The following is a 72,089-nucleotide window of genomic DNA, read 5'->3' as shown; positions in this document are numbered from 1 at the left end:
ATCTCCAGCACAAGGCCCTCATCGGGAAATGGCACTTTCTAGAAATGTATGATTGCGACATGAGGAAATGGCTTGCTGACTTCTGGAAACCTGTTATTGGTTATGTACCGATAATTTCCAGTCTCATGAAAGACTGGTACTGCTTCAACTTCTTAGATGCCGATGATGCAGAAGCCATCCAGCGTCGTCCTTAGGTATACAAGAGGAGTTCTCTTGCCCTGTACAGGTGGTACATAGGCTTCAACCCACTCAATAACACTCCTGTAAACAATTTAATTTGGGTAAAATGCCCGAATTTGCCCTTGGAACTTTGGTCAAATGAATCTTTGGAAATGATTGGTAATGCTATTGGCCGCTTTGTCTATGTCGACCCCTGATGTCTGGGTGAAAGAGACAAACGAATAGCCTGGATTCTCATACAAAGGTCTTTCAGGGGAGGCTACCCTGACCATATTGAAATCAGCTGGAAGAATCAGATCATTAACCAAAGGCTGGATTTTTGGGGCATACCTTTCAGGTGTGCTGCTTGCAGGAGAACTGGTCATCTGGTTAAAAACTATCCTAGTGCAAAGCTTTTTGCAAACAGACGACTAATCAAAAAATCTTTCATAAAGGGTAGCCAATCCTCTCCAATCTCATCGCCTATGCCGCCCAACAGTCCTTGTAATCCGGGGCCTCTTCAAGATCACCGCACCCATATGGACGCCCCTCCTGAGCGCATGCAATCAGTCCCCGAATGTCCATTATCTGTCGACAGCCCTGTCTCCTGTATGAAGTTTGACCTCCATAAGTCTCCCTTTACAGAACCCAGGGACGATAGCCCTGTTCCTCCCCCCCCCCTCCATGCAACAAGAAGACTTTAATCCCATCTCTCTTCCTGGGCCGTCGAAGGGGGCAACCTTTTCGGTGGGTTCTGTTCCCATATCCATTTCCTCCTCATCTCCGGACTTACCTAGTCGGCCTGATAATAAGGGGAAATCCAAATGTGCAGCTCCGACTCCTTTAAACTCTCCGTCATCGTCTCCTGTAAATCTTTTTGACAGTGACTTGGACCATATGCTTAATAAGGATTCTCTTGAATTAGAGCCGCTTACAATCCATAAACCTGATTTCATGCCTATCATTAGCCCCAACTCGGCCAAAAACATTACAGTCCGTAAGAAATGTAAAGGCGGGAGTAGGCATTTTAGAGGAAGACCTTTAGCTTCAAATGAAGGTTTCAGAAACTTATCTCTCGTCGAAGTTCCTATCCTAGATGTGTCTGAATCTCAGCCCCTTAGAGCGAGCCTGGCTGCAGAATCGTCCAAATGATCCCAATCATTTCTTTCAATATTCGGGGGCTTGGCGTTGACCCCAAATACATAATGCTAAGAGACTTCTTTTTTCATTCCAGAGCTGCTATTATCCTCATTCAAGAAACAATGCACAAGAAGGAGGACACATTATCATACTTCAGGAAAATGCTACCCTCCTGGTTCATGGTTGCCACAGAGGCAAATGGACTGTCTGGCGGTATGGCCACCCTATGGGATCCTTCACGGGTAAAAGAAAAAGCATATAAATGCTATGCTGGGATAATAATCTCGGCTTCTATCAGAGGGTGGGATTTTCCATTAAATGTTCTTAATCTATATGTGTTGTAGGGAAAAGTATCCGACTCGGATGACCCTATCCCACTCTAAGGGTGATAGTACCTCAGCAACAACTGTAAAGAAAACTACTTAAGGTTTACTTCTTTATGAAAGCAAAAGAGAGTGGATAGATGCACTAACCGTTGCCTTGCGCTTAATGTCGAATCCAAACTCTTCTCTATGGCCGCTTGCTCCCAGCTCTTTGCTCTTTTGCCGGCCCAGCTACAATGAGATCCTGCAAAATGACAAAGAAGGAGACTACAAGAGGCATGCAATCATAACTGATTCACGGATTAGCATAAACCAAATATACAATTATCACAAAACATCATTGGAACAAATGCATATAGAAGAACCTCAATAGCTTTTATTAATGAAGAAGTAAAGGTTCTGAGAGTGTTACAACCATTGAAGGTCCTAATCCAGCAACACCTCCCAGCAGAAAGAATTTCTCCTCTTCACCTCCCTCAAGCAATCACCCAATAGCTCTATAGTGAAACCAACAGCATATCATTACTTTGCACAAAATTCCAGCCTCTCTGAGCTCATAGGAGAGAGCTCAATATATAGATGAATTGAGAAAGGATGAGTCAGCTTGCAACTGATGTGTAGCTGCCTTGTGTCCTCTCTCTCTTCAGTTGATCTTCAGTTCTTGAGTCCACTTGGAGAACCTTGCTTCCACTTGGAGAAACAGAGCCTCTGACTCATCACAAGGCGAAATCCCTGATCCAAGTGTCATTTTTGGAAGATTCCAGAGTAATGACTCAGTGTGCCACTTGTCCCATCTCGCTCAGCGCAGGTGGCCTTTGTTCTACCTGCTTTGCAACGCAGGTACACCATGGAGGAGTTGAGTTTCAGCGCAGAAGCCTAGTGGAGCACCTGCTTTGATTTCAAGATTGCTTGTTTTTGAGTGTTTTCAGGTGGATAACTGATCTGAGAGCTGTTGGTTTGCTGACCTTGTTCCTCTAGGGGTAGGAACATCATGTTTAGGGACTTTGGATCCCTTAGATTATTGACAATTCATGCCTGATGCTGTAAGGCACAAAATTGTCTATAACAGATGCCCCCTAAAGTATGAGGTCGTTTATCGGGTGAAATGCTTTATTAGGAGGATCTGAAGTTCATTCAATCTGCTGAGAAGTGTCCTGTAATAAGATACAATACAATACATTATGTTTCATACTTTTTCACGATCTAGCTGAGGTGGGCATTCCCATGCTCAGCTTTATAAATTCATTTTGGTACATAGAACAGACGACCGTCTGATGGTAGACTGATAATTCTCTGTTGAAATTATCATCCTTTGAGAAGGATGATCATCTGCTGCAATGATGTACACATCAAATGTCTTTATATCCTGAATATATATCGCAGCCCGGATGGATGAAACTATATCCGGGGTCTTCAATCTCTTCCGATCTTCACTCGATGTACAAGTCGATCCATGTGAGAATTTCTTGAAGTCGAACATGGAAAGACATCGCTTGATTACCGGTCAATGATGTAAACCGTTAACAAGCGCGAGAGGAATCACCGATAAGGATGATGACCCTCAAGGTACGGCAGTACAATTCACATGGTGGGAATAAAGGACTTGGCGTCGACCACCATGCAAAATCTTCTGGTCGAAGGTCATTGATGTATACCTGTCGCCGGAAGTGAGAAACTTGCCATTGAGGCATGCAAGCTTCAAAGTACTGAAGGGGTTGTTCCTAGATCAACTCCTTGGATAATGAGCTGATGTCGACAAGGAGCGATCCGTCAAAGGAGGGCCTTAATGAATCCCACATCAGTGACACGGAACGGAGCTAGTGATTGTGATGAGGTGAGAACAAACTGTGATGTATGATTCAGGGTGGCGGTCATGAAATGGATGAAGGACAATGTATGGCAGTGGATGGGACACGGTTGACTCTTTGCAGAACAACATCTCTTGAACATATAACGACACTGATGTGATGGATCGGTAGCATTACCCCAAATGTGGATGGTGTGGCGAGGACCATGGTGATGAGACCGGTGAATGAAACAACCCAACCCGATGTGATACGGAGGACAAAGTGTCATGTTCAAGAGCGACTTGCTACCATTAAAGCTGTGAGGTTCTCCCAATTTTTCCCCAGTCATTGCTGACCAGTACCTCTTTATTTTTGTCAAGCTTGAGGAGGATAACATATGCTTGTTCTATAACCTGCCCTTCGGGCAAGCCCATCGCTATGTTTTAACGAGCCTAGCGATAGGGAAACTCGCTCTCGTCTAAAGACAAGTTTGTCGCTATTTAATCATTTTAACGAGTCTAACGACAAGGAAAACTCGGTCCTTTTCATTTTTAGAGAGTCTGAAAAGGTACATAAAGTCAACTCCAGAATTCCTTTTTCGTCATCTAATCCCTTCAGTCCGAAAAAGTATAAAACAATACAGAAGGGATGAATTTTCGATTGCTTTAACGAGCCGAACAAAACAAACGCTCGATCTTTTTGTGCAATAATCCCTCAGGTCCAAAAAGATTAAAATCTAGAGGAGGGATAGCTCTTCCGGTCGTTTAACGAGCTGGAAGGCCAAAACTCGGCAAACTTTTCATATTTTACGAGTCAGGAGAAAAGAGCTCAAAGAAGACTCGTCTTTTGAGGAACGAGTGATAAACAGGGATAGCAGCAGATTCCAGGTACAGGTTGGAATTTTCCAATCACGGCAGTGTCACAAGGATGGCTAAGTGAAATCACTCTTCGCAGCTGTTCCTCAAAATGGGTAAACAATCATATGGAGATGAACGATTGGCCAAATGAACGGTGGAGGTGATGGCTGCAGCAAAACACAACCAAGGCTTTTATATGGCTGTCAAAGGTTACATTCTTTAAATGGTTATTTACCGGGCAGTTCATTTTTTAACAAGCTTAAACTTGCTCAAAAGCTTATGTTTATTTTTTAACGAGCATGAACTATGACGCTAAAACTGCTCGGATCTTGCGTTTATTTTTTAACGAGCATGAACTGTGTGCTAAAACTGCTCGATTTTGCGTTTATTTTTTAACGAGCATGAACTTTGCCAAAACTGCTCGTTTTGCGTTTATTTTTTAACGAGCATGAACTTTGCCAAAACTGCTCGTTTATTTTGCATGCCCCCAGCATCATAATAACGCATGTCAAAGGAGGGTGCCCCCCAAGCTTCATTGCATTCAACTTGGTGGTTGGAATGAAGGTTTACCTTTGAATTTTGAAAAGGGGATTTGTTTCATTTTTTAATGAGGTTGACATAGTAAAAGAACTATCCTCATGACTCCTTGTTTCATTTTTTAACGAGGTTGACACGAGAGAAGAACCGTCCTCGGAGCCCACTGTATTTACAGTATTTCCATTAGGGCGATGATCCATGCTGACAAAATATTTAGGAATCTTCCGAATCCGTTGGATATAGAAGACTTCATATTGTAGGTTTCCACTGTGGCTACTTCTGCCAGATTACCTGCCGGCGGTAGGGCAAAAGTACCCATTAAGGCAGGGTCTTTTAGGAGACCTACTCCAATATTTTGGAGCGATTGATTACTTTCATGGATCATTGTGCTGCTTCCCGTAACTTGAGAACTGTTGGGGAGAAATGTTTGTTGGTCGACGATTGTAATTTTTCCTTGAAAAGGAAATACAATCCTCCTGAAGTAGGTCGACACAACTGCAGCCATGGCATATATCCAAGGCCTTCCCAGTAGGATGTTGTAATCGAGGTTTCCGTCGATTACTTCCACATCAACTTCTACTGTTTTGCCCCCCAGTTCAACTTGCAAGTTACTTAAAATCCCGTATGGAGTGTATGATCGTCCATCAAATGCTTTTAATGTCGTTGACGATTTTGACAAGGGTGGTGAGCCTAAATTTTTCCAGCAACTCATCGACATAAGACATGTAGATGCCCCCTCGTCAATAATTGTTCGATGAACAGTTTTGTTGAGGGCTTTCACTTGAATAAGGAAAGCTAGTTGAGCTGGTATCTGAGGGTCATATCCTTTATGATCAAAGGCCAGAAGATTAGAATCCATTGGGCCAATCCCACCTATGGCTGATAATAAAGCTTGCTCTTGGGAGGTGCAATTTTGCGCTACCTCAAGTGTCGACATAGCGGACGACGATTGGGCCAGGTCCTCTATTATATTATAATCCTGTGTTATTCTTTCACGAGGATTAAATGTCGATTTGTGTACTACTCCCTTTGGCGACTTTATCATTGGTTTAGGAACGACGGGTGGCACAACTTTGGTCAAAGTTGTTGTTGAACTACTAGGTTGTTTATTTGCCTTGTTGTTCAACTGCTTTGGATTCCTGTAATCTTTATTCCTTGTCAAAGCATTATTTTGCTGTTTCGAGGTGGACAACATAAGCACTTGGGATCGGGAAGCATTTTGATTAGCAACCAGATTTTGTCTTGGACTAGGAAACGGATCAGTCAATACTGCTGGGGTTTTTGAACTCTTGAAGAGTTTCTTAACTTCAGCTATATGAGGACAATCTTTCGTCCAATGATCCTCATCGCATATATGACACCCTGTCGGGGGTTTCCCTTTCCTTTTCTTTTTCTTCTTGCCCCCTGGTTGCTTCAGTTGTTTGCCCTTGTCAGTCGACATGGCATTTACTTCTGAGGCAAGAAGTTCCTCGTTTGCATTTTGACTAGAAATTTTGTGTTTGCCAGTCACGCCATTGCTGGCGTGAGAGTCAGTATTCGATTTAGGAGGGGGAGGAATTGAAAATTCAGGTCTGGGGGCGTCAGGTATTTTGTCGTAGAGCGTGCCAGACTGAGTATATACTAAGTCCAGATATTGAGCACGAGCAATGACCTGCTCCTCTGTTACGACTCCCCCCTTGGCCACATCTTCCGTTATAGCCGGAAGTAACGACTTTATAAACCATTCAGCTAACAGCTGATCGGGAACGTAAGTTTTCACCATCCTACGACGACGTCGCCACTCATGTATATGATCTGATATATGAGTTGCGGTTGTCTGTTTGAAGTTAGTCAATATCTCTGTTCTCGTTTCATACCTTATTGGTAATTGAAAGTGGGTTAAGAATGTCGTGGCAAGGGAGCTAAAATTGTCGAACGAAGCTCTTGGCAATTCTATATACCATTTAGCCGCTGGACCTGTCAATGTCCTCTGGAAGAGGCGAAGTCTTATCGAATCATCGTTTAGAGTGTTCGATGAACACCACAGATGAAAAGTCATGACGTGATTCGACAGGTCTTCACCTGGATTTCCATTGAATTTAGGAATGTCCGATGGAAGTTTATGCGGAATCGCTGGCCAACAAGGGGCATAAGCAATTGGATCATTCGTCAGCCGGTTTAGATCTGGCAATTCTAGAGTTGCTACAAAGGGCAACTGTTGGTTCAGGTTAGGCGAAGCATATCCAAGATAAGATGGTATCGCCTGAGCAATGGGTCTTTGCAGACCAGCATAGTGCTGACAACTTTGACAAAGTTGATGGGCATAACCATTATAGCATGGTTGCCCATTACTTACAAAGACTTGTTGCTCAGGTCCTTGATATGATTGCTGGAATGGCGGTTGTTGAGATTGAACCAGCTCTGGTTGTTGGACCATTTGCTGTTGACCAATACTGGATGATTGACCAAGATGAGGAGTCACAGTACTTGTTCGAGCCTGAGTCGCTCCAGATAAGGAGGCACTACCCTGAGATTGTGATTGAGCTGCCGAGACAAGAGGTTTTTGTATTACAACAGGTAGCGCTTGTACTTGCGACGCATTCGCCGTAGCAGGTGTGGTGGGAATATTCGACACAGGGTGTACTGGTTGCATTGAATATGCAACTCCTGATTGTTGAGGCACTATTGGTACCCAACCGCTAGATGTGATTCCAGTTTGACCTGAACTTTGTTGTAAACTCCCACATGGTTGTTCTCTGGGAGGGAACAATGAAAGAGCATACTGCCCTCCACATGGTGGAAATCCAGTACTTAAAGGGTAAATTGGCCTTTGAAGACACATTGGATCAATTTGTTGAGTTTCAACATAAGAAGTACCAGATGATAATCCGGATGAAGAAATAGGAACTAACCATATTGTTGTCCCTGATGGGACTCCGGCTTGTTGTTGGCAATTTGCCGGGACAGATGGTATACCAGCAAACATCGTTGGAGTGGCAGCAGGAGGCTTTGCTGTTGCTGTGTCGGACGACACAGTCCTAGATGTTGACGGTTGTTCAGACATTTTGAGTCTATCCAAAAGATTTTAGCGATTCTACAAGAACTTACGATGCCAAAAGACTAACTTCGAAGATCAACGCAGGAATAGGAGGTGATTATGTTCCGTTTAAAATGAATTTTATTATGACGACGCTTTAGACACAACTTGCTTTTTCACTTTTTAAGAGTCGAGAAAAAGCTAAAGATGACTCTAGTCTCCTTCGATGTATTAACGAGCCCGAAGTGACAAATGCTCGGATGGACTTTTTCAGTTATAGAGTTTGAAAAAGGCCAAAAGAAACTACTCTGGAGTTCTAGGCAGAGGGTGTGCCAAACCTTTCGCGAAACCATAGAATACGTTTTACGGTACGAGTGGTCGATCTTCGTGAATGCTGTGTTCACTGCATCGCGATCAGTAGGGCGGCCGACACGGCTTCCTATGGATAAAGGCTTTGTTCCTATAGGGGTCTCCCAATATATACGCGACGGTACGTGGGAGCACAAGTCCGTATTAGTGCCACCGACTCTCAGGAGGAATCACCCACCTTCGGAGATCGACAGTCACTATGTTTAACGACGCCGGAACACGTCTCTACCTAGACCTCTATGTGTTTGCGTTATGTTTCAAAGCGTTGTTATGTAAATTGAATTCATTTTAATGTTGATCTTGCTTAGTAGTTTGCCTTTAAGGATCACCATGAGATGTATGTAACAAATTCCTGAATGCAGTCTAAGATGAGAAGCAAACTTTTCACTCTTTCAACTTTGAAAATCTTAACTACTGAGGAGAAGAAAGGCAAATCTTTTCGCACAGATCATAGAGCACACACTAATGCAAATTTTCCTAAATCAGTATGCAAACAGTCAAATGCACAATGCATGTATTTTCTTTTCCCTTTCTTAATGTTGATGTATTACAAAAAGAAAGTTGTTATATAACTTTGATTTCGATTTTAAGCGAAAGTAAACAAGCTAGTCCAAAATCAAAAGACACCTTAAGATTTACTTGTTTAATCACTGGAAATACATGAAATCAAACCATAATGATGAAAGTAAAAAGACTAATCAGCTATGGACAGCAAACAAGCTAACTCTTTAGACCAGCAAAAATGCCTAACACAGGTTCAGATCTAAGAGGCCAAAGCGAGACTAGTTCACTTTCGTTATGGGAAATTGTAAATGATGTAAGAAATACAAAAGAACAAGTACAATTTCGTTATATAACAGAGGCGGAATGATGGCAAGTAAGGTTGGTTTCAGAATAGGTACAAGACTGACAACTAGCATCCAAATCTATAGTGAAAACAGGCAAGAAAAAGGGAGGAAACCCCAACTGCACAAGGCAAAATTGGGCCAACGCAGGTGCTGCATAGCCAGTCTGGCTCTCAGCGCAGGTAGCCCCTTCGGGACCTGCGTTGCAAAGCAGGTAGCCTGTGTACTACCTGCTTTGGAAAACGAAAGTTGCGTTTTCTCAGTTTCCGGGTCACAATTTTCTCAAAAATGCACAGTTTTTGCTCAAATCAGAAGCAATCAGTCAAGCACACACTAAGGGATGATTAGGAGGATGAAAAGCTATCACTAAGAGCTTACAAGGATCCTTGTAGATCAGCTCTTCAAATCATGAACATGCTCAGAAATGAGCTAGAGTAGCTGCCCTCTACTTCGCTTTTGATATAGTCAAAAGCTTTTCGATTTGGTACTCTTTTGTTCAGGAAATGAATAGCAAAATACTACAAACAATCAAACAGATACAGTCCCCAGCGGAGTCGCCAGTTTGTTGTAGGGAAAAGTATCCGACTCGGATGACCCTATCCCACTCTAAGGGTGATAGTACCTCAGCAACAACTGTAAAGAAAACTACTTAAGGTTTACTTCTTTATGAAAGCAAAAGAGAGTGGATAGATGCACTAACCGTTGCCTTGCGCTTAATGTCGAATCCAAACTCTTCTCTATGGTCGCTTGCTCCCAGCTCTTTGCTCTTTTGCCGGCCCAGCTACAATGAGATCCTGCAAAATGACAAAGAAGGAGACTACAAGAGGCATGCAATCATAACTGATTCACGGATTAGCATAAACCAAATATACAATTATCACAAAACATCATTGGAACAAATGCATATAGAAGAACCTCAATAGCTTTTATTAATGAAGAAGTAAAGGTTCTGAGAGTGTTACAACCATTGAAGGTCCTAATCCAGCAACACCTCCCAGCAGAAAGAATTTCTCCTCTTCACCTCCCTCAAGCAATCACCCAATAGCTCTATAGTGAAACCAACAACATATCATTACTTTGCACAAAATTCCAGCCTCTCTGAGCTCATAGGAGAGAGCTCAATATATAGATGAATTGAGAAAGGATGAGTCAGCTTGCAACTGATGTGTAGCTGCCTTGTGTCCTCTCTCTCTTCAGTTGATCTTCAGTTCTTGAGTCCACTTGGAGAACCTTGCTTCCACTTGGAGAAACAGAGCCTCTGACTCATCACAAGGCGAAATCCCTGATCCAAGTGTCATTTTTGGAAGATTCCAGAGTAGTGACTCAGTGTGCCACTTGTCCCATCTCGCTCAGCGCAGGTGGCCTTTGTTCTACCTGCTTTGCAACGCAGGTACACCATGGAGGAGTTGAGTTTCAGCGCAGAAGCCTAGTGGAGCACCTGCTTTGATTTCAGGATTGCTTGTTTTTGAGTGTTTTCAGGTGGAGAACTGATCTGAGAGCTGTTGGTTTGCTGACCTTGTTCCTCTAGGGGTAGGAACATCATGTTTAGGGACTTAGGATCCCTTAGATTATTGACAATTCATGCCTGATGCTGCAAGGCACAAAATTGTCTATAACAATATGCTCCTTACAAATCTCGTTTATCTTTCTGGAACATATTTTTTGATTCAGAATTGCTCGATATCAGCAATCTCCTTATAGCTGGTGATATGAACGTGGTCCTGAATTCAAATGAGATATGGGGATAGGGAAAGTTAAACAATAGTCTCGCAGATTTCATAAATTCTGAGATGCTCAATAGGAATATGATCGACATTATTCCTGCAGTTATCAAACCGACATGGTCTAATGGCAGGGTGGGTGATTCTTACATAGCTAAAAGACTGGATCGAGTTTTTGTCCATTTTGGCCTCATCGACAAGATTGGTATGCCTCGGCTAAGTGTGGAAAATGTCCTCATCTCGGATCACAATCCTATTCTCCTATCCTGGCATGCTAAGCTTTTCAGAAGAGGATATCCCTTCAAATTTGACCGGGGCCTTCTTCAGGACCCCGCTTTCAATGAATATATCCAGAATGCGTGGAATAGGATAAAAGACAGAGAAAAAGATCTTATTTTCTCCTCCTTCAAAGAAAAATTGGTTGAGATAAGAGGCTTGGTGAAAAAGTGGCAATTTCAAAAACATCAAAAGGACAAAAAAGACCTTCAAAGGATCCAACAGGAATTGGATCGGGTGTTGGCATCCACATACTATTCCTCATGCTCTTTTGATTTGAAATGCCGCATCAGGAATCTGGTAAAGGAAAAAATCTCTCTGCTGAAACGGGAAGAAGCCAAATGGAGGCTTAAAAGCAGAGCTCTATGGATGAAGAATGGGGATAAAAACACGAAATTTTTTCACAAATTTGCAGATGCTAGGAGAGAAAGGAACTTCATATGGAGTATAAAGGACGACCATGGCAATTTAGTTGTCTCTCAGGAGGATATAACAAAGACGGCTTTGGGTTTCTTCAAAAAACAATATGGCAGGAATGGTGAGATTGCCTTCAATGACATAAGATGGGGAATAGATTTAATGCCACAGTTGTTTGATCAAGCGAAAAATGAAGCCCTGTTCTGCCCTATTTCTGAAAAGGAGCTCCTTGAGGTTATGAAATCATTCAAAAAGGATAAACCTCCTGGCCCCGATGGATGGTCAATTGACTTCCTCATACATTTCTTTGACCTTTTCAAAAAGGACCTGCTCAGCATGGTGGATGCCTCCAGATTGTCGGGTACTATTCATCCGCACACCTCATCCACTTACATCGCTCTTATCCCTAAAAAAGAAGAGCCTGAATCGTTTCTGGACTTTAGGCCCATTTGTCTTTGCAACATAACTTTCAAGATTATCTCAAAGATTATTGCAGAGAGAATAAAAGGGACTCTAGCTTCTTACCTCTCTCCTAACTAACATGCGTTCTTAAAGGGCCGTAATATTCTTGATGCAGTTGCCAGTACACAAGAATGCATTCACTCTATGTCTGTGAACAAAACAAATGCAGCTATCTTGAAAATTGACCTTCAAAGGGCATACGATATTCTGGATTGGGGATATCTGCAATCTCTCCTCGCAAAAATCGGCCTGGAGCAGGGGCCGATTCGATGGATCATGGCCTGTTTTGTAAACGTAAATTATGCTGTTTTGGTTAATGGAGTCCCCTCTCCTTTCTTTCAAGTGGAAAGAGGCCTGCGACAGGGATGCCCACTATCGCCTCTTCTCTTCATTCTGGCTATTAATCCCCTGAGCTTGCATATCAATCGTGCAGTGGAGACAAAGGAATATGTTCCGATCAGAATCTGCAAACATATTCATATATCTCATAACTTCTTCGTGGACGAAGTTTTGCTTTTCGCTATGCTCTCTAAAGTCTCCTGGATCTGTATCAAATCTATTCTTGATCGGTTCCAAAAAGCATCCGGGCTCGCTATCAATAAGTCAAAATCGATCCTTTTTCATAATGAATCAGATGAGGCCTTCATTTCTTGGATCTGCCAGCTCTTTGGGATTAACTCAAAGCCAATATCCGATGGTATCAAGTATTTGGGCTTTCGCCTTAAGCCAAAGGCATATTCAAAGGATGATTGGAGGTGGCTTATTGATCGTTTTCACAGCAAAATCTCACTTTGGGAATTCAGATCCTTATCTCTAGGTGGAAGGGTCGTTCTCGCCCAATCAGTTTTGATGCAGCTATCTGTCTACTGGGCCCACCTCTTTCTTCTCCCAGCCAACATCATCCATGCCATGAACAGAATCACTGCCAATTTCATCTGGGGGGCAAAAGCGGAAAGAAGCAAATTTCATCTTTCAAAACTGGATTTTTTATCTCTGCCAAAAAATCTAGGTGGTTGGGGTCTGATGGATATAAGGATCTTTGGAAAGGCCCTTCTCTGCAAATCCTTATGGAGAAGCATGTTCAACTCAAATCCATGGAGCGCTATTATTCGCCAAAAATATCAGAAAGGCAGAAGTTTGGAGTTTTGGTTCAGGTCTGGCTCTCTTGGAATCAAACAGGGATCGACGATCTGGCTGAGTTTCAGAAGAATTGAGCAGTACTTTCTTGACAACCTTAAATGCAGCATTTTTTCTGGTAGAAAGTTCTTCATCGGCCTTGACCTTTTTGCTGGACTCAAAGGAAATCTACAGGTCCTGGATCCTCTTCTTTTCCATCTCCACAGGTCTGGTTTTTTCACTTGGGACAGAATTATTAATAGATGGAATGGCCCCTATCCTTTGCTCATGAATGTTGCGGACCTTGGTGTCCCTCAGGCTTTGGTTTCCCTATGGGATAACCTCATATCATCCATTGATCAAGCAGGTCTGAAGCAGGCCGGGTTTGATGACCACCTGGTTTGGTCGTTACCTCTCTCAAAATCTCAAGCTTCCGTCAGGGTCATCTACTTGGATCTCATATCAAAGAAAATCATGCTGGCCAGAAAGATTTTCCCGGTGTTATAGTGGAAGCTTGCCCGTCCCCTCAAACTGATCCTCTTCTCCTGGCTCGTCTTTCACAACAAGAATTTATCTTGGAAATTTTGAGGAAGTGCTCCTGGCAAGGCCCCAACAGATGCGTTTTCTGTAAGATGGAGGAGGAAACGAATTTCCACATGTTCTTCAATTGCAGGATCTCTCTACAAATCTAGTATGATATTGCATCGTTTTTTTCCTTTCAGCGCCCTAACTTCTCTTCGGTTGATGCAGCCTTCGCCTGGTGGGGAGGACAGAATGCAATCAAATGCCCAATCCTCCCCACAACAATCTGGTGCCTCTGGAAATGGAGAAATCTAAAAGTTTTTGAAGACTCAAACATTTCCTCCAATTTTGTCCTATCTTCAGTCTCAGCACTCTATCCTCCTTCCTCATGACAATGTCTTGTCTAAAGGGTATAAAGTTTACAATTTTGTTTTTGAAGGCTCTGATCAGATGTGCTACATGTCTCATTAGTGATGATGTTTTTGCCTCAATATGTTCCTATGTATCGCTTCTGCAATGACTTTTTTTGCCTCAATATGTTTCTATGTATTGCTTCAGCAATGAGGCTATGCTGTTATCTCTCTTAAACAATGGCTTTCCCTATCGCGGTCTTATTTTCTTAAGACCCATCAGTTTTATGATGTTAAATATATTTCGTTAATATAAATATTGATACTTTTCTTTCTGAAAAAAATGAATTAAAAAAAATTACACTACATAAATCAAAATTAATAAAAATTAAATTATTAATTATCAAATTTACATGGATACTCCTTAACTTCAACTCAGAAAATTAATTAAAATTAGATTAATAGTTATCAAATTTACATTGTACTCTCTCACTTCAAGTCACAGTCAAATTCTTACTAAATTTATAATGATTCGTGGCCTCCTTCATTTGGAATGTTATGATGCACTCTCTGATTGAGGTGTATTTTCTGGTTTAATAAAATTTAAAAGCATCATCTGAAATGAAATGTATTTTCTAATTTGTTAAGGATATTTAAAAACATGCACGTGAGTGTATGACGTGCTAGTGGGGGCAGTAGGCTTTCGCACCCCCCAGCCAGGATTGATTCCTGCGGATGCCGCGCGCTGCTGTTATAGTATTTGATTCTATGATGACGTATATGTTCTGATGATTCCGATGTTGACGTATTCTGCTCGCTTCGGCGATATTGTATGATGAAATCTGCTCGCTTCGGCAATATATGATGTATTGTGATTGTTCAGCGGGGATTCGCTCCCCCACTGAAAAAAAAAGATATTTAAAAACATAAACTATGATTCCAATGTTGACGTATTCTGCTCGTTTCGGCGATATTGTATGATGATTCGCTCCCCCACTGAAAAAAAAAAGATATTTAAAAACATAAACTATGATTCCAATGTTGACGTATTCTGCTCGTTTCGGTGATATTGTATGATGAAATCTGCTCGCTTCGGCGATATATGATGTATTGTGATTGTTTAGCGGGGATTAGCTCCCCCACTGAAAAAAAAAAAGGATATTTAAAAACATAAACTATAACTATGTTTTGAGAAATTGTTTACTTACTCTATATTATTAGAAGCATAATTTTGTTTTAATAACAATCTAAAATCTCATTCATCAAAAATAGCTTACTTTTATGTTAGTTTGGTTATGACAAGGGAGTTGTTTACAGAGGTGGAGGAATTGCTCAAATTGTCAAAATTGGTTAGAATCTGGTTTAAAAAGTTTCAAAAAATCTCGTAGATGCAGTGTTTAAATCATATTTTTGATAGTGGAAATGGATTCAGCACCATCAAAAATGTCTAAAACATCTACAATTATGAATTTAACAATTTTTACTTAGATTTACAAAAATCCCTGCCAATTTTCTTTTCTTTAAAAATAAAATTAAGATTTCTATAACTTTAAGACCAAAAAAAACATAATTTCTGGACTATGCTATGACAAATCTGTAAATTGGAAATTTAGCATAAATACCCAGCTGCGTACTGGACAATCCAGAACGCATAACACCTTTCACTGTTCATTCTGAAAACTGCAGCTTCCCTGACTGACATAAGCGAGCCTTTTTGTCGAGGCACACAAGGGTCCTTTTGTCAATGAACCCAAAGGGTTTGATTAAAAATAAAATCCCTGTCAGAGAGCACCATTCCTAATGCGAGTGCGCTCATCTCATTAGAGTGGCGGGGGAGGTAGCGCGTAGTGAAAAACGTGGCACAATGAAAAGGTTGGATAAAGTCACTCATGTTGGGTTTTGTAAGCTTTGGAAGAATAGAAAATATTTTAAAATGCAAAAATGTAATCTCTTACTTTGTGAACGGTAATTTCGGATTATAATGAGATTATTTAATCTATCTAGATTTGAAAAATTGCTATCTGAATATCAAATTAATCTGAATTGTGATTTTGGAATATAATCTACATCAGGAAACTGCTATTTAAACATCAAATTAAAGTCATTTGAATAACAGTGACACGCTTATATATAATGCTAAAATATAGGATATTGAGCAAATCTAAGGGTGTATTTTCCAAATTATCAAGAGTAATTGAAATTTCTATATTCACTAGTAAATTAAGAAAAATATTTGGAAACAGAATGAAATTATTATTATGATGTATTTTTTTATATAAATCTAAAGTATAAAATAATATAGAAAATTAACAATATTTCAAGTTTGTACAAATTTTTTTGTTTGCTGTACTTTTAAGAAGCCTTGGCTTGAACATAAAATGACAATTTTATGTATTTTACAAATTCAGGTTAAACATTAAAGTGGTCTGGAATTTAATGTTTTATATAAAAATTTTCCTCCATTTTAAAAGTATTGGATGGCTATAGAAAATTTTGAATTTTGATGTGAAAAAAAATTGAAACCATAATTTAATTTTTCGTCATAAATTCTAATGAGTGGTTTAAACTTTAAACACATGTTAAGTTAAAACAATCTATTGAATTTTGACTAGTGAAAAATATTGAAACCATAATTTAATTTCACATCATAAATTCTAATGAGTGGTTTAAACTTTAAACACATGTTAAGTTAAAACAATTTATTTAGTTATTGTCCATATTACTTGTCACCATTCCTTGACTATTTGGCTGGAATGAGATTCTTATATATACAAAAAGGAATACTGAGAAAGATTGGAATAGTAGCATTCTCTATTTGGACAAAGTAGGCATACATTTTATAGACAATAATTTGGTGTTATAGAACTAGACTACTGAGCTATTGTGTTTTCTTTAAGGATAACTATCTTCAAACCTACCTCCTAATTGTTATAAAAAAATTGCATATAGCAACTAATTAAAATTTGACTCACGAATGTACATAAAACATAAAGTGACATGCATGAAAAACAAATAACCTTCATCTAAGTCTAATTTCCACTTCAAGAGGGAGATAAATTTGAAATTACATACCTATATTGAAGTCACAAGTTTTCTATTGAAGTCACAAGTTTTCTATTCAAAATCTTACGCTTTTGCAAAGGTTTAAATAGGTAACTTATCACTTCAATCATGACCTGAACATTATAAAAAGTGACAGGTTTACACACTTTTTCCAAAATCCTAAAAACATTCAATGAGGTGATAAGTCCCACTCAAAAGGTTTCACTTTGATAGGGTTCCACAAATAACCTACCACTTTAAATATGGCTTGAACAAATTACTTACCCAGAACCTTATATTTTTGGCTGATTGTATGAAAAAGAAAAAAACTAAACTTACACTTTTGGCTGATTGTACCAAAAAAAAGAAAAAAAACAACCACCTTGAAAAAAAAAAAAAAAAAACCCTTAAACTTTCTAGCTAATTGTACAAAAAAAAAACAAAACCTATCACTTAAATGCTTCAAAGCAGGATTGCTGGAAATGCATAATTTTTACCAGCTTCAATATTCCTCATTTTGTTTGTAAAGCATAGATCTCATTTTGGGACCTTTGATATGACATTTTCTAAAAGAGCATAATGGTGTGGTGGAAGCAGGATTGCTGAAAATGCATAATTTTTACGAGCTTCAATATTCCTCATTTTGTTTGTAAAGCATAGATCTCATTTTGGGACCTTTGATATGACATTTTCTAAAAGAGCATAATGGTGTGGTGGAGTAAATGTTTGACATTTTGTTCTTTTTCATTAAAATTTAGTGATTCTTGGTGAGATCATAATTCTCCATGATTTAAATTGTATTTTTAGATGCTGAAATGAATTTAGTATAATGAGAAATTTGTGGAATAGAGATTTAACAACTTAAAACTACAATTCCAATCATTTCTAGGAAGATTTAAAATGAAATTGATTAAAAATCTATTAAAATAAATAAAAAAGTAAAACATTCAAACTGCTCTTCATAGAGTCTTTTGCTTGAAATAACTTTAGAATTTGCTTTCATTGATTTTGGCTTATTGGCCTTGGATTATACACTTCTATATGAACTTGTACCATGTTCTCAGTTTTAAATGGTTTCTAGGTTTTGAATACCCAAAAGCTTTCACTTTGACAACCTACCACTTTAATTATGGCTTGAACGGATTCCTTACCCAGAACCTTACACTTTTGGTTGATTGTACAAAAAAAAAAACCGATCACTTAAATGCTTCAGAGCAGGATTGTTGAAAATGCACAACTTTTACCAGCTTCAGTATCCCTTATTTTGTTTGTAAAGCATAGATATATTTTGGGACCTTTGATATGACATTTTCTAAAAGAGCATAATGGTGTGGTGGAGTAAATGTTTGACATTTTGGTCTTTTTCATTAAAATTCAGCTATATGATTTTTGGTGAGATCATAATTCTCCAACATTTAAATTGTATTTTTAGATGCTGAAATGAATTTAGTATAATGAGAAATTTCTAGAATAGAGATTGAACAACTTAAAACTACAATTCCAATAATTTCTAGGAAAAATTAAAATAGAATTGATTAAAAATCTACTGAAATAAATAAAAAAGTAAAACATTTAAAGTGCTCTTCATAGTGTCTGAGTCTTTTGTTTGAAATAATTTTAGATTTCCTTTCATTGATTTTGGCTTATTGGCCTTGGATTGTACACTTCTGTATGAACTTGTACCATGTTCTCAATTTTAAATGGTTTCTAGGTTTTGAATATCCAAAAAATTTCACTTTGACAGGGTCCCACAAATAACCTACCACTTTAATTATGGTTTCAACAGATTCCTTATTCAGAACCTTACACTTTTGGTTGATTGTACTAAAAAAACCTATCACTTAAATGCTTCAAAGCAGGATTGTTGAAAATGCATAACTTTTACCAGCATCAATATCCCCAATCTTGTTTGTAAAGCATAGATCTCATTTTGGGACTTTTGATATGACATTTTCTAAAATAGCATCATGGTGTGGTGGAGTAAATGTTTGATTTTTGGTCTTTTTCATTAAAATTCAGCCATATGATTTTTTATGAGATCATAATTCTACATCATTTAAATTGTATTTTTAGATGTTGAAATGAATTTATTATAATGAGAAATTTCTGAAATAGAAATTGAACCACTTAAAACTATAATTCCAATAATTTCTAGGAAAATTTAAAATAAAATTGATTAAAAATCTACTAAAAAAATAAAAAAAAATAAAACATTTAAACTGCTATTCACAGTGTCTGTGGATAGTCTTTTGCTTGAAATAACATTAGAATTTGCTCTTCAGAGCATCTCCTCTTGATACAGATCCACCGAATTGAGATAGAACAGTGGGTACCGAAAATATGAATAATTAAACATAAAGCCACATTTGAACAAAATCAAAAAATAAAAATCACAAAAAATTAACTGGAAGTATCAACTTTCTACAGCAACAACATACCAGAGTAGCAGCCTAGAAGATACCAAAGAAATGACTGTACCAGAGAAGTAGCCTGAAGATACCATACACATGTCCATTTATGTTTCCTGCAATATGTTGTTGATCGGACCGCATATTAAAGTCACTATCCTTTTCATGGGCAGTGTCTGACATCTGCTTATGAACAGATTGTTATGTACTACTCACTTTACTGCACGGGTCACCTGTGTACAATTCGCATTTTAAGATGCTTTCCAGAGGTTGTGCAGTGTGTCATGTCATTTATGTGCCCAGTTTGGATTTTAGTGCCGAGAGGAAAAGGCCGATTTCTTCCCCAACACATGACATCATATATATGCTTTTGCTTTTTGAAGTCATGTCAACTTTTGTCACCTCAGGCTTCACTCAGTCTTCCAACAACCAAATCACATGGTTGGCATTTTCATCGTCAACAAAAACAAGTTATGAAATTGTGGAAATTTATATATATTGATGGGATATATAATATAAAGAAGAGTAATAAATATTTTTAAAGTCAGTTGGGTTTATTTTGATAGATCAGAAAAATTGATATCATTTTAGTTTATATTTAATTTTGAATTTCAGTTTGTTAAATATTTTATTTTTATTTATGAATTGGAGTTAGGAAATGAGATATTTATTTATATGGAATAAAAGATATAGTTTGAATGAATTTAATGGTGAAGAATATGTGTTTTTTTCTAATAAGTCATATGTAATATATATATAGAGAGAGGGGGTTGAATAGGTTTAATGGTTAAGATATGTGTTTGAAGACTAAGGTTGCATGTTCAAATCCAAAGGTAATTAGAATATGTAAGGTCATATGAAAAAAATAGTTGTATAATTTCAGTGGACCTAATGATTAATAATACGTGCTTCCTCCTGGTTCAAATTTTTTCTAAGATCTTTTCCTTCTAAGGAAGTGTGGTCTTAATCATCATGACAAATCTATTGGAAAAACCATATCATTGTGCATATAGATGATAATGAACCTAAAAGCATTGATGTGAAAATTGGATCCATATCATGAGTTTATGTCCAACACAACTAATCCAATATGTTTTGGGTTGGTAATTTCTTAACAAATGTAAAGAATCACTTGGTTTGCTTTAAAAGGTTAGGAAGGTTGGTAGTTTAGGAAAAATCATTTTCATTTTCAACTTTCTCAATGTCACAAAGATGACAAGTTTTTTGGACCCATGACACTGTAGGAGTTGTTCAATGCCTTGTAACACTATGAAGCTCATGTTCTTAATTTAGCAATGTGTTTCCTCCTAAAAGATCACAAGTTCAAATATTTTCTAAGATCTTTATATAGGCAAGTATTTTCTTAATCATCATTGCAAAGCTATTAGCAAAACCATATCATTGTGCATAATCTCTCTTTTTGCAATATTCTCTCCTACAATATTTTTTTTAAATGGATTGTATATACATTTCCATTTAATATGTTTACCCCAAAAAAATATTTGAAATACAAGATGATAAAAATAATTAATAATAAATAAATTAGTAAGAATTTTTTTTTTAATTTATATTGATTTAATTTATATATCCTTTTTATTTTTTATTTTATGGAAAGAATCACTTAGTATACTCCAAATGGAATTGTTGATAATAATCCAAAAAAATATTTATATAAAAATTGGATTCATATGGTGAGCCTATATCTATTAAAACTAATCCAATATGGTTTTGGTAGGTAATTTATTAAAAAATGTAAAGAATTATTTGATTTGCTTTAAGAACATTTATTTTTTTTTTTTAAATTTCAAATCTTTTCTAATTTTTTTTAATAGAGGGAAGTGTTTTTTTAATATCATTGCAAGAGCATTAGAAAAATCATATCCTTATGATAATCTCCTCTTTTTCAATAGAAAAACCATATCCTTCTCGTAATCTCCTCTTTTTCAATATTAAATGAATTTCATATATTTAAAATGCAAAATAATAAAAATAATTAATAATAAATAAAGTGAGCTCAACTTTTTGGCCACTGAAACATCTATGTGCCTAAGTCATTGAAATTTTTTAAATTCATATTAATAATTTATAGAATAAAGTCAGTTGGTTCCTCTTTTAAAAAAATATAAAAAATTATGTTGTAAATAAAAAAATAATGTTGGCTATAATAAAAAAAGTTGAATAAAAATAAAAATATATATATAAGATATTTAAATCTTATACTTTTCAAAAATATTTCAACAAGGGATTTAAATAAATTATTTGAAGATTTATATTAACTAATTTATGTGGATGTCAATTTTATATATATCTATATATATAGAGAAAAAGTTATTAAAATAATATATATTTAAAGTTGTATATAAAAAAATATTCAATTATGGATTATTAATAAAACATTTTAATAAAAATTAATATTGACATATACTTAAAAATATATTAATAATAAAAAACTATTTTAATTTGTATGATAAAGTGTCTCTATATATATGTGATGTAAAATATTTTAATGTAAATTAAATATATAGTATATATCATTCAAAAAAATTATCTATATATCATGAAAAATTAAAAAAAATTATGATTAAAATTTTTATTTGATTTTATATATACTTTTTTGAGCTTTCAAAAATGTAATTTAAATATATAGTATATATCATTAAATTTTTTTTATCTATATATCATGAAAAATTAAAAAAAATTATGATTAAAATTTTTATTTGATTTTATACATACTTTTTTGAGCTTTCAAAAATATAATTTAAACAATAAAAAATAATACATTATATTTTACATTTTAAAAAATTTACAGTTAAAAAAATTAAAATTTCTAAATTTCTTTTAAATCCCTACTTAAAATAAATTTATATTAATCTATCTCATTTAAAAACAAATTTATACTAATTCTATCTCATTTAAAAACAAATATAAATCAAATTGCTTATATTACATCTCAAATCCACAAAACAACGGAATGAATAATTTGAAGCTGCTTATCAAACAACTTGAAAGATTCCCAAACTACGTTGCATGATAATGCTTACGAAAAATATGAGCAAGTTTTCTCCAGAACTCTATTAAGCACATAACTCATTCAAGGGTAGGTAATCTTTAAAATGTACCAACTGTGACTGCTACTAACATTTTCTGATGTTAAACCTTATTATTTCGTGGTGACAAATTTAATTAAACTTTATTGTGAGTTTTTATCTGGATTTCGTCATCCTAGACTTTCTATTTATAAACTGGCAAAATTGATATTGACATCTATTGTGTTTCACATAATTGCTCTCTGGCAGACTTGTGTTATCGTTAGTAGTTGATGAATAAGGTTTCTAATAAAAACAGTAATATATATATATATATATATATATATATATAAAATTATGTTGTAAAATAAATTATATAATGAAATATAATTTATTTATAACACTACAAAAAATATATAAAATCAAAATTATTTTGATATTAATGAATAAAATTATTATTATATTAATGAATAAAATTATTATTAATATGGATAGTTAATTGGTAAATTTTTTCAGATAGTCAAATTTACTTTCTTACTTCATTATATACTCGATTTTTATTGTTTTTCAAACATTTGAAGGGTATAAAACACATTCATTTTTCCATTTAACCAAATCTTGTTATATCATATAGTCAACTCTTATTGTTTTCAAAATTTTAAAGGACTTGAAATATACTTACTTTTCCATCAGAGCAATCATTTTTATCATATAAAACTAAATGTAGTAGTTTAATTATGAGATTTTACTCTTTCTTTTCTTTTCTTTTTTTGCCAAAATCAGCCATATAATTGTTAAAAAGATCATAAATATTAATTGTTTAAAAATACATTTTTTTAATGTATAAATAGATTCAACACCTTAAAAAATCTCAAAACACTCAAATTTTTACTATAGATTACTATCACTAAAATTTATGATTCTAATAAATCCTTCTCTACCAAATTTTAAATAAAATTAACCATAAAAATTACTTTAAATTTTTTTTAAAAAATTTTAAAAACACCATTGAACTACCTTAATCAAAATGAATTATCAAATTTATATAGGTACTCTCTAACTTCAACTCACAGTCAAATTCTTAATTTCTAATGATTCGTAAACTTCTTCATTTGGAAGGTTATGCAATCTCGGATTCAAGTGTATTCTCTGGTTTGGTAAAGTTTAAAATTATCATCTGAAATGAAGTGTATTTTCTAATTTGTTAAGGATTTTTTTGAAAACATAAACTATAACTATGTTTTCATTAAAATTGTCAGAAACTACCTGCCCTATATTAGCAGAAGCATAACCCTGTTTCAATAACAATATAAAATCCCACTCATCAAAATATCCTACTGTTGTGTCAGTTTGGTTATGACAAGTCGTTTATAACTATGTTTTCATTAAAATTGTCAGAAACTACCTGCCCTATATTAGCAGGAGCATAACCCTGTTTCAATAACAATATAAAATCCCACTCATCAAAATATCCTACTGTTGTGTCAGTTTGGTTATGACAAGTCTGAAGATTGGAAATTTACCATAAATACCAACCTGCTTACTGGACAATCCAGAACGCATAACACCTTTCACTGTTCATTCTAAAAACTGCGTGTAGGAGTGTAATGAAAAACGTGGGACAATGTCAATGATGTATAGCCTGAGTCTGGTTGGTTGGGAATGTTTAATGATAATTTCTTCATTCTCGTTATAGTCTCGGATACGATTATATTGAGTAAGGCTATGTTGCTTTTTTTCAGTATTGAAAAAAACGTGAGACAATAAAAAGTATTAGATAAAAACATTCATATTTTATTTATCAGAAGTTTTGGAAGAATAAAATATATTTTAAACAGCAAAAATGTAATTTCTTGCTCTGTGAATTGTAATTTCGAAATAGAATGAGATCTTTCTTTTTTTCTTTTTTTTAATGGGTAAAACTAGTTCCAGAAATAACAATATTCACCCTCTTTTTATTACATATATACATATAGTCACATAACTATACATCAGCAGTCACATCCAGACATATCAAATCACAATACTCCGGTATATGGAAGGTTATGATGCAATCTCAGATTGAAGTGTATTCTCTGGTTTGGTAAAGTTTAAAAGTATCATTTGAAATGAAGTGTATTTCTAATTTGTTAAGGATTTTTTGAAAACCTAAACTATAACTATGTTTTCATTAAAATTGTCATAAACTACCTGCCCTATATTAGCAGAAGCATAACCCTATTTCAATAACAATATAAAATCCCACTCATCAAAATATCCTCCTACTCTTATGTCAGTTTCGTTATGACAAGTCTGTAGATTGGAAATTTACCATAAATACCAACCTGCTTACTGGAGAATCCAGAACGCATAACACCTTTCACTGTTAATTCTAAAAACTGCGTGTAAGAGTGTAATGAAAAACGTGGGACAATGTCAATGATGTATAGCCTGAGTTTGGTTGGGAATGTTTAATGATAATCTCTTCATTTTGGTTTAGATATAATTATATTGAGTAAGGCTATGTAGCCTTTTTCAGTACTAAAAAAACATGAGAAAATAAAAAATGTTGGATAAAAATATTTATATTTTATTTATTTTTTTCAGAATTTTTAGAAGAATAAAATATATTTTAAATGGCAAAAATGTAATCTCTTGCCCTGTGAATTGTAATTTCGGAATAGAATGAGATCTTTGAATTTATTCAGATAATAAAATTGTTATTTAAATATTTAAATATAATTGTTATTTAAACATCAAATTATAAATGCTCTTTGCTGATTGTAATTTTGGAATATAATGAGATTTTTAAATAAATTCAAATCGTGAAATTGTTATTTAAATATTAAATTATGTAAAAATGTAATTTCTTGTTATATGAATTCTAATTTCGGAATATAACAAAATTTGAATCTATTTCTATAGTGAAATTGCTATTTAAACATCAAATTGAATTCATTTGAATAACAATGATACTGCTTATATATATAACTAAAACATGATATAAATGGAGCAAATCTAAGTGTGTATTTCTAAATGATCAAAATTAAACCAATCAGGTATGTAATTCCAAATTATAAAAAATTAAGTGAAATTTCTAATATTTCACAAACAAATCAGGCAAATAATTGGAAATAGAATGAAACTATTATTTGCTAATTATATTTCTCTATACTAAATAATGTATTTTCCAATATAAATCTAAAATATGAAAAAATATAAAAAAAATTATGATAAGTATTTCCAATTACCAAAATTAAGGGTATTTCAAGTTCACACAACTCTTTGGTCTTGTGTACTTTTTAGGAGCCTTGACTTGAACATTGAGATGACAATTTTATGCACTTTTCAGGCCCAGCTTAAACATTGAAGTGTTAAGTTTTCAATTTAAAAACTTACACTTGTGAAGTTTCAAACAGGGAACTTATCACTTTAATCATCACTTGAACATGATAAGTTTTCTATTCAAAGGCTGACACTTTTGCAAGATTTAGACAAGTAACTTATCACACCAATTATGACTCAACAGATTTACAAACTTTTCCAAAACCCTGAAAACAAACATTGAGGTGATAGGTTTCCTACCCAAAATCTTCCACTTTGACAGGATTCTACAAATAACCTACCTAACCTACCACTTTACTTATGGCTTGAACAGATTCCCTACCATAACCTTAGAATTTTGGTAGATTGTACATAGAAACCCTCTCACTTAAATGCTTCAAAGCAGGATTTCTGAAAAATGCATAACTTTTGCTAGCTTCAATATCCCCTACTTTGTTTTTAAAGCACAAGCCTCATTTTGGGACCTTTGATATGACATTTTCTAAAAAAGTGTGGTGGAGTAAATATTTGATCTTTTGATCTTTTTCATTAGAATCTAATAATATGATTTTTAGTGAAAATATAGTGATATGAAGTTTAGTTGATCATAATTTTCCATTATTTAAATTATATTTTTAAATGCAAAAATAAATTTAACATCATGAGAAATTGACACTTCCGAAATATTTTGATTATATAAACTAAATCCCTTAAAATTACAATTCCAGCCCTTTTAAACCAAATTTTCAATAAAATTAATTAAAACATAACAAAATAAATCAAAAAGTACAACATTAAGAATACTCTTCATAATCTCTTTTGTCTCTTTTGATGGGAATAACTTTAGGAATTTTCTTTCATTAATTTGGATTTCAATCAAACGTTAATAATAATTGTATGCCGTGCTCCGAGTTTTAAATGGTTTCTAGATTTTGAAGAGTCCATTTTTCCTAAAAATGATTTTGAATGAGAAGGATAATTCAGTGAACAGAGTCCCAACCCTGTTGGAAAGTGTTTACAGTGAAGAAAGTCCCATCCTTGTTGGAACGTGTCCACTGCAGGATGGACATAACAACCATGTTGGTTGGAAAAAACAATATTTTTCACTTTTTGCTTTACAAGAACCAATAGCATAAAGAGGTTTTACAATTCCTGATCAATACCCATACACAGCAGGTCCTCTAGTCCGTGAAGCAGTTCAAGATGCAGAAGCAGTAGACCAGCAGTGACAAAGGCAGCATCTCCTCCTGATACAGATCCACCAGATCGATATAGAACAGTGGGTACTAAAAAATTAAACATAAAGCCACATTTGAACAAGAAAAAAAACTTCACAAAAGATTAACTATGCCAGAGAAGCAGCCTAGAAGATACCAACTGACTGCGCCAGAGAAGTAGCTTAAAGATACCATACAAATGTCTGTTGTAAACAGCGTATGCAATATGTTGTTGATCGGACTGCACATTAAAGTCACTCTGCTTTTCATGGGCAGTGTCCGAGAAGTACTCCAATTTCCTTAACATCATATGGACAGATTGTGACGTGCTAGTCATTTTATTGCACGGGTCACCTGTGTACAATTAGCATTTTAAGATGGTTTCCATAGGTTGTGCAGTGTGTCATTTCATTTATGTGCAAGTTTGGATTTTAGTGCCGAGAGTAAAAGGCCGGTTTGCTTTACCTCTCTGTGCTCATCGAAACCCCCACTCCTACCCTCTCTCCTTCCAAACATTTATCATATGTAACACTTTCGAGTAGTCTAATGGTATGGAGTAGTTGCTTGAAAAGCTATGGAAATTTGGTTATATTCTCAGAAAATTTGGTAAAAATTTTTGTAAATCCAAAGTTACAGTTATTAAAACTTCAAAATTTTAGGTATTTTAGACGTTTTTGATGGTGTTGATTCTATTTCCACTATAAAAAAACATGATTCAAACACTGTCGCTGCAAAATATTTTGAATTTTTTTACCCAAATTCTGACAATTTTAGCCATTCCAACAACTCCTCCACCTAGTTAAACAACTTAGTCTTCTCACAATCACATGGGTTGGCATTTTTATCATCGGCATTTTCAACATCCATAAATGGTGGAAATTCATATTTATTATCCCTGCCGCGGCGGGGGATATATCGCATTCAATTTTTACTTGACCTATTATTAAACAACTGTTTGACCATAAATTAAAAATTAAAAATTAAACTAAAAAAAATAATGTTAACATTATAAAACCAAAAACCATTTATTTTTTATTTTAATTTAATGTTTTTAAATTTTGATTGGTTGATTTAGTTCAGTTCTTATTTAGCAATGATGATTATGCACTGTGGAACGATGTAAAACTGTAATTAGATGAGACATCCATTTAATTTACTTGCAGGATCAATATTAGAGGTGGAGGAGTTGCTTGGAAAATTATGAAAATTTGGTTATATTTAGAGAAAATTTGGTAAAGTTTTTTAGTAAATCCAATTTATAATTGTTAAATTTCAGGTGTTTTAGACGTTTTTGATGGCTCTGAATCCATTTTCACCATATAAAAACACTATTCAAACACTACATTTACAATTCCGACCACTTTTGAGACTCCTATTTTCACCATATAAAAACACTATTCAAACACTACATTTACAATTCCTACCACTTTTGAGACTCCTGACAATTCCTCAGCCTCGTTAGACGACTCCTTTAGGCGGCCCTACAGGTCGTGGATCCTGCAGCAGGGACATTGGGTGACTTGAACAAATTATCACTCGTTCATGAATGGGGAATCTTTCACGTTTGTCATATTGTCAATTCTTTTGCCGTGCAGGTTGGGTCTCGCCTTTCATGATTTCCGGCTTTAGTTTTCACGGTGCGGGCTTAAAATTCTTGTGAAAGTTTTGAATAAAAAATTGGCGCGATTGTCTTTGCACTGGAATTTTACTATGCTGACTTTAATTTTGGCGGTGGAATCGCATTTTTTTGGATTCTCTATATTTCACATGTACGATCCAACATCAAAATCCTAACATATCCACAACCAAATCAAAACTTCAGATTGATGAACTTCAAATTCATGAATATGACAATTAAGGATGGAATTTGACAGGCAAATTGCTTGTCATGGGTCATTTATTAGTCAAATACAGTTTGAAATTTTATAAGATCTTCGAAATTTTTTTGTTGAAATTGTGGAAATAGATGGGAAATGTGTAAAAACCATCAAATTTGACAAGTGAGTCTATTTTAAAATTCCAACCCAAATGACAATGATATCCATATTGACAGGTGCACGGACACAGAGGATTAGGCTTTTCCTATTTCCACCTCTATAGCATTATAATGCTATCTGACATGTGAGAGGAATAGTCATCGCCCTCTGAGTGACAGCACGTGGAGAGAGAAGGCGAGCGTGGAGAAAGCATTCCATGGCTATTCCCCTGCATGTCAGATAGCATTTATAAAGCTGTAGAGGTGGAAATAAGAAAAGCCAAAAAAATCTATTGCCTCAATTTCAAATGTGCTACTTTTTTACATAAGTATTTAAAATTAAAAGTTGTACAAAGTTTTTATTTTCGAATGGCATCAATTCTCGTACCGGAAAGGCTGCCATTGGAGTCATATCACATAAAAAATAAAGCAAGAAGGAAGGAGGAAAGCAGTAAGGAAGTCCGCCATTTAAATCACAAATCACAAATAAAATGAGTACCAAAGTTCGAGGGAAGGGGAAGAGTGGAGCGCAAGCAACGTCGAAGAAGGAAGGGGGCGGAGAACTCAGTTTTGCAGGGTTCTTTGAATTCTAATTGCAATTGTTCTCAACAATTAAGCCGAGGAAGTAAGTTGCTGTAATTTTCATTATTTTTACTTCTTGTTCGCATGATTTCTAGTTTTGAAGAAAATGCTTTTCTTTTGAGTTCTGGAATTTTCCCCAACTTCTGCCTTTTTATATAACAGAGGCCGTTGATCTCCTGTACACTGTTTTTTGGTAATGCTTTCACTGCGTTCATTTGTTGCAAGCTTTGCATTCTTTGAGGCCGGGCTTTTAGTTTATTCGCTATTAATTCTTCTTTTAAATTTTTGGAAACTAGCTGATGGAGTAGCAAAATTAAAATATAACATAAGCTGGTAGGAGAAAATTCCAAAAGAGAAACAATTATTTCTGTATCGAACACTTCTTAGCAGAGCAACCAGAGAGTGTAAGCTGGACAACACATAAAATGGTGAAAAAAAAGCTATTAGAACATGTTTACCAGATATGAGAAATGGAAAATCCCACATTAAACGATTACCGTACGAGAAACGGCAAATTCTAGGTTTCACCAAAGTAACTTGGAGAAGAATTTTAACGTCCAAGATGCTAAAAAACAATAGCCTATAAGACAAACGGCTTTGCCATTTGCATTCAGGCGTTTTATGTACAACCAAGATCACGGACTCTTCCATTTTTTTAGCGGGAAAAGTAGATGAACATTTATGTTCATTTCAACACAATAATAATCTTCTTTATTGAAAAATCTGAATTTGAATTAATAAAAGTTACTAGCTGATTATCAGCCTAAGTAGAGCCTATAAGCTTTCCATCCTGTAAAGGAAAGCACCCTGGTGTGATGATATGCCCATGTCAGTGGTTGTATGATGCAAGGGTTACAATTTTCAGTTTATATATGTATATATTTATTTCATTTAAATTTTATTATTTTTATTTTTTAAATTATATATAAAAATCTTAAAAATTAAAATATTTTTACCAAAATTTTACTAATGGGCATTGGTGTGGTAATAGCACAGTAGCAGTGTCACATCTCTACCCATTTTAACTTTAGGTAATATAAAAAAAAATTCTTGGTTACGGTAATAACACCAACTATATACATATAATTGTACACATAGTCGATATGATTTGCTGAAACACTTTACCATAACATATGTCAATGGTTTGATTTAATAAAGGCTGATCAGATTAACATTGTTATGAAACATCCGCGCCTTAATATTATGCTGCGAATAATTTAATACTACGCAACTACGTGTTTTCGATTCTGTGCTGAATGTAAGAGCTGGCAAAGCCATCTCATAACACCTGGACTTGACATTTAAGTGGACTGACCCGTTCACGTGATCGGGGTATGGCTTCCCATGTTGGGAACTTTCCCGCTTCTCCTCTTTGGTATTCCCGCATTGATCAACGGTGGGCAAACGTTGACAGAGATCAATGGAGGAAATAGCTCCACGTCTCCTAGGTTGGCTTGTTGCTTTTATAAAGCGAATTCCTCCGGATACTTCGCGATTTCCTTTGGTTTTGCTCGGCGTCTCATTGCCTCCGCGCCATACTGTCACTGCTGCAAGTCAAACCCTCGACTCTGTTACAATTCCCTTCAGCATGTATCACTGCCATGGCGCCATCGTTCCAGGGATACAAGTTACCTTGCCGGTTCGGTAAGATCTCTAACTGTTTGATAAAGATTACAAAGTTTCCTATATTTAATCTTAAGGAACGATAATTACTGAGCTTCCCTCTTTGACAGGTTATGAATGGCGGCCTTTGGAGTTTATCGGCGGTATGCACATTCAATCAGATGTTAACCGGTCGAAACTCTTCACAGGTGCATAATGAATCTTCTCCTACACCCGGTGTATCTTATGGTTAAACAATATTTGTCTTCTGCCGTAGGTTAATCTCCGAGCGATTATGAGTTTCCAACCCTACCTCTTCATGGTTGGTGCAGATGACGGAGAACCAGTTTCTTTATGACTGCTGGGTTAAATCCCTTTGTTTAATTACCGCGGACCAAAGGAGGGTCAGTCTCTAGTTCATGAGACTGTACTACTCGGCCGCTATGTAAAATGGCTACCTGAGCCTAGTTTCTTTTATGTTATTGAGCTTTAAGCTTAGGTTAATATACTTTATAATTTCTCCGCATATGTACCTAGCTCTGGACCCATTATAGGATGACGGCCCTTTGTTAAAATGCGGGCATGATTATATTACAGTTAATGACTACCATATTTTGTACAATCTTTGAAGAACATATCTCATATATTTCTTGTTTATGTAATATGATTTTCTCATCATGATATGTATTTATCTTGTCCATGGATTACTCAGATCAATACTCTGTTGTGCATTTGCTTATTTCCATTCAGTCTTGGAACGCCATAAGAGATTGCACCTGCATTCGATTCGATGGATGCATGGTCGATCTCGGCTTGAATTTCTGCGGATATTCAACTGCTCGGACCATCTACTTTCAACGCATAAGTTATGGTTGTTTCTATTTTTACCAATCCGAAATTGTTCCATATGAAATGTATATATAGCTGGTTCTACAGATTACATATGAATGTCAGGGTTTTATCTATATATATAACATTTGTTTGTCACAGTAAGACTTATCTCACGCCCTTACTGCTCTTAGAACAGGACTATCGTTGTTATTATGGAGTGATTTCCACTCGGCACCACGAGGGTTTATCATTTACGTTGTTTACTGTTCTGTTCAATGCTTTCATTTAAAGTCCATATATGTATATAAGTTCTGTTTGTTTGATCTTATCTATTTCTACAAGAAACAGAGCGGAATGCTCTCGCATGCATTGCATCTTTTGAAATCGAACCCGAACCTTTTGGCTCAGGGTTACGATGCGAGGAAAATATATACTATGCTTCTGTGATAGTCTTCGAGCCTCTGCATGAGGGTTTCGAAGAGAATACAGGTCACTGATGGCTATGCCGGTTACGGCGCTGATGTATTTTAACTCTTGGTTTATTGGTTACGTTCTTCTCTTTTCTACTGAGCACGAATCCGTTCAATACCGACTCGGTTATTCGTTCAAGATTCTGCTTGAAACCCCGACTTAAAGTTTGATATCACGGCTCTCTATCTTCTGCCTGTTTGTTTTACAGTACGAGGTCGACATACTCAGTCTTGAGATTATCAGTTACTCAGGAAGTAATGGTTTATTCTTTTCTTTAAAAAAAACAGGTCAGAGTAACCATACTACCGCAGAACTTCCACTGTTCGTTGTTATTTAGATCCCTTGCCTGACCTAACTTCCACAGGGACAGGATACATTTCCAGAAACCCCTATCGATGGCATTATAGCTCTACTGTTCTACGAATAATACACCATTTGACATAAGGCCCTAGTTTCTAAATATCACTTTAAATTCCCAAATATTAGGTCTTATAGCCAAGGTACAAATTCTACTGTTCGTTCAATCTTTACATGATAAGAGTAACAGAGGTTTGCAAGTGTTCTGATCTAATAGCCTAATATCGGCAACAGCAAATATTTAATCTACCGTTCTGATAAAAAACCACTACAGGTATAGTAGGTTCCGGTACTTACCTGGTCACCGTGCGTAATGTATTTCTTGTAGCAAGCCTCCTGCAATTTCCTGTGTTAAGCTCATTAACCGCCCATCCTTGAGACTTGTCCTTCGGGACCTGAGTCTCCCCCCGAGCTTACTCTTACCGGATCCCAATCCTCAGTAAGACAGCACCTAGTGTCTTGACTATCTGGTCTCTACCAGACTTAGTCCAAAACCAGGTATGTTTTTTTCTCTTGTTTCTCCTTTCTGTCTGTCACTACAGCACAGAAAAAAAAGAACCTTCACCCATTTCCTTTTTCCTGGAAATCCTTCCAGTTAAGGGAGGTGGTTATTTTCAGTTCCATTAACTGCTTTCCCTTTTGGGAAACTCAATGCTCTCTTGAGTAATTCTTTAAACATTACTTAATGCATAATTCAAATTAACAGATTACTTCTTTAAAAGAAAATAAGTTCTCAATGTCATTCAGTTTTACCACAGTAAACTTTTAAATAATTACATTTACGGGGTCATCACATCTTCCCCCCCTGAGTTTGGACATCGTCCCGATGTCTAATGTTCTCAAACAGCTCCGGATAAGCTTTCCGAAAAAGCTCTTCATCTTCCCAAGTGGCCTCATCCGGCCCGTAGTGCTGCCACTGCACTTTAATTTGGGTAATAACCCGCTTCCGCAGCTGTACTTCTCTCCTGTCGAGAATGTTCAGCGGCTTGACCAGGACCTCTCCTTCCGGTTCGACCTGCACATAATAACAGTGTCAGTTTTTCTATCTCTTGACACCTCTTCAATTAGTTCAATTGAAAGTAACTCTTACCCGAATATCTTGCCACTTGATCACATGCTTAGGGTCATAAATATACTTTTTAAGCATGGATACATGGAAGACATTATGAATTCTAATGTGGCTGGGTAAGGCTAGCTGATATGCCACTGGCCCAACTCTTGCCAAGACCTAAAAAGGTCCAAAGTAACGAGGCGCGAGTTTGGCACAACTGTTCCACTGCAGAGTACTCTTCCTGGCTTGTATTCTTATGTAAACGTGATCACCCACCTGATACTCTTTGAATCTTCTTTTTCGATCTGCAAAGTTCTTTTGCCGATCCTGCGCGGCTTTCAAGTTAGCCCGCACTCTCTTGACCATGTCTTCCATTTCTTTGAGCATTTCAGGTCCCAACCTTAACTTATCCTCCGGGCCACTCCAGTTTGAGGGCGTCCGACATTTGCGTCCATACAAGACTTCAAATGGAGACATTTGGATTGATGTATGATATCCGTTATTATAAGCGAATTCCACCAGGTGTAGATAATCTTCCCACTGAGTCGGTTTTTGCATTACACATGCTCTCAGCATATCTTCCAACACCTGATTTACTCTCTCCGTCTGACCATCAGTCTGGGGATGGTATGCTGTACCAAAATTCAACTGTGTACCCAGTTCTGCAAATAGTGCTTTCCAAAAAGCAGATGTAAACTTTACATCCCGATCTGAAATTATAGTCTTCGGAAGCCCGTGGAGTCTGAACACATTCTGCATAAATATGTGTGCAATCTGGACTGCTCTGTAAGTCGATTGCACTGGAATAAAATGGGCTGCTTTACTCAGTTTATCAACTACCACCATAATAGAGTCATTATTTCTCTTTGTTCTAGGCAACCCAGTTATAAAATCCATGGATATAATTTCCCATTTCCATTCCGGAATTGGTAGGGGTTGCAATAACCCAGCCGGATGCTGATGCTCTGTCTTGATCTGCTGGCATTCTAGGCATCGTGCCAAATATTCAGCTACATGTCTTTTCATTCCTTGCCAGTAGTACTCCTTCCGAAGTGCAGCAAGCATTTTCTGATACCCAGGATGACCTGCGTAATGACTGGTATGAAACTCATTCAGAATCAAATCTCTAAGATTACTGTCATTTGGCACAACCAGTCTCTTTTTATAAAACAACATTCCATCTTTGTTCACTTCATACCCTTGCGGGCTTCCCTGGCTGGAACGTGACTTTTGTTGTTTCATTTGCTGATATTCAGCATCCAGGTTTGCTGCTGTTTTTATCTTTCCCTGCAAGGAGTTCTCCCACTTGCTGAGAGTAACTTCATATAGACAATGTACTTTTCGGCTTAAAGCGTCTGCTACGCGGTTTTCCTTTCCCTTCAGATGCTTGATATCAAAATCGAATCCACTTAAGAAATCTGCCCAACGGGCTTGCCTTTCATTCAGAGTGGGCTGACTGAAATAGTTTGTCAAGCTGTGATGGTCTGTTAATAACAGAAATTTCTTACCCAAGAGATAATGTCGCCACATTTTGAGGGCATGTATAACAGCTGCCAACTCCAAGTCGTAAGCAGAATACTTCTGCTCATGCTCCTTCAGCTTCCTTGACTCATATGCGATAACTTTCCCTTCTTGCATCAGTACACCCCCAACGCCTTCCTTACTAGCATCAGTACACACAACATAATCCTTATTAGGATCAGCTATGCTTAGAATGGGGGCCGTAGTGAGTAAATGTTTAAGTCGTTCAAAACTTTGCTGACACTCCAAAGTCCATTTGAATGTCCTTCCTTTCTTTTGTAACGATGTGATAGGATAGGCCACCCTTGAAAAACCCTCCACGAATCTTCTGTAGTACCCCGCTAACCCCATGAAAGATCTGATATCTGCCACATCTTTGGGCACAGGCCAATTCATTATGGTTTTAATTTTCTCAGGATCCACAGCAATCCCATCCTTGGTGATCACATGGCCCAAATACTGAATCTCCTCTTTGTAAAAATCGCACTTGCTGAATTTAGCATACAGCTGATGCTCTCGCAGGGTTTGCAGCACTATCCGGAGGTGCTCCTCGTGTTCCTCCCTGGAACGAGAATAGATTAGAATGTCATCAATGAATATTAGTACAAACTTGTCTAAAAACTGATGGAACATGTTGTTCATCAAACACATGAAGGTGGCGGGTGCATTAGTCAATCCGAAAGGCAACACTACAAATTCGTAGTGCCCATATCGGGTTCTGAAGGCTGTTTTAGCAATATCTTCTTCTTTAATTCTGATCTGATGATAACCAGATCGCAGATCGATTTTGGAGAATACTGTCGCCCCCTTGACCTGATCAAAAAGCTCATCAATCCGAGGTAAGGGGTATTTGTTTTTGATTGTGAGTTTGTTCAGCTGCCGGTAATCGATACACATTCGAAAGGTTCCATCTTTCTTCTTTACAAACAGCACCGGTGCTCCCCATGGAGATACACTGGGACGGATATAATTTTTATCCAACAGTTCTTGTAGTTGCATTTTCAGCTCAGTCAACTCAGGTACACTCATCCTATAAGGTGTCTGCGAAACTGGAGCAGCACCTGGTATTAACTCAATGGTGAAGTCAATATCCCGCTTCGGAGGTAGTCCAGGAATTTCCTCCGGAAACACATCCGGAAATTCTTTTATTATTGGAAGATGGTCTAGCGGACCCCCTTTATCTTTGGTTTCTGCGTAATTCATCTGAATGGCATACACTTGGCATCTTTTTCGAATGCATTTCACTAACTGGGATGCAGTAATAGGTCGGATCTGCACTGGCCGTTTAATTCCCTGCATCTCCTGTTCCATTCCAGAGTCATCCTTGAATCGTATAGCTTTCGTTTTGCAGTTCACTAAAGCCCAATGCTTTTCTAACCAATCCATTCCAATCAGGATGTCATAGGACCCAAGTGGAAGCATGTTCAGATCTGCTACCACCGGCTGTCCTGCCACCGTTATGGAACAGTTTCTAATTTTTGCCATTACACGCCTTTTAGCCCCTGTAGCTAGTTGTACCAGCCATGGATTCTTAAATTTTTCAGGCTGTAGTTTACAACGTTCAACTAACTTTGGACTAATATAACTTAAAGTAGCTCCTGGGTCAATTAGAACAGTAATAGAAAGGTCTGAAATTTTACCTTCGAATTCTACCATGGTGGGCTGATATTCTGCCTGGCGGTCGTCCAAGGCTGCATTAATTTTGTGCACACTTCGCCCCACGTCGCCTACGGTTGATGCCTCATGAATCTGAGAGATCTGATCAGTGCCTTTCCGCTGCGGGCAGTTCTTGACATAGTGTGGTCCGCCACAGCCCCAACACTGTACTGGGGGTCTGTTTACTCCCTCATTGTCCAATTTGAGGGATGGCTCCCCCATTCTAGCTTCGTTAACAGGCTTAAGTCTGAATGAGCTTCTTGGTGCCACTTTACTACTCTGGCCTTTGACACTTCCTTTAGCTCCACCAACCCGGCTTCCTCTATTGTTTCCCACCACTTTACTACCCTTTTTCTCGTTCCATTTCCTATTGGAACTGTCCCCTTTCTGCTTGCTTTGCTGGTAGCACATTCTTGCTTTACGGATAGCTTCGTCCATAGTTCTGGGATTGTCAAATTCAATCCTTTCTCTCATATACATAGGCAAACTGCTAACGAACCTTTGCACCTTTGCTTTCTCTTCTTTAAGGTAGGGTACATAGCGGAGCAAGGAGGTGAAGCGATTGATGAACTCATCCATAGTCTGTTGTCCCAATCGCAGATCATGGAATTCCTTTGCTTTTTCGTCATAAAAGCGCTCTGTCAAATATCTCTCTTTAAAGTATTTTTGGAATTTTTCCCATGTTATGGTTCGCTCGCTTACCCCCTTTACAATTTTAACTTCTTCCCACCACAATGTTGCCTTCCCTTGCAACTGAAATATGGCCAATCTTGCCTTCAGGTTATGATCATACTCATATCGCTGGAAATATTTATTCATGTTAATCAGCCATGCTTCAGCTGCTTCTTCTTGCTCTCCATCGTAGTGTGGGGGTTTGATCTTCCGGAATTCTCCCTGCAATTCCACCTTCTGCCGCTTTGAAGTCTATTGTTCTAAGACATTATCAGATTGATCCTTTCCATCTTCTGGAATCTCAGATTCTGCTCGGTATTGATGTTCTTCCATCGTTCTCTTCCGTCGTTCTCTGTTGCTCTGCGCTTGGGTTGGTCAGTGGCGGGTTCTGTCTGTCGGACAAACTTTTTAGTATCCTTTCCTGCTCCATTGTCAAGCGTGCGTTATCTTCACGCAAGCGAGCCATTTCATTCTTCAACTCTTGGACTGTTTCTAGTATAGCCAGATTTGTACTGCGGGTCTCCTCACCCAACTGCACCCACAATTCTGGGTGGTCTCCTGGATTCATTTTTCTTCTTGTTCTGGTCTGGTCTATTCATACAACAGTCAATCTTGTGAGCTTTGGGGCATAATTTTTACCCCAGTTGAAGAAAGAACAATATCAATGCTGTAAAAAAAAAACAACACATATTTCTTATACTCAGACAACACATATTTCTTTACCCAGAGGCCACAGTTTGGGCAACCTGGGCTCTGATACCAATTGTCACATCTCTACCCATTTTAACTTTAGGTAATATAAAAAAAAATTCTTGGTTACGGTAATAACACCAACTATATACATATAATTGTACACATAGTCGATATGATTTGCTGAAACACTTTACCATAACATATGCCAATGGTTTGATTTAATAAAGGCTGATCAGATTAACATTGTTATGAAACATCCGCGCCTTAATATTATGCTGCGAATAATTTAATACTACGCAACTACGTGTTTTCGATTCCGTGCTGAATGTAAGAGCTGACAAAGCCATCTCATAACACCTGGACTTGACATTTAAGTGGACTGACCCGTTCACGTGATCGGGGTATGGCTTCCCGTGTTGGGAACTTTCCCGCTTCTCCTCTTTGGTATTCCCGCATTGATCAACGGTGGGCAAACGTTGATAGAGATCAATGGAGGAAATAGCTCCACGTCTCCTAGGTTGGCTTGTTGCGTTTATAAAGCGAATTCCTCCGGATACTTCGCGATTTCCTTTGGTTTTGCTCGGCGTCTCATTGCCTCCGCGCCATACTGTCACTGCTGCAAGTCAAACCCTCGACTCTGTTACAATTCCCTTCAGCATGTATCACTGCCATGGCGCCATCGTTCCAAGGATACAAGTTACCTCGCCGGTTCGGTAAGATCTCTAACTGTTTGATAAAGATTACAAAGTTTCCTATATTTAATCTTAAGGAACGATAATTACTGAGCTTCCCTCTTTGACAGGTTATGAATGGCGGCCTTTGGAGCTTATCGGCGGTATGCACATTCAATCAGATGTTAACCGGTCGAAACTCTTCACAGGTGCATAATGAATCTTCTCCTACACCCGGTGTATCTTATGGTTAAACAGTATTTGTCTTCTGCCGTAGGTTAATCTCCGAGCGATTTTGAGTTTCCAACCCTACCTCTTCATGGTTGGTGCAGATGACGGAGAACCAGTTTCTTTATGACTGCTGGGTTAAATCCCTTTGTTTAATTACCGCGGACCAAAGGAGGGTCAGTCTCTAGTTCATGAGACTGTACTACTCGGCCGCTATGTAAAATGGCTACCTAAGCCTGGTTTCTTTTATGTTATTGAGCTTTAAGCTTAGGTTAATATACTTTATAATTTCTCCGCATATGTACCTAGCTCTGGACCCATTATAGGATGGTGGCCCTTTGTTAAAATGCGGGCATGATTATATTACAGTTAATGACTACCATATTTTGTACAATCTTTGAAGAACATATCTCATATATTTCTTGTTTATGTAATATGATTTTCTCGTCATGATATGTATTTATCTTGTCCATGGATTACTCAGATCAATACTCTGTTGTGCATTTGCTTATTTCCATTCAGTCTTGGAATGCCATAAGAGATTGCACCTGCATTCGATTCGATGGATGCATGGTCGATCTCGGCTTGAATTTCTGCGGATATTCAACTGCTCGGACCATCTACTTTCAACGCATAAGTTATGGTTGTTTCTATTTTTACCAATCCGAAATTGTTCCATATGAAATGTATATATAGCTGGTTCTACATATTACATATGAATGTCAGGGTTTTATCTATATATATAACATTTGTTTGTCACAGTAAGACTTATCTCACGCCCTTACTGCTCTTAGAACAAGACTATCGTTGTTATTATGGAGTGATTTCCACTTGGCACCACGAGGGTTTATCATTTACGTTGTTTATTGTTCTGTTCAATGCTTTCATTTAAAGTCCATATATGTATATAAGTTCTGTTTGTTTGATCTTATCTATTTCTACAAGAAACAGAGCGGAATGCTCTCGCATGTATTGCATCTTTTGAAATCGAACCCGAACCTTTTGGCTCAGGGTTACGATGCGAGGAAAATATATACTATGCTTCTGTGATAGTCTTCGAGCCTCTGCATGAGGGTTTCGAAGAGAATACAGGTCACTGATGGCTATGCCGGTTACGGCGCTGATGTATTTTAACTCTTGGTTTATTGGTTACGTTCTTCTCTTTTCTACTGAGCACGAATCCGTTCAATACCGACTCGGTTATTCGTTCAAGATTCTGCTTGAAACCCCGACTTAAAGTTTGATATCACGGCTCTCTATCTTCTGCCTGTTTGTTTTACAGTACGAGGTCGACATACTCAGTCTTGAGATTATCAGTTACTCAGGAAGTAATGGTTTATTCTTTTCTTTAAAAAAAACAGGTTAGAGTAACCATACTACCGCAGAACTTCCACTGTTCGTTGTTATTTAGATCCCTTGCCTGGCCTAACTTCCACAGGGACAGGATACATTTCCAGTAACCCCTATCGATGGCATTATAGCTCTACTGTTCTACGAATAATACACCATTTGACATAAGGCCCTAGTTTCTAAATATCACTTTAAATTCCCAAATATTAGGTCTTATAGCCAAGGTACAAATTCTACTGTTCGTTCAATCTTTACATGATAAGAGTAATAGAGGTTTGCAAGTGTTCTGATCTAATAGCCTAATATCGGCAACAGCAAATATTTAATCTACCGTTCTGATAAAAAACCACTACAGGTATAGTAGGTTCCGGTACTTACCTGGTCACCGTGCGTAATGTATTTCTTGTAGCAAGCCTCCTGCAATTTCCTGTGTGAAGCTCATTAACCGCCCATCCTTGAGACTTTGTCCTTCGGGACCTGAGTCTCCCCCCGAGCTTACTCTTACCGGATCCCAATCCTCAGTAAGACCGCACCTAGTGTCTTGACTATCTGGTCTCTACCAGACTTAGTCCAAAACCAGGTATGTTCTTTCTCTTGTTTCCCCTTCTGTCTGTCACTACAGCACAGAAAAGCCCAGAAAGAACTTTCACCCCTTTTCTTTTTCCTGGAAATCCTTCCAGTTAAGGGAAGTGGTTATTTTCAGTTCCATTAACTGCTTTCCCTTTTGGGAAACTCAATGCTCCCTTTGAGTAATTCTTTAAACATTACTTAATGCATAATTCAAATTAACAGATTACTTCTTTAAAAGAAAATAAGTTCTCAATGTCATTCAGTTTTACCACAGTAAACTTTTAAATAATTACATTTACGGGGTCATCACAAGCAGCTTATGCATGAAGTAAGAATATTTTAGGGACACAATTTTTTCATTAAATGGTTTTCAATGTTTGTTTTTTTGTTTTTTCTAAATTAAGAATTGCAAAAATATTTTAGGGACACAATTTTTTCATTGAATGGTTTTCAATGTTTGTTTTTTCTAAATTAAAAATTGCAAAATTTTTATTTTTTTAAAAAATTTTATTGTTTTCAAAATTTTATTTGATTTTTATAAATAATTTTTTTTAATATAATTTTTTTAAAAAATTTTAATATTTTAATAAAAATATTATCAAATATTTTATACTTAACCTTTTAAAAATTAATTTCCGCAATTTTTAGATATTTCTTTTCGACGTTGTTTGTTGTCAGACAATTATCCCAGATAGAAGAAGAAAGTTCTTCTGAGATCTTTTTTCGACCTTTATTTGTTGCGAGACAATTACCCGAGATAAAGGAAGGAAGTTGGTCCAGTATTTCTTTTCGTGGTCATTTGCGAGAAAATTACAGAAACTTCTAATGATAGTCAAGTAAGCATGTGCTTTAACAAAAGCGTGTTTTGTATTATTTTTGTCTATTGGAACAAACAGATTATCATTATTAAGGTACAATGTTCATATGATCATAAATAAAGCTATAAAAATATGGAAGGTAAAATTAATGAATTTTATATTTAATAAAAAAAAACATTTAATTTTTAAAATATATTATAAAGGGAAAAATAATATTTTAAGGTTTACGAAGTTAAATATGGTTTATGAGACAGATTGTTTTTTTATGGTTGATTTGATGTATTCGATCTTTTTCTTGTAAAGCCTCACAATAAACACTCTCAGCTTCTCGACAAACCCTTCGTTAAATAGATTATCCTAAGAGCTAGCTGCTTTTTTCCTGCTAAGCCTTACAATAAACACTCTTACGAAGTTAAATATGGTTTATGAGACATATTGTTTTTTTTATGGTTGATTTGATGTATTCGATCTTTTTCTTGTAAAGCCTCACAATAAATAAAGCCTCACAATAAACACTCCCAGCTTCTCGACAAACCCTTCGCTAAATAGATTATCCCAAGAGCTAGCTGCCAGAGTATCTGCATAACTTTCCATGTTGCCTTTGAGGACCTCAAATTCTAAAATGAAGTGTTTTATGATCCCACTTTTCCAAAAGAACATAAAATACACTCTTTCTTCCCACACTTCTTTTGACTTTTTCACCTTATTTCTGTTGGGTATACGAACAAAGTCCCACATTGATTAGAAGTGGTAGAAGTGGGAAGGATCATGGGTATATAAGGATGAACAAATATCTCCATTGGTATGAGGCCTTTTTGGGGTAAAGCCCAAAAACAAACCCATGAGGGCTTAGGCCCAAAGTGGACAATATCATACCATTGTGGAGATATGTGGTGTCCATAGTTCTAACAAGTGGTATCAGAGCCAAGTTCGAGGTTACCCAAGTGGATGAATCCTCGGAATGCCGAACAAAGATGGTGAGCCCCCGTAAGCCTGTGGATGAGCTCGGTTAAACAGGCGGTGTGCTCTGGATTCTTCATGGACGTGTTTTGTTCTCCAACACGGTGAAGAGGAGTTGACCTGGGATGGAGCAAGGTGGTGCTACCATGTAAGGCGTGTGCTTCCAACGCATTGGAGCGGAGAATCCTGGTTGGTAGAGAGGGGAGAAGGAGAATCCTGGTTGGTAGAGAGGGGAGAATCCTGGATGAGCTCGGTTAAACAGGCGGTGTGCTCTGGATTCTTCATGGACGTGTCTTGTTCTCCAACACGGTGAAGAGGAGTTGACCTGGGATGGAGCAAGGTGGTGCTACCATGTAAGGCGTGTGCTTCCAACGCATTGGAGCGGAGAATCCTGGTTGGTAGAGAGGGGAGAAGGAGAATCCTGGTTGGTAGAGAGGGGAGAATCCTGCGGATGGTTTGAGGGGAGGCTCGATGGTCCTTTGTTCGAGGGGAGGATTGTTGGGTATACGAACAAAGTCCTACATTGATTAGAAGTGGTAGAAGTGGGAAGGATCATGGGTATATAAGGATGAACAAATATCTCCATTAGTATGAGGCCTTTTTGGGGTAAAGCCCAAAAACAAACCCATGAGGGCTTAGGCCCAAAGTGGACAATATCATACCATTGTGGAGATATGTGATGTCCATAGTCCCAACAATTTCACAATGAAATTTATAAAAATTAATCATTAACTAAATAATTATAAAATTCTATTTTAAAATTTAATATAATACCAATATTTTTGTAATAGAAGTTACTTAAAGCTCGTGAAAATTAAAATTGAATTATATTGACATACTCCACACTACAAACAACAATGCACAAGTACTTTATCTTCAAAGGGTCATTATGAAGCTTAATGAAAGTTACTTGAAGCTTGTGAGAATTAATATCGAATAATATTGGCGGAAGTTTAATAGCATACTCCACAATACAAACAACAATGCACAAGTACTTTATCTTCAACTTGGCACAACCTCCAACTCGTACATCTCTTTCTGTAAATTTCTAGGTATCTCAAATATTATGAAGACTACCCGTCATACTTTCTTGAAAGACCACATGATCTTGAAAGTTAAGCGTCTAAATCTGGTGAAGCTTAAGCACTATATAGAGTATTGAGATTTATTTTCTAGGTTGTTTTTGTTTTTAATTAAATTTAAAAAATGTATATTAGGTTTATAATTGTTATGAATACTTATTACTTTAGGTTATTAGGTTATTTTTATTATTTATTTTTTAATTAGAAATATATCTACATATTAATTTTTTATAATTAAGGATGATTAACTAATTTAAAATAGAATTATAATTTTATTAAGTTATATAATTTTTTAATATTAACAATGTGAAATATATTATGAAAAATATTTTGATATTGGGTATGAATTAATATTCAATAATATTTATCAACTATTTAATTTACAAACTTTTTATAAAGTCTTTATATTCATTACATCACTAAAATCAAACAAATATTTATTGGATAATACTTATATAGCTTATTTAGTCAACAAGATGTTTATATATCTTATTTATATCTAAGTTCCTTCAAACATAGACCCGTACAATTTCAATTTTGTTCTATAATATAGATGGTTCATACTTCTTTTGACTACACTTCCACTTTTCAACTAAATTTTTTGGATTATTCTTTCGAAGTTGTCATCATTGTTATATTTTATATTTATTTTTATTTACCATATAAATATTATATATTTTTTACATTTATTTTTAATTATCATTTAAATATTAATTTTTTTTATATTAAAAATATATTTTACCAATAGATTTTGTCCAATACTAGTGAATCAATATTATTTGTTTCTAGTTATTGTTAATTTTCCACACTACTCTAGTTGTTAGAGGTACTATTTCTGATCCACACCACTCTAGTTGTTAGCAGTCCACGACACTCTAGTTGTTATAGGTACTATTCCTAGTCCTAGGTCATTAGCAATGTTGTAGGACTACTTAAATACACTTTGTTTGCCCATTCAAGTATGTCTTTGACGCTAACTTAACTATACTTAAACTAAGCAAGAGTATCTACAATGTGGCTCTTATCCAAATGTGTTAGTTATTTTATACTTTTGAAAATTCAATAACTAAACAATGCGGCAGGGAACGCTAGCTATGCGGCCTTGTTGATTACACATATAGCATAAAGAAGAGTAATAAATATTTCTAAAGTTAGTTGGGTTTGGGTTTGGGTTTATATTCAATGGTTAAGAGAAATGAGTGTTCTTTATTTATGTTCTATTCCCAAAAAGACATGTTGAGTCATAAAAAATATATTCTATTTCTACAAAAACATGTTGAGTTTATAAAAAAAATATTGTATTTCTGTTTATGAGTATAATGAGTATAACCTGAGTATAAAAAGAGTATAATCTGAGTGAACCAAATGGTTAAGAACGTGTATTTCCTACCACGAAGTCAAGGATTCAAATCTAAAGGATATTAGAGTATGTAAATAGGTCATTTGGAAAAAGAAAAAAGTATAACATGAATAAACCTAATAGTCAAAAACAATTGTTTTCTCCTCAAAGTCATATGTTCAAATATATAAATCTATGTATAGAGAAGTGTGTTCTTAAACTGAAACCATATTATTATTGTGCATAATTTATTTTTTTCAATATTCTCTCTTACCCTATTTTGTTTAAATTCAATATTCTCTTACTTGCTTATATATATAATACAAAATATGAAAATAATTAACGATAAATAAATAAGTTTAATATTATTTTTTAAATTTTATTCTTTTAATTAGATTAATTTTATTAGTCGATTTTATGGAAAGAAACACCTAGCCTACTTGAAATAGAATTGACGAGAATAAACCTAGAGACATTTATGTAAAAATTGGATTCATATCATGGGCTCGTGTCCATCACAACCAATCTAATATGTTTCGGGTTGGTAATTTCTTAAGAAATGTAAAGAATTGCTTGGTTTGCTTTAAAATTGTATTTTTGTACTTAAAAGTTTTAAGAAAGTGTTCCCTAATCATCACAGTTATGATGAGTTAAATGGTTAGGAAGTTTGATATTTAAAGAGAAATTGATTTTCATCTTTAACCTTTTTAGTGTCACATAGATGACAAGTTCTTGAGCCATGACATTGTAGAAATTGTCCAATGCTTTGGTTTACTATGGAGCTCATGTTCTTATTTTAGCAAAGTGGATTTTCTTATTTACAATAGTCAAATAAATAGATAATTTTGATCTTTTAAATTAGGGTTGATCACTTCCTTATAGTATCTTAATTTTCTTTTATCTTCTAAATTTTTATCATATTGCAGTGTCTCCTTGAATTTAGATGTAATAATATTTTAAACATTATCATTATTCTATAGAGTAACATCTTCCTTTCTCCCTAATGATTTAGCCAAGACTTAGCATCTTTATGCCAACTCATTTGAGTCACAGGTGGTTTTGGCTAGAGTTAAAACAATTCTAGGAACACTCTTTCCTTCCTTGTTGTTTATATTATTCTTGTACTTTAAATACTCAATCATAGTTGTGCTCTCAATGGGAGAAACTCATTTCTATGAGGAGGATAGGACAACGCGTATTGCCTTTAATTTTGATATGACAAGTTATTAAATTTTTTTTGGATTTACTCTAATTTCTCCTCAATTCTCTAGCGATACTATAGCCTCATACTTCACAACCATATAAAATAACAAGAGTCACAATGGTCTCAAAGAGGAGTTTATTCCTATCTCAGAACCAAAGTTTCACCAACTTACAATCATTTTCAAACCCATAATGATCCTTCCAACCTCCATTTATCTTTTTCTCAATGTCATATAATTCCAGGGAAACTTCTAACAAAATATGATTTTGAGATATTTGTAATGAAAACTTCTTCCACATTGTTATTGTCATACATGAAATCAGCGTAAATAAAATTCTTGAATTTGTTTATCATATCCTTTGTTTTTCCAATGTTAATAGTCATACAAACAGTATATCAAAAATCCTTGAGGATTTTTAGTTGCTTGTTGAGATCATAATGACTCCTCACCATAAGAACAATATCATTAATTTAAAGTAGAAGGATGATGACTATACCAATCAAAATCATCCTAATACAATTTGATTCTTCCGAAAACAACCCTCTAACTTGTCAATGTATACGTCAAAAGGGTAGAAGATAGGGACAACCTTGCTTATGTCTTGTATTATAATTAATTTCGTTGTTATGTAAATGTTATGTATAGAAATTAATTATGGTTAAATTAGGAAAAAGGGACGTGATCAAAATATCATGAGCCCTCACGTAAAGGAAACGAGGTTATGTTTAAGCCAAGGGTTGTCATTTAAAAACCATCATTCAATCTATCAAATAATATAATAAAAAGAAGATTTTATTTATAGTGTCAATTGCTCTATAACATCTAGTATCAGAGCTAGTTCCATTGTCAAGTTTTCACACACCAGATCTCCATATTCTCTAGTCACTTATGTGCATTCATAATTATCATCACTCTGCTGGCCATTATACCCTGTGATCATACACCATGGTGTGCCTTTCATTTTGCTTCATTTGTCATCGTACCTGTGTTGTCCTCGTGGTATTTCTGTTGTTATTGTTGGAGAATCAAGTAGGGCGGCAATTAAAGCAATTCTCCTTATCTTAATAATTGTTTGTGAACTTATGTTGGATTCTTATTATTCTTTATTAGATTTTTTCATCAAATAATTACAAGACCATAAACCATGAATGTCATAAAATACAATGAACATAAGATATAGGCTCCAAGCCAGGGAAAAACCCTCCAAGGGGAAAACCCAGAAAGAAATTATTCTCTTCTTATAGAATCAGATCAAATGAGAATCCAAGACCAAACACAAACACCAAGTCCATTCATAAGCCCCAAGTCAACCTTCCTTCCAAGCTTTTCTAATAAGTCAAAGTCTCCTCAAGTCAAACCCTTCCAAAACTAGTCAAACTTCAAATTCATACTCTACAACAAAATTTCACCCCCTGCAACAAACTTGCAATTTGTGGCCTTCTTGCAACTCTAAAATTTTGCACGTGTCAGGTTTTCTAAGGTTGATTCTCTCTCTTTTGACTTTGCTTTTCTTATCCTCTTACTTTGACTTCTTCTCTTGACCTTTTCGCTGATTTTTATCCATCTTGCATAAGAGATTGAACTTGCTTGAAATGATATTCAAATGAGGTCGAAATGCTCTTATATATACACATCATTGGAGTTTGAATTACCCCAAACATGGCTGACTTGGTGAGGCATGGCTGACTTGGTCTTGTATGGACAAATTTGATATTTTGACTCAAAATAAAATTATGTTTTCACTTTCTTATCAAAGTCCAAATGGGCCTTGACTTCAAGACTTATGAAAAATATTTTTTTGACTTGAAAAACCTTAGAAGCATGAAGAACATGCTTGAGCAAGAGACAAATCAACTTAAGCATGAAACCCATGCCATAAAATAATAATTATTTTTCTTATTTTTACAAAAATATACAATGTCATAGGCACAAAAGTAATTATGAAGATCAAATCTAATTACATTCTCCAACACTTCCTCTTAATTAGGGAGGTACTCGTAATTACATAACCAGTACAAATATTCTTTCAAACTAAAATATTCTCATAAGAAGAGTCAGATTAATAATCCATTCTTAAGCGTCTACATCATAATTGAAATTATCAACATAGCAAGGCCTTGACTAACAAACTCTATCTCTCCACTAGATCAGAGCACAATGCGGGGAAGTTTTATGTGAGACACCACACAACCTCTCAAGGCACATACCCCATCTAGATGTTCATCAGGTATGTCCTCCTAGGACTACTCTTATCTTAGATACCTAATCCTCAAAGAATATCGATCCTCTTTGACCAATATTGTCTTTGATACCTTGTCCAATCCTCAAAGAGTGTCAATCCACGAGATTACTTCCTATCTTGGATTATCCATCCTCCAGGAGTACTAATTTTGAATGCTTATTAAATCCTCCATTCTCCCTCTTAGTTCCTTCACTAGAATTATGGTTATTCGTCCTGGACTAGTGCATGACGCATGGAGAATATGATGTCTAACATCACACCCTCTCAACTAGGGAGAGGTTACTTACTCCCTCTTAAGCATATAGGAAATACCTTACTTCCTTTTAACTAGGAAGACATAACCACAACACCTTTAGCTTGTCACAAATTTTATCAATATATCAGCTACTAGTTCTTCCATGGAGATCTTCAAGTAGTAGTTGCATGGCTCCTCCTTTCATTTGCATCTCATCATATAGAGCTTTTACCTTCCTGGATGTTATGGAGACAAACCCTTCCTACAGGTGACATGGTTTAAGCCATAAACCTTTCATATCACTTTTCCTCCAATCATCATTAGCATCAACAAAGGAATTATATCAATCCAATCAATGTAAAGTTAGTCATAGCTTCCTCTACTCATCAGGAAAGTGATCTTCCTTGTCATTGAAACATGGTCATCAAGTTATCTTTTGTATTGCTACCTTTCTTTACCAAGATGGTGTAGACCTATTAGCCATATAATCTTCTAAGGATTACTAAATCCATCCACTCAATCCATGTATTATTTGAATTGAGTTCAAACTAGACAGTTGTAGATACATTTGTTTCCATTATCATGCAACATGTCCTTCCGGTTAACAAAGTCATATCTCAACTAGATAATCAATATCAAATCATTAATGTCAAGGGGTTAGCGCATGGAGTTGGGTTACACTTTTTGGCAAAAGAGGGCTCATTTTGTGTGAAAAAAACAACTCAATCGAGACATTTTAAGCGCTCAATCAAGTAATATTTGAGCCCTCAATCGAGTTGTTTAAGGGCTTAAACAATGTCACCAGAGTTTATATAAGAGCTTAATCAAGCCAGTGGCTCAATCGAGTCATGTTTTTGAAATTTCCTGCCAATACAACCTAGGCATGGAATTAGAAAAAGTGGCTCAATTGAGCCTTAAAGCTAGATCTAGCCTTAAAGCTAGATCTAGCCTTAAAGCTAGATCAAGCCTTAAAGCAAGATCAAGTGATAGGTTAGATCAATATTTAAAGCTAGATCGAGCCCTTATTTAACCACGTTAAGGGATCAATCGAAGGTTTCTTAAACCCTCGATTGATCTATTTGAATTTTGAAAGCAAGCACTCAATCGAGCTCCTGAGGTCCTAAAAATCACAGCTTTAGCACCTCTGCTATAGATTTCTCTGCAATCCCATTTTGTACCCTAACGAATTTAGGGAAAAAAATTTCCTCAAGTGGTAGAGTTGATCATGTTGGATTCGTGAAAGAATACTTTGCATTGACAAAAAATTTCCCCGGGGCACTGCCCCAGACCCCATAGAGAGGGGCTACCCACTCCCGTCAAACCTCTTGTGACCCCCCCGCTATGCAATCAGCACAACGAAGGGGGGGCTCCACCCCCGATTAACTATGTAGGTTAGTCATGGAAAGAATATAACACAAACCCAACATTCTCCCACTTGTTGCTTTCTTTCCACAAGGGGCCATAGGAGAGCTTAGTCATTTATCCAGCCCTAAAGTGCCCATTGTTTCTCTACATCAAGAGAAATTCTCAAAGCTCATAGATTTTGTCAATGCATCTGCATTATTCTTCAAAATGTCCACCTTTACCAGCAACACCTTTTTTTCTTCTATCATATCCCTCACAAAGTGATACTGAACATCGATGTGCTTTGTCTTTGAATGATAAGCAAGGTTATTTTCCAAGAAAATTACACTTTGGTTGTCACAGTCTATCCTTATAGCTCCCTGTACTAATCCCATACTTGAACACAATCTCTGCAACCAAACTGCTTCCTTGCTTACATGAGTGGCTGCCACGTATCCTGCCTCTGTAGTTGTTAATGCCACTACAGATTATTTCTTACTCATCTAGCTGACTGCACCTCCAAATAGGTTAAACACATACCCACTTGTAGATCTTATCTGATCCAGATCTTTAGCCCAGTCTGCATCAACAAAGCCACGGATATCCAAAACTCTGTCCAATCCTGGTCTTCCTTGGTAGCACAAACCATAATCACTAGTGCCACGCAAATACCTGAAAACTCGCTTCACTAATGTCCAATGCTCCTTTCCTGGTTTTGACATAAACTTGCTCAATACTCCCACTGCATGTGAAATGTTTGGTCTAGTACAGACCATCGCATACATCAGGCTACCGACTGCACTTGCATATGGAACACGGGACATGTCCTCTTCCTCTTCTTGTGTCTTGGGACACTGTTCAGCAGATAACTTTACACCTACAGGAATAAGAACCTTCACCGATTTAGTATCCTGCATATTAAACCTCTGCAATATTGTCTCGACATACTTCCTCTGGTTTAACCAGAGCTTCATCTTTGCCCGATCTCTTTTAATTTCCATGCCCAAAATATAGTTTGAAACACCAAGATCTTTCATGTCGAATTTGGAGGACAATTGGGTCTTCAAATCCTGGATAATTTCTTTGTCATTTCCAACCAGCAACATATCGTCCACATACAAGACTAGATAAATAACACAGTCACCAATTAATTTAAAATACACATAGTGATTTGCTTTGCGTCTAATGAAGCCAAGTCCCCGTATAAATGTATAAAATTTCTGATACGACATCCTTGGTGACTGTTTTAACCCATACAGAAACTTCTTTAACTTGCATATCAGTTTTTTCTTACCCTTCACCGCAAAGCCTTCAGGTTGCTTCATGTAGATCTCTTCTTCCAGATCCCCGTGAAGAAATGTTGTCTTCACATCCATCTATTCTACCTCAAAATAAAAAGCAACAATAACAAACAAAAGTAATCTAATAGAAGCTACCTTGGCAACAGGAGAAAAAATATCACCAAAATCAATTTCTGGCACCTGAGAATAACCTTTTGCTACCAAGCGAGCTTTGTATTTCTCCACCTTTCCTTCTGCATTTGTCTTCTTCTTGAACACCCATTTTCTGCCAATGGGTTTCCTTCCAGTCAGCAACTCCACCAGATCCCATGCCTCATTTTTGTGCAAAGATGCCATTTTATCAACCATGGTCTCTTTCTAGAGTTTTCCATCCTCTGAATCTACTACTTCCTTCACAGTTTTGGGATCATCCAATAATAGATAAAGAAAAGTTTGAACATAAAGCAGATGGATTATACCTTTCTGGCTGCCTTCTTTCTCGAACTGATCTTCTCACACCTGGAGTTTGTGGCTCTTCATCTTCTGATTCCTCCTATGCTAAAGAGTTTGATTCTTCCTCCTTAAGCTCAAAATCTATCTTCTCAAGTTACTTTGGTTGGACTTCATGTTTAATAACATCTTTAACCTCTCTGAACACCACATCTTGATCTGAATTTGAAACTACTTGAAATTTGTTTGCAAGGTATTCAATTCAAAATTAAACATGTTTAAAAGATTTCCATATCTTGCAGAAAGAAAACACATGAAATTTTCAGTTGTTTATGACCCATTTAAGCATAGCAGAGTTATTTCCTTTTACTGTTTAACACATTAAAACGAATTTGATCTGCAAAATAAATCAACCACAAATGCAAAAGAAGTTGATAAAGCAGTTCACCCCCTCCAGGGCTACGTCTACTAGGTCCAAAGCTCCCAACCGGGTTTGTCCTTGTTTTTATTAAATGCTCAAATTGAAAATACAACTGAATAGAAGCATCTACAGGAGAAATAGATGGTAAAAATGGATTCAGAACACTTGAATCCTTTAGGATTGACTATTGGATCACCTCCAATCGATACCTGCAACCGTATACAATCTTCACAAAACTGGGCCCTGGTGGCTCCTAGAACTTTCACGGCTCCAAAACCTCTGCAAATGACCTCAGATGGTTGTAAGACCTGCACCAATGGCTTCAGAAGGTAAAAAATACCCAAAATAAAACAAAAAAAATTCGTCCAAAACCGACTTTCCTAGCCAAAGTTATGGCCATTTAAAGTTTCTCCAGTTTGCCCCTAGAAAAACTCTAGCTAACTTTAGTTAACTCCAGATAGCTCCGCCAATTATGGCGGGTCCGCCAAATTTGGTGCTCTTGCAAAAATTCGGCCAACTTAACTGCAGTTACATTTAATGTTTGGTGGTTGCCTCGGATTTCGTGCTAGGCGGAATATTCCTTTTTAATTTTTTTTTTTGAAAAATTAAAATTTCTAATGTTATGGACAAATTCTTCTTTTTGCCATAACTTCCTCATACGGCGACCGTTTTTCGAACCGTTTGCGGCGCCGGAATCGGGAAGACGAGCACTTTCCAGTCATTCAACTTTGAACCAGTTCTAAGCACTTTAAATTTTGAGCATTTTCCGACACTTAGGACATGAGCACCTGATCACGCCTCCCCATTGGGAAGCTTTTGGACCCCAAAAGCCTTCAACTACCTGTTAAAGAGGTGAGGGTACAGCTCCCTCACTCTGTCCACCTCCATCCACTTTGCCTTGTTCTGTTTGCTGCCTTTGAAACCAACCCGAACATAATCTACACTGCCCCTTCTTGAAGTGCGTGTCCTTCTGTCAAGGATTGTATCTTCTTTCAGCTCATCTAAGAATTCTGGTGAGAAATCTTCTATAGATGGCAGCTGAACAGCACTTTCATGATCAGCAATCAAAGGAGGTTCATACAAACATAAGTTCTCCACATTGACAATAGAATACGTTTGCATGTAGGAAGGCAAATCTAATTGAAAAGCATTATTTCCAACCTTCTTGAGGATTTTGAATGGACCATAACGAATAGGCTTCAGCTTTTTACCTTCTCCTTGCATCCTTTCCTTACTAATGTACAGCCATACCTCATCTCCTTCTTGAAACTTGTGATCGACTCTATGCTTGTCGTGTCTTTCCTTGTACTTGCCTTGACTCTTCTCAAGCTGTTCTTGAATTTGTTGATGTATTTGTTGAATTCTTTCAATGAATGAACGAGCTTTGTCAATGTCACTATGTCCCTCAATGGCAACATCTTTCTCAAGAATGAAATCAAGAGGTGATTTTGGCAAGTAACCAAAACAAGCTTCAAACGGTGAGGTGTTTGTGGAAGAGTGCTTGGCACGATTATAAGCATGCTGTATGTAGTGCAAATGTTCATCCCAAAGCTTGGGATGCTTGCTGCAATAACCTCTCAAGAGGTGCACAATGGTTCTGTTCACAACTTCGGTTTGTCTATCTGTTTGCGGATGGAAAGTAGTACTTTTCTTCAACTTTGTGTCCATCATCTCCCATAGGTTGGCCCAAAAATTCCCCACAAATCTGGAATCCTTGTCACTAATAATGGAAGTAGGCAAACCAAAGTGAATCCATACATGATGAAAAAATAATTCAGCAGTTTGTTCAGCAGTTATAGTTTTTTTACAAGGCATAAGTATACACATTTTGCTGAAACGATCAACTACTACATATAAATAATCATGCTGCTTTCTATATTTTGGAAAACCTCCTACAAAATCCATAGAGATGCTCTCCCATGGTCTAGAAGGTACCGGCAAAGGAGTATACAAACCAAGCTTCCTATTGCTAGGCTTGCTTGTAGCACATAATGAACAACCTCTTATGAACCTTGAAACAGAATCTACCATGCGAGGCCAATAGCAATACCTATGTAGATGTGCAACTGTTTTGCTCACACCAAAATGACCAGCAATAAGAGAAGTATGAGCTTCTCTTATGACATTTATCCTCTCCCCCTGTGGTATACACAACTTTCCCAAATGAAACAGCAAATTGTTATGCATGTGATAGTCATTTTCCACTACATGATTCCCTTTACTCAAGTTAGCATACACATCTTTAAAGTCATCATCAGATGCATATTGTTCTATGTAACTATCATGTACAATGGAATCATTCTTAAGTAAAGTAATAGCACCAATAATAGGCCTTGAAAGCATATCAGCAACCTTATTCAAAGTACCTTTCTTATACCTTATTACCAAATGGAAATGTTGCAAGAAGCCCATCCATCTGAAGTGTCGTGACTATTGTAACTTGCTTTGTGATTGCAAGTACTGTAAGGGCTGATGGTCGGTATGTATAACAGTTTCTTTGCCCATCAAGTAGTGTTTCCACTTTTTGACGCTTTGTACCAATGCATACAACTCCTTATCATATGTAGGATAATTTACAATAGCACCATTAAAAGTTTCAGAATGAAAAGCAATAGGCTTACCATGCTGTAGAAGAACTGCACCCATAGCATAATCACTAGCATCAGTTTGTATCTCAAATGGTTGTCTCAAATCCGGTAATGCAAGGACTGGAGCTGAACTAATCTTCTCTTTCAAAGATTCGAAATCTTTTTGCTGCTTGCCTCCCCATTGGAAAGCATGCTTCACACTTGTCACTACATGCAGAGGAGCTGCTATAGAAGAGAAGTTAGAGATAAACTTCCTCCAATATTGAGCTGCACCCAAAAAACTTCTTACCTCTGTTATGGATTTGGGAGTAGGACACTTCACAATAGCCTCAATCTTAGCAGGATCAATTCTCAAAGCACCTCCTCCTACTATGTGTCCCAAATAAACCAAAGAAGTCTTTCCAAATTCACATTTTGACATTTTAAGAAATAACTGATTCTTCTTCAAAACATCAAGTACTTTTCTAACATGCATGACATGATCTTCTCTAGACTTGCTGAAAATTAAGATGTCATCTAAGTAGACAATAATGAGATCATCAAGAAAAGGACGCAAGACATCATCCATTACCCGCATGAAAGTTGCAGGTGCATTGCACAAACCAGACAACATCACAAGCCACTCAAAGAGTCCTTGTTTGGTTTTAAAGGCTGTCTTCCAAATGTCACTTTCTTCAATTCTTACTTGATGATATCCACTGCGCAAGTCTAGCTTAGTGAAATATCGAGCATCTTTCAGCTGGTCTAGCAAATCATCTATCCTTGGGAGTGGGTAACGATTCTTTACCATTATCTTGTTCAAGGCCCTGAAATCAACACACATATGCCAAGTGCCATCTTTCTTTGGAATCAATACAATCGGTGACCCAAATGGCGAAGTACTTGGCCTTATGAAACCCTTGTCCAACAAGTCCTTGATTTGCTTCTTTATTTCAGCATTCTCCATAATAGACATGTGGTACATGCCTATGTTTGGAAGAGGACAATCTGGATGCAAATGGATTTCATGCTGAATCTCCCTCTTAGGAGGCAAACCTGTTGGCTCCTGAAACATCTCATGATATGCATCAACTACATCATACAGATCTGATTTAAGTTTTGGATCACAATTGTCAAATGACTCATGATTCACGTCAACCTTGGGCTTAATCATAAGAAGAACAAAATTCTTACTTGAATTGACCAGCCTTTTTACCTGTCCTGCATTCACCATCGCTATATTTGTCTTCTTGCGATGAGCTCTAACAATGAACTCCTTGCCATCTTTGAAAAGATGATATTTGTTTTCATGGCGATGAAAGATAGCTTTCCTGTCAAACAAGTAAGGACTTCCCAAAACAATTCCTGCTATATCAAAAGGTACCACATCAAGTTCAACTGTGTCAATAAAATGTGCAGTAATTGCAAAGCGCAATGTGCACTTTCTTGAAACTTGTAAATTTGCATCCTTGCAAATCCATCCAATTGGATATGGCTTCGGATGTGGAACGACCTCAAGTTTAAGCTGCTTGACCAAGTCCTCTGATATAAGGTTTGCTTGTGACCCACTATCAAAAAGTGTGTCAATTTTAGTATGTTTTGAAATCACCCTCACATGAAACAGTTCAATTCTTTCTTCCTCATTAGGAGCTTGTACATGGCAGTTTGAGGTACTAGTGCTGGCTTGAGTTTCAATTTCTTTTCCCTTCAAGTTTTTCAAACCCATGGCTGCAATTTTGGTTTCATCACCTGAATCTTCCCCTAAATCTTGTGGTGCAGATGTAGTAGTAGCAGTTTTCTATTTCCCTTTGGATTTGTTAAATTGAGGTCTTTTTTCAGGATATAATTTCCAACAATTTTTCTCCTCATGGCCTGGTTTAGAACAATGTTTACAGATCACTTTCTCACTCTCCTGTTTGACAGATGCATTCTTTTTGCCTTTTCCCTTGGAGGTTTTCTCTTTGTTTTTCCCCTTGGGGGGCTTGTTTCTACCCTCTTCAAATGTGTTTTTCCCCTTGCCTCTAAATGGGTAGCTTGGACACAAACCTCGTCCAGGCTAGTAGGGTTAAACATCAAGATGGTGTGTCTAAGGTAGCTATGCAAGCCACCGATGTATTTCAGCAAGGTTTCTTGGGTCTGTAAATCTACCCCTAACAAGAGAGCTCTTCTCCTGAATTCTTGGGTGTAGTCTTGGACACTCTGACCCTTAAGTTGTCTGAAATTTTGCCAATTCATAATGGCCTTCTGCATGTGAGCAAGAGGATAAAACTGTTTTTTAATGGCTAACAGAAATTCAGGCCATGTTAAGGTAACCTTACCAAATTTTTTGATCTCCTCTTTAGTCTTGGCCTCCCACCAGACCAGTGCTTCTCCATCCATTCTCAAAGAAGCCAACTGAATCTTTGTGGCATCATCATGCATATTTTGGATCCTCAAGTAAACTTCCAACTGCTTAATCTAGTTGTCAAGCTTTTTTGCATTCACTTCACCATTAAACATAGGTAATTCGAATTTTACATCAAGCTTCAAAAAAGGACTTTTTCCAGAGGATCTATGCTTATGAACAGAAGAAGACGAAGAGGAAGAGGAAGAAGGTGAAGATGGGGGTGGTGGATCATCATTTCCTGCATGTCCTTTCTTGGAATGATCATCATCCTTCTTACCTCCTGAAGAGCCCTCTCCTTCATGTGGATGTTTGGACCCTTCTACAGCCAATTTCTCATTTCTTTCTTGGTACAATATCCTCACCATTTCAGTGAGGTCCAAGAAAGCCTTTCTGATGACTCTTTCTTCTTCTCTTGGATCTGTCTCTGTAGGAATTTCTCCTTTATGTTCAGACATCCTTGAAGCTTCTGCTGAGACTCTTGAGGGTGAAATTGAAGGTGGAGGTGATGGCTCTCTAGCCTTCCTTGACTGAGGATTCTCTCGTTCTCTAGTCAACTGTCCTTCCCCTCTTTTAAGTTTCAACCTGCAAAGCATCAATACTTTGCAAGACAGTTAGAAGATCTTTGCACAAAAACCCTGAGCTCCGATACCAACTTGATCTGAATTTGAAACTACTTGAAATTTGTTTGCAAGGTATTCAATTCAGAATTAAACATGTTTAAAAGATTTCCATATCTTGCATAAAGAAAACACATGAAATTTTCAGTTGTTTATGACCCATTTAAGCATAGCAGAGTTATTTCCTTTTACTGTTTAACACATTAAAACGAATTTTATCTACAAAATAAATCAACCACAAATGCAAAAGAAGTTGATAAAGCAGTTCACCCCCTCCAGGGCTACGTCTGCTGGGTCCAAAGCTCCCAACCGGGCCCTTCCTTGTTTTTATTAAATGTTCAAATTGAAAATGCAGCTGAATAGAAGCATCTACAGGAGAAATAGATGGTAAAAATGGATTCAGAACACTTGAATCCTTCAGGATTGACTATTGGATCACCTCCAATGGATACCTGCAACCCTATACAGTCTTCACAAAACTGGGCCCTGGTGGCTCCTAGAACTTTCACGGCTCCAAAACCTCTGCAAATGACCTCAGATAGCTGTAATACCTGCACCAATGGCTTCAGAAGGTCGAAAATACCCAAAATCAAAAAAAAAAAATCGTCCAAAACCGACTTTCCTAGCCAAAGTTATGGCCATTTAAAGTTTCTCCAGTTTGCCCCTAGAAAAACTCCAGCTAACTTTAGTTAACTCCAGATAGCTCCGTCAATTATGGTGGGTCCGCCAAATTTGGCGCTCCTGCCAAAATTCCGCCAACTTAACTGCAGTTACATTTAATGTTTGGTGGTTGCCTCAGATTTCGTGCCAGACGGAATATTCCTTTTTTATTTTTTTTTTGAAAAATTAAAATTTCTAATGTTATGGACAAATTCTTCCTTTTGCCATAACTTCCTCATATGGCGACCGTTTTTCGAACCGTTTGCGGCGCCGGAATCGGGAAGACGAGCACTTTCCAGTTATTCAACTTTTAACCAGTTCTAAGCACTTTAAAGTTTGAGCATTTTCCGACACTTAGGACATGAGCACCTGATCACATCTCGGTTGCACACAACCTTCCTTGTTATTGGTTTCCAAAGCTTATAACCCTTTAAACCATCCTTATACCCAATAAAGATGCACTTTTCAGATTTACTATGCAATTTTGTTCTTTTCTCCTTTGGAACATGTACACATGTATCACATCCAAATACCCTCAAATATGAAAGAGAGGGTTTCTTACCAGTCCATACCTCTTGTGGAGTCTTACCCTCCAACGGTGATGAAGGTGACCTGTTGACCAAGTAACATTCAGTCTCTACTACCTCTGCCCAAAATTCTTGCCCTAGCCCGGGCCCTTTCCATCAACGTCTTGTTCATTCTTTCTGCAACTCCATTTTGCTCAGGTGTATATGGAGTAGTCTTCTACCATGCTATACCACATTTTTTATTGAATTCTTCAAATTCCTTATTGAAAAACTCTCCACCATTATTTGTCCTCAAGACCTTTATCTTTTTCTTTGTCTGGTTTTCCACCAGATCCTTAAATTCTTTAAACCCGTCAAAGACTTTAGATTTCTTCTTGAGGAAATATATCCATGTATTCCTTGATAAGTCATCTATAAATGATACATAGTACATAGACTTACCCAGTGATGGAACCTTCACAGGTCCAAACACATCACTGTGAACAAGCTCTAATATTTGTTTCGCCCTCTTACCACCAAAGGGGAAACTCACCCGATTCTGCTTCCCATATCCACAATTTTCACAGAAATCAAAATCCAAAGAGCTATTAGTCATACCTTCTACCATACCTTTACCATGAAGTATTCAAAGGCCCTTCTCTCCAATATGTCCAAGCCTTTGATGCCATAACATGGTATTTTATCCAGAGACCACTAAATTTTCTGCTCCACTTTGAGGAACCACAGAACTGTTGCAACCATCAATAACAGTGCTACTTTGCAGCTTGTACAAAGTTCCAATCCGAACTCCCCACATCAATACCAGTGCTCACCAAATAATCTTGCAGATATCTTTCTCGAACACTGTTTTTACACCTGCATCATCTAGCTTGCTTACAAAAATTAGATTTCTAGCCAATGAAAAACACCCGGAAGTGTTTTAACCCTTCCACCTTGCAACTTCAACTTTACTTTTTCCACAACCAATGATTCTAACTTTCCTATCATCCCCTAAGAAGACATCACCACCATAATATTTATCATACTCGCAAAACCACTCTCTATGGGGAGTGAAGTGAAAGGATGCACCTGATTCAATCAACCATGCCTCATGATCTACATGTGTACTTGAAGAATCCAAGTACACATCTCCACCTTCATCTGAGGTGGTTTTCACTTCTGCAGAAGGAGCATCATCAAATCCCTTTCCTTTGTCAGGAGCTTTAGATTTACAATCCCTTTTGTTGTGTCCTTCATTTTTGCATTTCCAGCAAACCACCTTTACAGGTTTTCCTGGAGATTTAGATCTCCCTCTAGATTTAGATCTCACACTCGATGACTTATTTTTGTTTCTGTTCTGGGACCGTCCTCGTACAGATAAGGCATCACTATTCTGGCTCTCCATATTTTTGTCTTATCTCCTCCGTCAACAAGGACGAGACTATTTCATCAAACTGCAAGGCATTTGCATTGCTACCTATTGCGATAACCAGATTGTCCCACAAATCTGGTAGAGAACACAACAATCTGATGCACTTATCTTCATCTGAAATTTTAATATCAACAGATAATAACTAACTTACTACAGTATTAAATGCATTCAGATGCTCTGTCACCAAGTCTCCATCTTTCATCCTCAAGTTATACAACTTATTCCGTAGGAACAGTTTATTCACCAGAGACTTAGATTGGTACAAAGTCCCTAACTCGTCCCACAAAGCCTTAGTCATAACTTCCCCTGATACATTCAGCAATACTGAATCTGAGACACACAATCGTATTGTGCTCTTTGCCTTTTGATCCAACTTTTTCCATTCTTCATTGGACACTCTCATTGGTTTAGTACTTGAATCTATCGTGATCCCCTGATCTTTATCCACCAATAGATCCTCCATCTTGAGTTTCCACAACTCAAAACTCTGATCATTAAATTTCTCGATCTCTATCTTTCCACTGCTCACCATCTTCTTTCACCACTAGAATCGATCCTGCAGATCTCCCATTGAATTGTCTACCACAGGCCCGAGCGAAACCCCTCAGCAATAAAGGCGTCCCCTTGAAGCCAAAACAGCTCTGATACCAAATGTAGATTTTAACCTTGTACAGAAATTCCCTGTATACGAATTCTAAAACACAGAAAATAAACAATGCGAGAGCATAACGCATAAAACACATATACACAGAGATTTTCCCTTGGATACCAAAACCGCGACTACCAGCGTGATTTTTCATTATGTTCCTTTCAATGTTACAATGCATATTTATATATGCTGAAGCATCCAATACCATGTACCAAAAACCATCGCGTCCAAAACCATGGACCGAAAACCATCGCATCCAAAACCATGTGCAAAACCATGCACAAAACCATAGGTAGGTTTGCCCAACCTAATATAGGGTCCAAAAACACAACCCAACATTCGTGAAAGAATACTTTATCCAATTGCATATGATTTTGGCACTTTCGAATTCATATGATATTTTCCATTTAATTTCTTTTAAACATAATGCTTGAATTTGTTTTTGCACAATTTCAAAGGTGTTGAATAAAAAAATCAATAACATAAAATATACACAATCAAAAAATTTCAAAATATACCACTATATTTGTCTACTAGTCTTCTTCAAAAGGGTACTCTTGGTTTTTCAATTTATTTAAAGAGTTAAAAAAATCTTAAGTGAACACATGTCTCCAAAATGCAATTGAAATATTACTTCACCAACTTTGAAAAATAATTAAAAATACAATTTTGCATAAAAAAAATATTTTTTTTAATATGAAAAATTTAGTTCTCTCTGTGTAGATCATGCTCATATATATATATATATATATATATATATATATTAAAAATTACATATTTTAGACTAAATTATGTTATGTGAACACACACATACCTCTTAAGATGTGAGAAAATTTGTAAGGACAAGTATTGCATTTAATGGAAAATTGAGAGATTAAATGACACTATTTTTTTTTGCAAAAAATATCATTAGGAAAAAAACATAATTCTCCACATATTTTCTTTTTACTCCAAATCAAAACTCAATGCTTATATGAATTTTGAGGGCTTCAATTTGATAAACAAGGAAAAACTTGAAATTTCATTGGCACGTTTGGCCCAAAAGTGTAACCCATCTTCATGCATTCACCCCAAGCTTACCAATCATGATGGAATTTTGTCTTCAAGATCAACATCCCTTTGTATGGTCTTTATTTACACTAAATCAGAACCCTTTCTCCATGCTATCAACCATCAATCAATGTATTCATGGAATAAATCAATCAACAAGCTATTATAGCTTCCTCCTTGAAGTTGTCATTTCCGACCTTCTTTCTCCTTTTCAAGAGACCATATAGGATGTTGATCATGTATTCTATTCACATTTCATGTCACTATGTGTCATGTAGAAGAGTCCAATCCTCAAAACATACCATACTCATGCTTTCATGCATCGAGTAACCATATAGGAGAGTTCTATCTTTACCCCATAAGACATATCATGCTCATATTATTGAGCATATTTTTTCAACCAACCCTTCCCACAACATTCTTGTAGACATTAATTCTACTTTCTAGTGAAGAGCTAATAAATACATGCATATATTTTCTTTCATACATCCATCTAGTCGTCCTTTTTGAATGCACACACTTCTATTCTTATCGAGGATAAGTTTTCTTTCGAGGAACAAAAAGGCTTCAACTACGCCTTTCATACTGCAACTTGGCCATCTTCATGTCTTCATCCTTCAAGATTGTTGTTTCCATACTAGGTGGAATATATACAATCCATGTCATAATTCTTTTTCTAAATATTGAAGAACCTTCTCATAATGGTGGTTCTTGTTAGAGGATCTTAGTGATCCTTTCTACAAAATGACTACCTCTAACATGATGTTAGAAAATACCTTAATGAATTGTGATGTGCAAGATGGTCCAAAGCCTCTTATTCCTACCAGCTAGATGACTGCTTCCAAGGAAATTGATTATGTAGACTCATTTCTTCTACTATCATATGTTTCTTTCTATGATGCCATGCTTCCTTTCATGATGCCACAAAAACCAAGACTCCTTTAGAGAATGCAATAATGCATGCTACTCTAACTGCTACTTTCTAATAAAAGAAATACAAATTGCAAATAAACCTGAGAAGGGTGGAGTTTCTTCAATAATATAGATCCTTGGGATCTTCATTTTTCATCTTCTTTTCAGGTTTTTCGTTTTCTTCAGCGATGTTAGCTCCACCACTTTCCTTCCTCTTATTGTTTTTCTTGTCTTTAGGAATGAGATGATCCTTGATAGATTCAATAAGAATTATTTTTTCACTCACTTCTCCCTTCTTGTATTTGCTAATTCTTGAGTCTTTTCTTTGTTTAGTTCAATAATATTGCCAAGAACATAGTCCATGACTTAATTTTCTATGAGCACTAAATCAATCCTCTTCTTCAATGCTAGAAAATTTGTTGACCCATTGAGTTTATTGATTTTCTTGCAGAACGAAACCATTTGAATTGTAAATTGAGACATGGAAGATAATATGGTACTTACTTGCCAAATGGTTTTCCTTCTAGATGATTCCTTCAACCCTCTTGGAGATTTCAAGAAATTTCAAGAGACTTAAAAAATGTCCTTCAATAGCAAAGAATCTTCAAGAGAGAGATAAATATCTTTCCTTAAGATGATGAGGCCTTAAAGGAGAGCTTAATGTAGTATCCTTCCTTCTAGGTCAATGGGTCCTCTTCCTCATTCCCTTCCTTGTGTCCTCAGTGAGTGACTTACTTTGATGAGAAACCTCCACTTATGCCAACAAGAATGATCTTGAAGTTGCCTTCTCTTTAACTTAGCTCTGATACCATGTTGGAGAATCAAGTAGGGCATCAATTAAAACAATTCTCCTTAGCTTAATCATTGTTTGTGAAGTTATGTTAGCTTCTTATTATTATTTTAGATTGTTTTCTTCAAACAATTATCATGACCATAAACCATGAAGATCATAAAAGACAATGAACACAAGATATAGGCTCCAAGACAGGGAAAAACCCCTCCAAGGGGAAAAGCCAGAAAGAGATTATTCTCTTCTTATAGAATGAGATCAAATGAGAAATCCGACCAAGTCCATTCACAAGCCCCAATCATCCCTCCTTCCAAGATTTTTTAACAAGTCAAAGTCTCCTCAAGTCAATGAAAGTCAAACCCTTCCAAAATTGGTCAAACTTCATATTTCGGCCTGTGTAACAGAATTTCGGTCCCCTGCAACAAACCTGCAATTTTTGGCCTTCCTGCAACTCTAAAATTTCACATGTGTGAGGTTTTCTAGGGTAGATCCTTTCTCTTTTGACTTCGCTTTTCTTCCCCTCTTGCTTTGACTTCGCTTTTTTTCTCCTTCTTGCACAAGAGATCGAACTTACTTGACATGATAAAATAAATAGTATAGAGAATCAACTCCAACAAAATTATAATTCCCTTTGAAAGGACCAATAATACTTTTGAAATCAGGTTGATCATAATCACACTCAAGTAATGGGTACGATGAACTTTATCAAAGAATAATACAACCACTCCACAACAAAATTCTTATAATACATTTGAGTCATTTGATTCATCAAAATCTTGAATCTCCACATTCATCTACCAGATATGATTTTCAAAAAAATATACTAAATCATAAAAATATGTTGATTACAAACCAAATTCCCTCTTTCAATCCGTTGATTGTCTCATATCAATGAAGAGCGAAACTCAAGTTGTCAAAATTTGATGGTAATAAGAAACATAGTGTAGCATGGTTCAATAAAGCGGAAGAGTATTTTGAAATTTATAATATTGACAATGACAATAAAAAAAATTCAAACATGCACAACATAGTTACTGATCAAACGGGAACTATTACCTCAAAACAGGTACTCTAGCCCAAAAACTCCAAAAAAACATGAAAAAACAACCCAAAAATGAAAATTGTGTATCCTAGAACGATGTTTTTTAAGGGTAAATTTCCAACATTTTTTTTAAATGGAAGTAAAAACTATTTTTGTTTTGCAAAATGGATGAAAAAATGCCCTTAAAAAAATAGTTGTTGACTTTGGAATAACAAAAAAAAATCGGGTTACAATTTTGACATTTTTTAGCAATGGAGTTAAAGATAAATATCCGTACTTTGAAAAACTGTAAAATTCCAACAATTCTCGAACATGATGTTAAAGATAAAATATCATGTCTCAAATTATGATAATTCCAACAATTTCCATCCATGTTGTTAAAGATAAATTATCTTGACTCTAAAAAACTTTGAAATTGTAATTGTTTTCATCCATGGCATTAAAGATAAAATATCATAATTCAGAAAAATCTTAAGATTTTGACAAATTTTCAACCTTGTAAATAAAAACCTTTAGTTTTTTACTCATTTCAACCATGAAATTATGGACAAATTATATGACTAAAACAATTTTTTAAAATGAACAAGTAAATGAAAGATTCATTATTCCAAGAGAAATTTTTATTTTAAAGGCTAAAACTATAGCTCTTTTCAAATTTTAGCCTAAGACAACTTATCCTATTGCAACAAAAACCTAAAAATCAACCATCAAAATGAAGTGTTCCTTTTAATGAGGCATTAAAATTTCAACAATTTTAAAACTATCTTATACCAAATGATAACAATAAATAATATCATTGTATAATTTAAAAAATCAACACTAATTTCTAATATTTATTTACTTTTAATCAAAATATCAACTTTCGTAGATTAAATATCACATACGTTAAAGCCTATAATCCAAGAAACATAGAAATTACCCATAACTTCATGTAAGATCATATGGAAGTCAAAATATTTATTTCAAGTTACCATGCAAACGTCTCTAAAAACATGAATTTCTTTTAATTAAACCATTAAATCCAACAAACATAGAAATGACTCATAACTTCATGTAAGATCATATGGAATTCAAACTATTTATTTCAAGTTACCATGCAAACATCATTTACATAAAATGTCTTAGACATTTATTCAAAATCATCCATAAGATTTAGCACACCATCAGAATCTATATCTTCAGATGAATGACTGGATGCAGATGAAGATGACCCATATTCTTCTCTTTCATCAACTACAGCCCCATCTGAGTCAACATGTATGCCCACTATTTCAGGTTTCAAAAGTCTTCTAGATTTATGACTAGGTTCAACAGACTCCCATCTCAACATTGTTTCTTTGGTAGCAACTTCTTCAAAATATCTATGGTCTTGAAGCAAAGAGTTCCTCTCTTTGTTAAATTGAAGTCATAGACAAGTATGTCAACATCCTCCAATTTTAAGAGGTCTGTGCGGCGACAATTTATATTTGTACCCTTTCTTTTTCTCTTTCTGTGAATTTGTTTATCAACTACCATCTTTGGCTTGTACACACCATTGAGTAGGTGGGTATCTGTGACATACCAATGTACCTCAACAACTGTAATATCTTCATTTCTTTAATGACTTTTATAGCCTTCGCAACCCAAAATGTATCGCCAAGTGAATCTCCATCTACTAATACTGCTATCATGCAACCCTCCTTAACATCCTGCACATAACCCATGTAAAGGTCTTCCATGGCTTCACGTTGTGCACGCGATCTTCTAGAACCAATATAGATTTCTATTTCCTCTTCATGTTGAGAATTAATAATGCCTTGAGATTGTTGTTGTTCAACAATGTGTCTTTCCTCCTGTTGATTTGGCATATTTTGGGGAAAAATAAATGGAGCCTTCAAAAGTGTATATTCATTTCCTGATATTGAGATGATATCACTTTGATCATTGGAAAAAGACTCCCACAAAACTGAATCAGAAACATCAAAGTACTCATATGTATCTGTAATACATCTTTTTATTTCTTCCAGAATTCAGAATAATTTATCTCTTATGCCTTCGTGCATTATGGAGTTCAACAACTGGTTGTAATAATATTATCTTTGATGCAAATATTGGACAATCTGGAATGAACTTCAAAAATGCAACAGTTGAATACTTCTTGCCCCATATAAGTGTTTTGCCATCAATTTTTTTGATACGAAATTGATGCTGGAAGCTAATGTCATTAAGTTGTTCAATGCATTTCTCCTCACCATGCGATCCCAGAATAAACCTTCACATGTCAATAGTTTCTTCCAGCACATGAAAAACAGGCTCTGGAATGTATGATTTCTTAATACATTCAATTAATGATGGTAGGCTCCCAACATTCTTCCTCCTCAATGTTACTGAAAAATGACTAAACATCTTATCAATATGGTCATGAGTGTGCCCAACAAGAAGGAAATGAACCTTTACCTTTTTAAAATTTCCCAATTGTACAAGCATGTTTAGATATCCAAAAAGAACTTGACTTTTATTTTCATGGCTTGTGTTGTCCAATTGCAGGTACAAAACTTCAAGAAGAATAACAAACCAATGAGAAAGCACATCATGGATTATAGTTATGGTAAGATTTGCATCATTATGAATATTTGAAACTATGAAGTAAACCCTTGGTAACATCTTCCCATTAAAGACCATACAACCAACCAATTGAAACTCAATAAAATTTTCTTCCTTAAATTTTTTGGTGTGCGGACAAAATGTGGCATAAGTGTTTTCTTTTGGTCCATACCATCAATTATCAAACCCAAATATTTATTTGGATTATCATAATACTTTTTTCTATGCTTATACCATTTTTATCTTTCACTTTTTTGTTTATTGTGATGCTCTTGAAGTTCTTTGACAATGGAATCTGCACATAAAATAAAAGTATCTATTAATAAATATATTTTCATAGTTGATAACTATCCAATTTTTAAAAATAATGTTATGAATGCATACTTCTTTTTGCCCCTTGAAATTTATCCCTTTTTTATTTAAGAGAAGCACATGTACTGCGAACCCCCATCCTTGTTTTCCTAAGAATACGAACATTGTTGAATGTGTTCTTCCATATCCTTGTAAAATATGGATATGTAATAAAATTACCATCTTCTTCAGCACCTTCTGCATATTCTCTGTATAAATTGTAGATTTCTCGTGTTGAGAAATTATCTGGAATATGTATTGTGTCTTTATTTGGCATACACTCTCCATGCTTTGAAAATAAGTCTTTTATCCATGACATTGTAGTAATTGTTGATGATCCAACCTCTCTTTTATAACGTACTTATGAATAATATGTAGGGTCTTTTTCCAGTCTTTCTTGTATTCTTGACAAATGAAAATTACTGACTGAATGCAACATCTTGAAAGCCTTTCTACAGATCAATACATTCCCAATATGATAATCATAACCTGCTAGTGTAGATTTCATGAAACCAACTAAAAATGAATTTAGCATGCTTTTATTCATTGACAAATATTTCTTCCTTTGCTCCAAAGCAAACTTGAAATCCATATGTTTCAAGCAATCCTTCCGACAACATTCACTTGCAATCAAATCACCAATAAAACTTATACTTGTGAGATATTATGTCCTAACCCTTGTATAACTGGAATATTTTGGATTGATTTTAAAAGGCCTACTCCTACTCCTAGATATAATATTTGCTTGCAACGTCTCCCTCATTTCATTATTATCTGCAGAAGCATTTTCATCATCATTAGGAGGAATATTATACTGACAAACATAGTTAGAAAATCCATCACCATCATTTCTTGGAAAATTTTCATTACCATTCCTCACTTGAAGGAAATTCTTCACTACCAACATCTGCGCTTTTGAAATCCTGACTCAGATGAAATTCTTCACCATCTTCATCCATGCTTTTGAAAACCTCCCTTGGAGGATTCAATTCATCATCACCATGACTACCTTTGAAACATACTTAGAGAAAATGTATTATTCACATCTGTGCCTCTAAAATTATCATTTGCAAGAAACTCTTTATCCTCCCCTTCATCACTAGTGCTCGCATAATCCTTAGGATTATGACTAAGTGGAAAATATGACTTTATTCATAGTCAAATTATCATTTGCACGAAATTCTTCATCCTCTCCTTCATCATTGGTGGTCGTATGATCCTTGGGATTATGAATAAGTGGAAACTTTGAATTTCTATTTAATGGAAATTCTTCATCCTCCCCCACGTCAATGGTGCTCTCATAATCCTTAGGATTAGGACTACGTGGAAACTTTAAATCTCTATTTACTGGAAATTGTTCATCTTCGCCCTCCCCTTCATCAGTGGTACTCTCATAATCCTTAGGATTAGAAATATGTAGAAACTTTGACTCTCCAAATTCTTCATCCCCCCCTTCATCAGTGGTGCTCTCATAATCTTTAGGATTAGGAATATGTGGAAACTTTGACTCTGCAAATTCTTCATCCCCCCCTTCATCAGTGGTGCTCTCATAATCCTTAAGATTAGGACTATGTGGAAACTTTGACCTTGCAAATTACTCATCTCCCCTTTCATCACTAATGCTCGCATAATCCTTAGGATTAGAACTATGTATAAACTTTGACTTTGCAAATTGTTCATCTCCCCCTTCATCAGTGGTGCTCTCATAATCTTCAGGATTAGGAGGAAGTGGAAACTTTGACTCTGAAAATTCTTCATCCCCCCCTTCATCTGTGGTGCTCTCATAATCCTTAGGATTAGGACTATGTGGAAACTTTGACTTTGCAAATTATTCATCCCTCCGTCAATGGTGCTCTCATAATCCTTATGATCAGGAGGAAGTGGAAACTTTGACTCTGCACATTCTACATCCCCCCTTTTATCAGTGGTGCTCTCATAATCCTTAGGATTAGGAGGAAGTGGAAAAATTGACTCTTTATTCCAAGGAAATTTTTTGTGTTGCCCTTCATCAATGTTTCTTGCATCATCCTTGTTGGAAATAATACTGAAGGGGGGGGGGGAATCAGTATTATCTAGCAATTTACCAAATCTTCCTTATTTGATCTTTTGAAATATTCTTGCATATCAGTACCATAAAACAATGAGCATGAATAAAGAAAATAGACAGTCACACCAAAGAACACAAGATGTAAGGTGGAAACCCAATGCGGGAGAAAAACCACCTGCTGCAATAATGTCTCTATCTTCTTTCAAGAAATTCTTTTTACAATGATTTTGTACTGGTGCAGTCCTTTACCAGCACGCAGGCTGCAACCTGCAAAGAGCTACAACTCCTTCTTGTTTTCCAGACTTCTCCTGGAAGGGAGCTACAACCCCCTACTTCTTTTCAAAATGATCAACAAGTATACAACAGATACAGTCTACTACAGATATCAGATCAGTAATTACAGAAACAACCCAGAACACCTTATGAACAGAAATATACAGTTAACAGATCATCTTGAGACAGGGACGCATATTTTCTTTCTGTGGCCTGCGACTGGACGCAGTATACCTTATGCTGTTCTGCGTGCAGACGCACTGTTTCTTTTGCTTGTCTGCGACCGACGCACACATCAACACTATCGCGCCGCGTCTTTTGCTTCAGAGACGCACCCAATACCACAGTCGCGCCGCGTCCTTCGCTTCAGAGACGCACCTGATCCTTTACTGTACTGCGTCCCGGCGCACTTTCACTTCACTGAATCTGCGTCCCTTTAGATATAGAAGATAAGAGGACTTCAGAACCAACCCAAACACTCAGATCCACAGATCTGATCATGCGCCATATAGATCGTAGTCCATTAGAAGATTTACCCTTAAAGATATGGACTAGATCACACCAAGAGATGATCAACCAAGATGATGCCTAATCCAAATGAACTCCTTTGCTTTATATAGGCAAGCTTCTCCCCAAAGCGTGGAACAATACCACGAGCCGACACCAGAGAAACACGCAACCGTCGGCTAGATACCACACAAGAAGCCCCCACGAGTTTTTCTCTACCTTGAAATGTGTGCACTGGGCGGACGCACCTTCTGAACGGCTGGCCGGCGTCCCTAGACGCAGGTTCTGTATGGAATACCTGCGGGGACGCGCTTGCTAAACAAAATTTCCTGCGTCCTTCTTGATTTACCACTTGAAGGCGTTTGCCATCAAGTACAACACCTGAATCATAATGCCAACAAACTCCCCCTTTGGACTTGATGGCAACCACATAAACATTCAGCTTCATCATTCTCCCCCTTTGACATCAAGAGCAAAGGGTATGCTCCCCCTATGCTCATGCTTCTCCAAAATTGTAACCAGAAATCCATCATGAAGAAGACAGAGACATATTGCAGCTATTTCCAAGATCTCCTTCTCCATAATGCCAACAATGCATTATGTGCTCCCCCTGAGCCTATACCATCAATAGGAAGATGGTCAACAGTGAGATGATGCATCAACAACCCCCAGCTTTTGCCTGAGGTATTCAAAAGTGTCCCTGGGCAACGGTTTGGTGAAAATATCAGCAACTTGTTCCTTAGAAGGAACATACTCCAACTTGACCTTCTGTTCAAGTACTTGTTCCCGGAGAAAATGGTACTTGATTGGTATGTGCTTGGTTTTTGAATGCATAACCGGATTCTTTGAGATGCTGATTGCACTTGTGTTGTCACATAAGATAGGAATAGGAGGTGTACAAGTGATTTGATAATCCTGCAAAGTCTGCATCATCCAAAGAAGTTGGGTGCAACAAGATGCAGCCGCAACATATTCCGCTTCAGCTGTAGACAAGGCAATTGAACTCTGTTTCTTGCTGAACCAAGATACCAGTCTAGAACCCATAAAGAATGCACCACCACTTGTGCTTTTCCTGTCATCCACGCTTCCGGCCCAATCTGCATCTGTATAAGCATGAAGAGTGAGATCTGGATCTCTAGGATACCATAGGCCATAATTTTGAGTCCCTTGAAGATATTTGAAGATTCTCTTTACTGCTTGAAGATGAGTCTCCTTTGG

The 72,089-nt window shown here is 36.4% G+C and overlaps 1 protein-coding gene across 1 annotated transcript; it reads right to left on the bottom strand.

Moving 5' to 3' along the window:
* Positions 1–14,663: 14,663 nt before the first annotated feature.
* On the bottom strand, positions 14,664–37,518 carry LOC149237949 (uncharacterized). Its single transcript, XM_089369434.1, has 8 exons — positions 36,356–37,518; positions 35,321–35,845; positions 34,374–35,218; positions 34,039–34,223; positions 33,529–33,726; positions 23,779–23,805; positions 23,640–23,666; positions 14,664–14,798 (listed from the first exon to the last, which is right to left on the bottom strand). The coding sequence occupies exons 1-8, from the start codon at positions 37,516–37,518 to the stop codon at positions 14,664–14,666; spliced, it is 3,105 nt and encodes a 1,034-aa protein (XP_089225560.1).
* Between the last annotated feature and the right edge of the window lie 34,571 nt (positions 37,519–72,089).

Source organism: Pinus tabuliformis, chromosome 8, assembly GCF_031772625.1.
Source record: "Pinus tabuliformis cultivar Carrire ecotype Pingquan chromosome 8, CPIR1, whole genome shotgun sequence".
In the NCBI taxonomy this organism is placed as follows: domain Eukaryota; kingdom Viridiplantae; phylum Streptophyta; class Pinopsida; order Pinales; family Pinaceae; genus Pinus; species Pinus tabuliformis.
Note: the sequence above shows the minus strand (reverse complement) of the source record. Positions and strands in the feature narration are given on the sequence as shown.

What these genes read in the sequence shown, in the direction of transcription:
- LOC149237949 (XM_089369434.1), bottom strand. Translation starts at nt 37,518, where the DNA reads ATGGATGAGTTCATCAATCGCTTCACCTCCTTGCTCCGCTATGTACCC. An exon ending in GAAGATTCAAAGAGTATCAG is followed by an intron (nt 33,727 to 34,038) that starts GTGGGTGATCAC and finishes TATTATGTGCAG; the next exon opens with GTCGAACCGGAAGGAGAGGT. An exon ending in ACATTAGACATCGGGACGAT is followed by an intron (nt 23,806 to 33,528) that starts GTCCAAACTCAG and finishes TTATTGAAACAG; the next exon opens with GGTTATGCTCCTGCTAATAT.